Raw genomic sequence first — 72,089 nt, 5'->3', positions numbered from 1 at the left:
TTTGCCAAAAAAAACTTAAACAAGATATATGTTATTTACAAAAATTAAAATTTAGTTATATATTTACACGATTGTATAAAAACATATAGTAATATTTTAGTATGGTTTGATCATATTCCTTCACAGCTTATGTGAGTCAACGAAGACACCTTTATGAGCTTATTTGTCTCTTTATGCTGGGAAAAAAACGAAAATAGATTTATAAAAGTACGATTAATAAATTAAAAACATATGAAAATTGCTTCTTATATATCTCAATTCCCCTAACATTTCCATTTCTGGTAAATAATTGTATTCGTGGAGACGAAAAAAAATTGATTTGGTTGATATATACGTGATATCACTCAAATTACCCTAAGGAGTGATTTATTCTCTCTCAAATAAGAGGTCGAGCTGTAGTACTTAGGGATCGAATTCACAGGGAGCTAGGGAACCAATTAGATCTAAACAATTTATGAATAAGCTAGACTAATAGTTTTAAAGCAGTAAATAAATATAGCAAAGCAGTAAACAAGTTGACCAAGACAATTGTTCAGCTTGGCAGAGATTTGTTTGATGGAAAGATGGTTGCTAGATCTAGGATTTCTATTCAGGTAATCAGGATTATAATGATATAGAGGCTAATTGTTGCTTGGAAGATATTATAGAACTCAAACAATAACAATAATCTACCAGCTCTCACATGTGTAGATTATCTATTACTAGATCTAAGATCTAAGATCTCAGCTCTCACATGTTGATCTGTAGAAAGTGTCGATCGATTATTCTATAGGAATATCGATCGATACACCTTTCACAATATCGATCGATTAATCTATTGGATCATCGATCGATATCGCTTCTAGCAAACTTTACGATCGGGTTGAATATGTGTTCACTAGGGTTCCTAAATCAACTCTCGTATGTTTCTAGCAATCCTAGCTCAATAGAATTCAGTTCAGAGAAAAGACCAAGCGATGGCATTGTGCCTAATGATTCTAAGATCAGAGTTCTAGTTCATGACTCTAGAACACAAGCAGTAAGAACATTCCTATGATGAATATCACAACTTAGCAGTTCTATATTTTGGGTTAATCTCTCATAACCTATCTGAACCATAAACCTAACATGTGGATATATTCAGACATGAAGTTTGTCACATAAATCATAGATGAATAGATATAAACTTGCAATAGATATAAAACCCAAAGACAATGGAGTTCCAGGGAGTTCCAGGAGGACTCTGAAGGAGTTCCTCCTTTTTCTCCTAACTAAGAACAAGAATCAAAGAAAGCTTTTATAGCGTAGCCGTCAACAATGGCTTATAAATAACATAAATAGGGTTTATGGTCGACCAAGGGTATTCTGGTAATTTGTGGTTGCTTCTGGGCTTCAGTCGGTCATTAAATATGCTCGGCCTGCATTCTGGCATCCATATCGATTGATGTCAAGAGTTCTGCATCGATCGACATACGTTTCTCTTCTCGACAGCTTCCTCTCGCGAGGCAAACTGACCACTCCTAGGTAAAACAAGCATAACTTCTGCTACAGGATGCTGATTGACCTCAGACCGGCGGCATTGGAAATCTAACTCAAAACGATATCTTTTGTCAAAAGATGGGCTCAATCTAACGGTGGAAAGGTCTCCATTAATAGTTAGACATCTGACGCGTCTGTGCAGTTCTGCACCTCAAAAGGCTTCAAAATCACCATATTTCTCCAGAACGTACCTGGACCTGTAAACACTCTAAATAGACTCTATATAGTAATAATTAGTTATTAAAACACTTATAGTCCATGGCTAAAAGTGGGTAAAATCCATGGTCTATCAACTCCCTTAGACTTACCCTTTTGCTTGTCCTCAAGCAAAACAGACGGGCAGCCTCTCTGAAAGAGGTTTGAAAACAGCAGGGACTCATAGGATTTAAAAACTTAGAATCATCACCTTTACAATATTGCAATCCACATCTAAGAAGTCCTAATCACAAAAGCACAGTATACCATATCCTAGCTTAGCAACCAAATTCACCTAGCCAACAACTTAGCAAATTCTGTCTGACATTCCCCTCTACCAACCTCATTTCTTAGCATAAATAAAAGTGCAGGCTTTACCTTGGGAGTATCGATCACATGATGCAAGGATTTTCAAACAAATATCTGGATCTGCAGGTAAAAGTTAGTTCATACCTTTTCTCTCTACTAATTTCTCTCTTTAATCAACGTCTGCTTATATTGCAAGATCATTGACCAAGATTGGACAGGCTTCCATGAATCAAGCCTTAATGGTGGTTGCCACCAAGTCATGTTCACTTCTTTTTGACATATTTCCAAGATTTCATATGAATCGAACCTTGATAATTGCCGCCACCAAGTCTCGTTTGAAGTCTTTTTGTTGGAATCCTTATGAAGCAATCATTAATGGTTGTACCCACCAAGTTCTGTTCGGATTCCACCTAACTAACACATATATATATATAATTTATATTTTTCTTTCTTTTTACTTTTTTCTTTCTTTTTCGTTTTTTTTTTTTTGAAAATAAATACCTCTACCTACAAATCTAGGGTCGAAATAGAGAAAGAAAAGATGATAAATCTACACAGGGCTTTACCTTCCAGACTTGTTTAAAGAATCCGATCCCATGTATACCAAGCCCCAAGACAAGCAGTTGTGTCAAGTTTATTGTTGGAGGTCAGCTTTTGTTCCTTCAAAACAACCTTAGCAAGAGTGGATAGTTGACAGGTTGATCCACTTTAGTATCTTTAGTGCTATCTGCAATCAGTAAGTCTAGAATGGTCCTAAAGAGTGGTTATATATCTAGCAAAATCTATAAGTTCATAATCCTCTTATTGACTCAATAATAACTTAATTTGAAAACATTTTAATAAGACTAATAAGTAAATAAATATCAGTAAACCTCCCCCCAGACTTAAACTACACTGTCCCCAGTGTAAATTTAGTCGGAGCTATGAGCTATGGTTAGAAATAAATCATAAGGACTCAATGTAACAAGTAAGAACGATATACCAGACCGGAATGAATGTCGACCGATGTAAGGATGTTGATATCGGTCGACGCAGGTAAAGCAATGTCGATCGATGTCGACAGGTTTGCGTCGGTCGATACATATGGCAATCGTTTACTCGGTTCTTCTTTTTTTTCCGATAAACAGTATCCTGCTACAGTGATTTATACCCTAAGGAGTGATTTATATTCTCTCAAATAAGAGGTCGAGTTGTAGTACTTAGGGATCGAATTCACAGGGAGCTAGGGAACCAATTAGATCTAAACAGTTTATGATTAAGCTAGGCTAATAGTTTTAAAGAAGTAAATAAATATAGCAAAGCAGTAAACAAGTTGAACAAGACAATTGTTCAGCTTGGAAGGGATTTGTTTGATGGAAGGATGGTTGCTAGATCTAGGGTTTCTATTCAGGTAATCAGGATTATAATGATATAGAGGCTAATTGTTGCTTGCAAGATAAACAATAACAATAATCTACCAGCTCTCGCATGTGTAGATTATCTATTACTAGATCTAAGATCTCAGCTCTCACATGTTGATCTGTAGAAAGTGTCGATCGATTATTCTATAGGAATATCGATCGATACACCTTTCACAATATCGATCGATTAATCTATTGGATCATTGATCGATATCACTTCTAGCAAGCTTTACGATCGGGTTGAATATGTGTTCACTAGGGTTCCTAAATCAACTCTCGTATGTTTCTAGCAATCCTAGCTCAATAGAATTCAGTTCAGAGAAAAGACCAAGCAATGGCATTGTGCCTAATGATTCTAAGATCAGAGTTCTAGTTCATGACTCTAGAACACAAGCAGTAAGCACAATCCTATGATGAATATCACAGATTAGCATTTCTATATTTTGGGCTAATCTCTCATAACTTATCTGAACCTTAAACCTAACAGGTGGATATATTCAGACATGAAGTTTGTCACAGAAATCAGAGATGAATAGATATAAAATTGCAATAGATATAAAAACAAAGACAATGGAGTTCCAGGAGGACTCTGAAGAAGTTCCTCCTTTCTCTCCTAACTAAGAACAATAATCAAAGAAAGCTTTTATAGCGTAGCCGTCAACAATATATCTTGAAGATAAATACGAGGATCGGAAAAAATGGAATATATCTTTTTTTATGCTATGACGGCTTAAGGGCAGAAGAGAAAAAGCGTAAACCAACCTAGGAGCCAATATATAAGGAGTCCTAGGAGAGAAGCATGGGGGGAGATTTTTTCAGAGCAAACTTAGCACTTAGAGCAATTAGGCAACGTTCCGTTTTTGTTATTTCAAGCTGCGACTCAACAAGGTTTGGCAGTCTTAGGTTGTTAGAACTAGGAATCTTGCCGATAGCTCTCATAGCCGAGGCTTCTACCTTGTTGTAACGCTCATACGCGAATTCGGAATAAAATCCTTTTGCTCTCTTTTACGATTTCTTATTTCTTTTCGTCTTTACTTGCGTGTGGTTTAAAAGATATCTGGGACCTCTGGGAAATTAGGGTTTTCGTAACTTTCCTAATTTAAATGGAAATCGACAGTGCGAATTTCGGTTCACACAGTTTGGTGCTAGAAGGAGGAGGTCTGTGGATCAATCTAACCCGCAAAAGCCACTCAACAATCAGGAACGATATGCAAGACTCGAAGTGCGCGAACGTCATCTCGTTCAAGGGGGGGATCAACGGTCTCCTTGTTATCGAACTGACGATCCGAGATGTCGACGTGGCTAGGGTGCTAATCGACACCAGAAGTTCGGCCGATATCATCTTCAAAGATACTCTCGAGAAAATGGGGATCGATCAATCCGAAATCGTGAAATACCCTAGCCCACTACTGGGACTTTCGGGAAAAATAACCATGGCCTACGGGTCGATTAATCTCGCAGTCAAAGCCAGAACCGTGACAAGAGTCACAGAGTTTCTAGTCGTTGACCATCCCGCATCTTACAACGTTATCATGGGAACGCCATGGTTGAACACCATGCGTGCCATCCCATCAACGTACAATCTTTGCCTCAAGTTTCCAACCCCTAACGGAGTCGAGGTAATATGGGGAAACCCAAGAGTGTCACAGGTGTGTTACGCCGCAGAACAAAAACGAAAAAGACCAGACCTCGAGACCACTCCTAGAAAGGCGGAGAAAAAGATCTCCAACAAGGATTCGCGAAGTCAAGATTCGGCGGAACTCTTCTGGCAGTCTCGTAACATCACGGCCCTAGGGGAAAAAAGCGAACCGACTTGCGAACCTGTGGTCACAGTCTGTCTCGACGAAGCATCTCCGGAACGATGCGTCAAGATCGGAGCCAATCTCCGCGAGCCTTTGAGGACAGAGCTCATAACCTCTCTAAAAAAGAACCTCAATACTTTCGCATGGGCCGCGGAAGATATGCCAGGGATCGACATTAACATAACGTGTCACGAATTAAATATAGATCCGACCTTCAAACCCGTCAAACAAAAAAAGCGGAAGCTAGGACCTGAAAGGGCTTCCACGGTAAACGACGAGGTAAAAAAATTGCTTAAAGTCGGGTCAATAACGGAAGTGAGGTATCCAGACTGGCTCGCTAACCCTGTAGTAGTTAAAAAGAAAAACGGGAAATTGCGAGTTTGCGTGGATTTTACCGACCTAAACAAGGCCTGTCCAAAAGATAGTTTCCCTCTGACACATATCGATCGATTAGTAGAAGCAACGGCGGGTAACGAAATTCTGTCTTTCATGGACACCTTCTCAGGTTACAATCAAATTATGATGAACCTTGACGATCGCGAGAAGACTGCGTTCATTACCGATCGCGGAACCTATTGTTACAGAGTAATGCCCTTCGGCCTCAAAAACGCTGGCGCAACTTACCAACGACTTGTGAACTGTATGTTCTTAAAACAACTCGGTAAAACGATGGAGGTTTATATCGACGACATGCTCGTAAAATCCCTCCAAGAAAAAGATCACGTTTCACATCTCGAGGAATGTTTCGCGCAGCTAAATTCTCATAACATGAAGCTAAACCCGCCAAAATGCAGGTTTGCTGTGGCATCAGGGGATTCCTCGGCTACCTAGTCACATTCCGCGGCATCGAAGCTAATCCAAAACAGATCAACGCACTGATCGAGATGGCTTCACTGAAGAATAAGCGGGAAGTCCAAAGGCTGACCGGTAGGGTCGCAGCACTTAACCGATTCATTTCACGATCAACGGACAAGTGCCTTCCCTTCTACGATGTCTTACGGGGAAATAAAAAATTCGAATGGTCGGAAAAATGCGAAAACGCTTTCCAACAGCTGAAGCGGTATTTAGCTTCCCCTCCAGTCCTCGTAAAACCCGTGGAGGGAGAACCTTTGTTCTTGTACATCGCTGTATCGGCAACAGCTGTGAGCGGCGTACTGATCAGGGAAGAACGCGGCAAACAGAAACCTATTTTCTATATAAGCAAAACCTTGCTGGATGCCGAATCTAGGTACCCGCTAATGGAAAAATTAGCATGCACGGTCGTAAAATCGGCCCAAAAACTAAGAACATATTTCCAATCCCACACGATCGGCGTCCTCACGACTTTTCCCCTACAGACGATTCTGCATAGCCCGAGTCAATCGGGCCAGTTGGCCAAATGGGCGGTCGAATTGAGCAAGTACGATATCGAGTACCGACCGAGAACAATCGCGAAATCTCAAGTGCTTGCAGACTTCTTGGTCGAACTACCGACAAAGACCATAACCAACGAGGAACCAAATTCCACTTGGCTCCTCCACGTCGACGGATCCTCGTCCAAGCAGGGATCAGGCATCGGAATTCGCCTCACATCTCCGACAAGCGAGATCTTAGAGCAATCATTCAGGCTGGAATTCCACGCCTCAAACAACGAGGCCGAATACGAAGCACTCATCGCAGGGCTGCGTTTGGCTCACGGCTTGAAGATACGAAACATCCATGCTTACTATGACTCCCAGTTAGTGGCAAGTCAGTTCAGCGGAGAGTATGAAGCCAGAGATGAACGGATGGACGCGTACCTCAAACTGGTCCAAAAACAAGCTCAAGAGTTTGACTGTTTTGCTCTTACGCAAATTCCCCGTTCCGAAAACGTCCAGGAAGATGCTCTCGCGGCCTTAGCATCAAGTTCTGACCCAGGACTTAAAAGGGTAATTCCGGTCGAGTTCATCGAACAACCGAGCATCGGACCACCAATCGTCGTCAACCTCATAGAAGGTCAAGATGACGAAGAAGAAGAAGTTACAATACAACCGCAATCAGAGCAATCCGATTACGGCTACGATACCCCATGACTGCAGACAATTCGAGACTACATTATCAACGGACACCTACCCACCGAGAAATGGGCAGCCCACAAAGTCCGAACACAGGCTGCGCGCTACGTAACAGTGGATGGCGAAATTTACAAATGGAGATTCTCCGGACCACTCATGACGTGCCTGGAAGAGGAAAAAGCAAGAAAAGTGATGGAAGAAGTACATTCTGGGTCCTGCGGCAACCACTCCGGTGGAAGATCGCTGGCAGTGAAAATCAAACGCCATGGATACTACTGGCCAACGATGATCGGAGATTGCGAGAAGTTCGCACAAAAATGCGAAAAATGGCAGAGGCATGCTCCAACCATCCGACAACCAGCAGAAGTTCTATCCTCCATCACATCGCCCAATCCCTTTATGCGCTGGGCCATGGACATCGTCAGTCCCCTTCATAATTCAAAGCAAAAGCGTTTCCTTTTAGTCCTCACCGATTGTTTTTCAAAATGGGTATAGGCAGATTCGTACGTGAGTATATAAGATGTCCAAGTCAAAAATTTCGTATGGAGAAACATCATCTGTAGGCATGGAGTTCCTTACGAAATCGTAACCGATAACGGATCTCAGTTTATCTCGACCCGGTTCGAGGCGTTCTGCGAAAAATGGAAGATACGACTTAACAAGTCGACGCCCAGGTACCCGCAGTGTAACGAACAAGCTGAAACGATTAATAAAACCATTCTCGACGGACTGAAGAAACGCTTAGAAGCCAAAAAAGGCAGGTGGGCCGACGAACTCGAGGGAGTCCTCTGGTCCCACTGTACCACCCCGAGGCGAGCAACAGAGAAACCCCTTTTGCTCTGGTGTACGGAACGGAATGCCCGATTCCCGCAGACATAGAGTTCCCCGGTGTTCGAAGAAGATTACATCCCGAACAAGAGGAGCTCAACAACGCAATGCTCCTTGATGATCTCGATCTCATTAACAAGCGCCGAGATTGAGCGCTCGTCCGAATCCAAAATTACTAACACGAAGCCGTAAAGTACTACAATTCCAACATACGGAATCGCAGATTTAATCAAAGAGATCTGGTCCTTCGCAAAGTCTTCCAAAAGACCGTTGAACGAAACGCGGGAAAACTTGGAGCAAACTAGGAAGGGCCCTATAAAATCAAAAAAGTCGTCCGATCGGGCTCCTACGAAATAGCCAACATGCAAGGCGTAAAAATTCCAAGGACCTGGAATGCGATGCATCTCAAAAAATACTATCACTAAACAAACCAACTCACAATGACCGAACTACGAGACGTCTTGATCTCCATAAGGAGTACGTAGGCAGTTTGTTGAAAGGCGAATTCAGCTGTCCCCCCTCATTTAAAAGGGGGGGGGAGGGTGGATACGTATACCCGTATACTCTCAAATTCGAAAACATCCTGCCACGCCTTTGATGTTTCCGACATATCTTAACCAAGCAAATTATTTTTTATCCGCAAAACATTTTTGATATTCGGAAATAAATCAGCTATTAGGGAGAAGCAGCCTTTGGTATCGCGAGACGTTGCAGGAGATGCCTCGAGAGTTACTTCTTCCGAACGACGAAAACGGACACTCCGTCAAAAAAAATGATGAACATTTTAACACATATTTTGCGCAAAAACTCCAAACGACGGCATCTGCCGCCAAGTCCGGTGCTGATCAAATCGAACTCTCGAACGTCCTAAACAGACATAGCCATCTCACGAAGATGACTCTCGTACATCCGACACAAGGATAATAGCGCTATAAAAGAAACCCAAAATTTTGGTCCAACACTTCCGATTGGCTTAAAAATTGTCTCCGGAGAGATGCTCGATTCATATCCAACAAGTCATATAAGCCGAGAACCTATCGCGGACTTAAAATCGGTACGAATCAGGTTAAAATCGCGACAGATAAATCGATAGCCGACTAGTCACCGCATAAAATCTTAAAACCGAAAGTAAACCTAGGTCTTGCCCTAAACCCAACGCGTTGGTCTCTAACATCTCAAGGCATGATATTCAAAAGATACGAGATCCCAAACCATGCCTCTATGTTTATATTCGACATCTTCAGATATCCCACGAAGTCGATATCTCGCGAAAAAACTCACGAAACGGATCTCGAACAAAACATTTCACATCGAAGAAGGATATGAGAAGACAACTCATCACCCTTCTTCCACGCCATACGTAAGCTTATGAAAGATGCAACTCGATCATCTTGTCATAAAGAGAAAGCCGCAGAAAGGCAGGGATTCAAAGCCACATACGGCCAGTTCCGAAACACGAAATGAGGCCATTTAAGGCCGAAACATAAAACATAAAAAAAAGTCTCTCGCAAGAGATCTAACCAAAGTCATCCTCAGAAGTCACGCTCCCTCTTCACCCGTTGCTTCGTCCAAGCCTGGAGCCGCATCACCTCCGCTTTCTCCATCCACGACTGCCAAATCTCCCTTGCAGCCGAACAGTCGATCCTCTTCGTCCTCTAAGGTCGGAGGACTCTCACTCTGGAACGACTGAACCACAGCCATCCCGCCCTCAATCGTCGCCAAGGCTAAAGCCCTATTCTTGATGCACTCGAGGGAGCCCCGAAATGTGGAGATCTTCGCCAAGTGAGCCTGAAACTCAGAACGAAGAGCGTCCTTCGCCTCTCAGATCCCGCGGCTCGCTAATCCTGCATCGCCCTCGATCTGACGCTGAAGCCGACGCACCTCCGAAGATTTGGCCTTCCTGGTTTTCTTCTCCTTAAGCAATGAACTTGCCGTCTTCCCGAGGTCCCTCTCGAGGTCCCCTATCGCGACCTCGAGTTTTGACACTTTAACGGAGTGAGAATCCTTGACAGCCGTCAGCATGGCGTCGATTTCAGACCATCTACCCTGCAGCTCCAACAACTCCCCGGCAAGACGACTGGTCTCAGAACCGCACTCGCTGATCATCCCGTCGATCAACGACATGAACTGCGAAACGAGAAGAAAGTTAGGGATTTTTTGTCTTTTAGAGAAATATATAACAATCAAGAGATTAGGTGAGCGACAAACCTTTCCGCGAAGCCCCGACGCTATGCCCGAGTCTCCTTGCTGCGAAGATTCCCCGTCACCGCCCTTGGTAAACTTCCTCTTTTGGCCCTTAGGCTGAGCAACCGGAACAACACTAGGAGCGCGCAGCGCTAGAACGATCTCTTTCCTGGCCGGAGGAGGAGGCATAGAGTCAGAAGCCCTCTCCTTATCCTTGACGAGGATCGGAATCGTGGACGATCCGGCAGGTAAAGTCGAAGCATCCGGAACGCCCGAGCCTGCGAGAGTTCCCGCATCTCGTGGAGTTACGACCTCGGTCCCATTACCCGGAGCAATGGCCAGTGCAGAAGAGGATGGGAACTTGGAGCCGGCTCAAACCTGCTCCTTCTCGTCTTGGCGATGAACTAGTCTCTCTCGAAAGGAGAGATGGTCGGCAACGCAAGCCGGCGCTTCGACCGGATAAGTCGGAATCGGAGCCGGAGAGGTGGTCTCGCCCATCTCAACATCGGAACTTCTCTTGTTACCATGGGAAGAAGACATGTTGAAGGCAAAATATTTGGAGCTAGAGAGGTTTTGGAGGTTTGAAGAAGGGAAGGTGTGAAGCAAATGAATGACAAGAGCTCACTACTTACAAAAGTATGGGCTCGGAATTTTATATTTTTAATATATGCTTTCTCAAGAATTTTCTTCCGCGGAGTTTGAAGTAAACTTCGTTCAATACGCCTAACTTTGCCTAAATCGTCAAACCGTGCGCTAGAGTCTCGACTCAAATGAGCTGGGGGGCTAACTGTTGGGGTCAAAAATGGTTACGACGAAGTTAACATTCAAAACGTCCGAAGAAGAAAACGAGAACTTTCTTCGACAAATACTTTTTCAAAATAGATTCTTTCTTACGAAAAGTTTTGCGGAGAAAACACGAGACATCGGACAAGAGCTCGAAAAAGGTCGCTACGCAGCGACCGAATGCGTGTTCCACTCGGTTGCTATGCAGCGACCGAACGCGTCGCCCGTTCCGTTCGGTCGCTACGTAGCGACTGAGCTCTAGCCAAAGCTCAGTCGCTACGTAGCGACGAACGTCCGTTCCGCTCGGTCGCTAAACTTCTGTTCCGCTTGGTCGCTATGTAGCGACCGAGCTCGAGCCGAAGCTCGGTCGCTGCAACGCGACCGAGCGTTCGCTCTGCAAGGTCGCTACGTAGCGACCGAGCTCGAGCCGAAGCTTGGTCGCTACGTAGCGACCGAGCGTTCGTTCCGCTCAGTCACTACGTAGCGACCGAGCGTTCGATCCGCTCGGTCGCTACGTACCGTCCGTTCCGCTCGGTCGCTACGTAGCGTCCGTTCCGCTCGGTCGCTACGTAGCGACCGAGCTCTTCCAAAACATCGATGCGACAATTAGTCCATGCATTCTCGTCTACCCTTCGATGCTATCTCCCGAAGACCATACCGAACCCATTTCTTGTTTCCCGCCATTCTAAGTCATCGATCAAACTTTACGGTAAAAACCGCGGAAAGTTTGTTCTTTATCGAAAGAAGCCGTAATAAACGCTTCAAGTCAAGAGACGGCCCAAAGGGACCTAAGACATGACTCGAGGCCCAACTTATGATTTCTTAACCAACAGCTCGTAAGCCGCATGACGGTTTACACTTGGTTCGCAAGGAAAGATTAATGTCAAGTTTTCGCGGATAAATACGAAATTTTGAAGATAATTACGAGGATCGGAAAAAATAGAATATCTCCATTTTTATGCTATGATGGCTTAAGGGCAGAAGAGGAAAAGCGCAAACCGACCTAGGAGCCAGTATATAAGGAGTCCTAGGCGAGAAGCATGGGGGGAGGTTTTTTCAGAGCAAACTTAGCACTTAGAGCAATTAGACAACTTTCCGTTTTTGTTATTTCGAGCTGCGACTCAACTAGGTTTGGCAGTCTTTGGTTGTTAGAACTAGGTATCTCGCCGAGAGCTCTCATAGCCGAGGCTTCTACCTTGTTGTAACGCTCATACGCGAATTCGGAATAAAACTCCTTTTGCTCTCTTTTACGATTTCTTATTTCTTATCGTCTTTACTTGCGTGTTCTGATTGCTTGGCGTGTGGTTTAACAAATATCCAGGACATCTAGTAAATTGGGGTTTTCCTAACTTTACTAATTTAAATAGAAATAGACAGCGTGAATTTTGGTTCCCACAATCGACATTCGTTCCTCTTCTCGACAGCTTCCTCTCGCGAGGCAGACTAGCCACTCCTCAGTAAAATGGGCATAACTTCTGCTACAGGATGCTGATTGACCTCAGACCGGCGGCATTGGAAAGCTAACTCAAAGCTATATCTTGTATCAACAGATGGCCTCAATATAACTGTGTGAAGAACTCCATCCATAGCTAGACATCTGACGCGTCTGTGCAGTTCTGCACCTCAAAAGACTCCAAAATCACCATATTTCTCCAGAACGTACCTGAACCTGTAAACACTCTAAACAAACTATATAGTAATAATTAGTTATTAAAACACTTATAGACTATGGATAAAAGTGGGTAAAATCCATGGTCTATCAATATGTTAATAAAATGTGTTTAAACTAGAGCACTAGAATGATAGGTGATATATCAAAAAGAGATTACTAATATCGTGTGAATAAAGAGGAAACAAAATGAAAAACCATGAGGTGATTGTAGAATAAGTAAACAAATCTCTAAAATAAACTAACACATTGGCTATCCAGCGAATGAGGTACACATGCAGAGAACGGGTGTGAAACCACATGTGGCGACAGTTAAGGGGTTACAAAATAGTATCAAAGGTAAACTCAAATATGCATGGAGTCCAGTGGGCTCATACAATCCGGGGTAACAGCTTTGATGTGCACCGAAGACGTTGTACTTTGTGAAGTGAAAGTGATTTTTCGGCGAAAGGTGATTTCGACGTCTCCTTCAGTTGCTCGCGTCAGCGACATCTCCATCGGTGGCTCGCGTCGGTGACGTCTCTCTCGGTAGTTCTCCTCGAGGCGACGGAGCTCTCTCTCGGTTGCCCTTCTGAAATCGAAAGATAAGCGATTGTTGTGTTCTTTATTATGCATGTCTTAGATTATGCATCTTTTTGGTCTGATCGGTTGTTTTTCTTTGTAGTTTGTTGGTTCTCCTCGAATCTGTCTCTCGGTGGGTTTTCTCCTCGAAGCTTTCCCTCGGTGCCTCACCTCAAATCGAAAGGTAAAACGGTTCTTCCGTTGTTTGTTAGCTAGCAGAAACTGAATCATTACTTTGGGTAGACGCTTAGGTATCACTCACCCAGAGTCACCCAATCTAGTGAGGTTGAAGTGACAAGTTTAGCTTCCATCCTGAGTCGATGAGATTTTACGGATGGATCATCGAAAGCGCATGAAACTTATTCAGGACAAGACTGGTATAGTATACAAGAAGGTTTTGATGGTTTGATGGGGGCAAAAAATATGAGAGGCGGCCTATCACCATTACACTTGAAAATAAAAGCGCTTATCTGGTCCATGGAATGTATGCAGAATATACGCCAGTTTCACATCATATTTGCAACTGATTGTTCTCGATTGGTAAATATGGTTTCAACATCAGAAGAATGACTTGCTTTTGCAACTTACATGAAGGACATCAAGCTTCGAAGGGGAAGTTTCAACCACTCAGAGATCATTCATATATCTCGAACACAAAATTTAAAAGCGGATGGTCTTGCACATAGTGTAGGAATCAATCGTCTTTTGTCGTTCATTTGGATGCAGAGTTACCAGTTTGGTTGTAGGGTCTTAGATCAGTCTGTTTAAGTTGATGACAAAAAAAACTTAAATGTATATTTAAAAAGACCTTCATGAAAGTATATTCATCAATACCTTATTGTATATGAATTATATGTATTTTTAGCAAGATATTTTTCAAAATGTATTACGTCTTCATTAAGTTTGGAAACATTCACGAATAAGTATAACATCTTCCTAAATATGTATTTAGTCTTCATAAATTTAAATTATAATTTAGGAAAATTTTCTTAAATATGTATAACATCTTTTAAAGTTTTAAGAAAACATTGCTAAATGTGTATAATGTATTTATAAAATTTAGAAAACTTTTTTATATTTGTGTATTTAAAAATTTATTCATAAATTTGTATTTATGGAAAAAAAATTATGCATGTATATTTATAAGGATATTTTTAATTTGAATTACATATTTATTTAGGGAGACATTTCGGACTATGTATAACATCTCCTTTAAATTTAGGAATACATTTATGATGATATATATAACATCTTCCCCACATTTTATGAAATCCTTCCGAAAGGTTACGAAAATATTTCTAAATATGTATGATATTTTTCGTGAATTTAATTTATATGTATATTTAGAAAAAAAAATTACTAAATATGCATTACATATTTTTAAAATTTAAGGAGATATTTCTAAATATGTATATCTTTATAAAATTTAGGAAAACTTTAATAAATTCTGTATAAGTGAATATCAAAGTTTTTAAAATATACTTTATAGTAAAATTTCTAATATTTTGAAGATGTCATATACATTTAAGAAGACTTTACTACATATAAGTTACATTCAAAAAGTTTAATTTAAGAAAACTTTCTTGACTTCCAAAAAACATTGAAAAAATAAATTAAATTATTATTCTTAATTTTAAAATTTAATAAAATTTAATATATATATATATATATATATTTATTTATTTTTATATATTTTATAATTAATAAACTATAACTGTTTTTACCCATCAATGGATTTTATTTTTGAAACTTTTTTCTTTAAATGCTAGTTCTGGAACATAACTATATTTTATTGCCATTTAATTGAACAGCCCATATACATTTATTCATATGTACCACAATACTAAAAAAATCTGGATGAACCTGGTTAACATGTGACATGTATCTTTTTCGTTTATATAATTGAGTGGTCCAATCCTGTTTTAAAGATATTGGGTAAAAGGTCAACTCACACCTTTAAAATAAGAGAAATTGGCACTATTGCACCTAAAGCTACATTTAAATTGCAATATACCCTTAGCTTTAGAATCCACATTTTTTTGACTATTTTATCTTTACTAGTTACCTTTCTAAGACACAGACCAACAATGTCGCATGACAGAGGACTATCTTTTACACATTGATCCGTGTTTGCGTCCGACAGACTCTCCTACACATTATCCTCTCCTTTCATTTCTCTATCATTTCTCTCCTCTCCATTTTTTATCAACTCTTCTCTTTTTTTATCTTGTTTTTTTTATTCTTTCCACTTTACTTTATGTAATTATGAATTTCCATCAAATTAAATTCTCTTTTAAAATACTATTTGCTATCGATTACACCAAGATATTTTTCGCTGTCTCATGATGAAAAATCTCTTGTAGCATGTAACTCATATTTTTGCTACTAATTGTGTTATTAACTGTTAATAATATTTATTGGTTAGTAACAACATGCTCATTAAGTGTATGACAGAAAATTTTCAACTAAATATTACTTTATATCCTTGTTTTCATTAAGTCCGAATGGCATTCTTGTTGCACTACTAATTCAAAAATTATAACTATTATATCAATTTTTTCCGCTATTAAGTGTTGGATTGGTCGCTACTTTTAGTTACTTATGTATTTGTTAACCACTACCGTATTTTTTAGCAACTAATATATTAAAAGTTTCCAGAAGTGTAGCTAATTATTTTAAGTTCACACTTAGCCGCTAAGACATTCATTACCTAATGTGTTTAAGTTCAATTTGTCATTAAATACATAATTACCTGCTAAGACGTATATTAACTAATTGTTTGTTAACCACTTACTAACTTTTTCTACTAACAATTGGATGTATATTTTATTTAGACAATTTGTTTCTTTTTTTTTAACGACCAGACAATTTTCTTATTATTCGTTTTTCATGTAGAAATTAAGTCACCGTTAACAGTATCAATGGTCGTTACTGATCACTATATCCCACTAACATGAAACTTAACGACTAAACAACTATGTACCCTATTTGTTATTAACGACTAACCAACTATGTAGCAATGATTATATTTTAAATATTATATAGCATATTGTTTTGAACATAAACACCTATACACATATATATTTTCATATTTATATATAATTGTATAAAGCCTAGTACTCAGTACAATCTATACTTGTCCTTCTATATATATAGCAACCAACCAATTTGATATTATTAATAATTAGTAATGTACATATAAATTATAGTTAATAATTAGAGAAATTGGTGTATATGTCCCCATATTGGTCAGTAACACAGTAATTTCAATGGTAACATTTTTATTTGTCACTATCAATGAACGTAGCATGCTAACATATAATTTAACATACGTAATGTTAAAATATTTTTAATAAATATATTTGTTTACTAAAATGTTAATGTTTTAATATTAGATACGTTCTTTATTGTTACCAATTTATTTCACATTGGATAGTTAAACTTAATGTTTGAACCGATAATAATATATATTTGTAGTTCTTAAACAATTGTCATTAGTGGTAATTAATAAATTTTAACATTCTCATTGTTTGTCTAATAATATATACATAATTTTCAATCGAGTACAAAATCGAGAGGATATCCAAAGGATTTTTTGTTGTACTGCCTCCTACGAAAGGGTCCACATCTGCAAAAAAACACATTCTCTGAAATTCTCCATCTGACACAATCGTCACTTGTGAGCCAAAATGGTGGACAAGTTGGGCTTTATAATTTATTAGGGAAATCTACAAATTTGAATCTTAAATGGGTATATTTACCTAAATCACTCTAAAAATAAAGTAATTTACCGCGTGTTTGTTTGTTTCTTTTCCAAATATAAAATAATGAAATTTAATTCAAATATAAAATATATGTTTATTCACAAGATATGAGTACTTTAATCTTTCATTATATAATTTTTTTCGAAATGATCTTTCATTATATAATTAAGTTGAAGATATCAACTTTCTATTAGTTCTTCGAGAGTAGTATACCATGTAAGAACATTATTTTTTTTATAAAATTTACTTATAAATGTGGGTCTTATAACTTTTATTAATTCAAAATTTCTTCACTCTTTAACTAGTAAGACTGAAAAAGAAGAAAAAAATATAAAATTTGATGAACTTGTAAAAGTTATTCATAAAGAATATTTATATATTTAAAATACATTGACCTAGGTAAAAAATATGTTTCGGTCAGTAAACGTATATAATATATATAAAATATTACATTGTAGATCACATTTACAGTTTTGATAACATCCTAGGACACTTTCTTCTACCCATACATTTTTTCTAACTATTTGATCAAATTGTCGTTAGCTTTTCTAACTAAAACTGAACCATTCTCCTTCCACGAACTTTCTTCTTTCCTTTTATAATTGGTGGTCTCATTCTCTTCGTTAATTTTCTCTTCATCTTTTTTATTTTTTTGAACACCCTCTTCATCTTTATCAAGTTTTTTTAATTAAAACATAGAGAAATTGTCAAAAATATCATTTTCAAAGTACCACTTTTCATGGTTACACTAACCACTTTTGCTCTCATCTTTAATGAAGGGTAAAAGATAATTATAACCTTTTGATTACCTTTGACAAAAAAAACATATGGTTAACTAATCTAAACTTAAAACATCAACTGTAAACCCTAAATCATCAACTTTAAACCCTAAACCATGAAACATCAACTCTAAACCCTAAATCCCGAAACATAAACTCTAAACCCTAAAACTTCAAATCTAAACCCTAAAACATCAACTCTAAATCCTAAACTTAAACCCTAAACCCTAAATCTAAACTTAAAACATCAACTTTAAACCCTAAATCATCAACTCTAAACCCTAAACCATGAAACATCAACTCTAAATCCTAAACTCCGAAACATCCACTCTAAACCCTTCAAATCAAAACCCTAAAACATCACCTCTAAACCCCAAATGTAAACCCTAAACGTAAACCCTAAACCTTAAATTATTTTGAAATTCGAACCCTAAACCCTAAAACCCTAAACCTTCAAATCTAAACCCTAAAACATCAACTCTAAACCCTAAACATAAACCCTAAACCCTAAATCTTCAAATCCAAACCCTAAAACATCAACTCTAGGGTTTTAGGGTTTAGGGTTTAGGATTTAGGGTTTAAAGTTAAGGTTTAGGGTTTAGGGTTTAGAGTTGATGTTTTAGGGTTTAGGGTTAATTTTTTAGGGTTTAGGGTTTAGAGTTTACTTTTTAGGGTTTAGGGTTTAGTGTTGATAGTTTAGGGTTTAGTGTTGATGGTTTAGAGTTTAGAGTTGAAGTTTAGGGTTTAGGGTTTAGAGTTGATGTTTTAGGGTTTAGAGTTGAAGGTTTAGGGTTTAGGGTTTAGAGTTGATGTTTCAGGATTTAGGGTTTAGTGTTGATGTTTCGGGGTTTAGGGTTTATTTCAAAAAAAAAAATAGGGTTTATGATTGATGGTTTAGGGTTTAGAGTTCGTATTTAAAAAAAAAAAGGGTTTAGGATTGATGGTTTAAGGTTTAGAGTTGAGTTTTAGGGTTTGGATTTCGAAATAGTATAATTTAGAAAAAAATTAAAAAAAAATTATTCGAATCAAGGGAACTAGAATCTTTAGAATCTCAACTAGAATCAAGTTGTTATTGCATTTAGTTAAGAAAAAGTATCCTAGGAGCAATAAGTGCTCTACATATACTATATAATTTACATACTGGCATTTATTAGATACTGGCATTAATTACTGGGTCTTCGTAATTGAATAATAATTAGATCTAATCTAGCTATAGTCTAATGATTCAAAATTAAACTAGTGTATTGTGTTATGTATAACAGATTAGATCTTAACCATAGTCTAATAAATTCAATATTAAAACACCGGGTATAGATGATTGATTAAGTTTATTTCAATAATTCATTAATTACTGGGTCATGATGAAACGCAATTGAGATAATAAAAAATAAACTTGTTGAAGTTGACCATCAAAAACAGTATATGATTAATTGAATTGATCCAGAGTTAGTGCATCTTTCAACCAAAAAACTTTGCAATGGCTGATTTTCCCTCCTCTTCCCAAGAAGTCTCTAAACAATAGCAAGTGTTCATCAGTTTTAGCGGGAAAGATCTGCGCCATAACTTCATTAGCCATCTGGAGGGAGCTTTCAAGCTGGCTGATATCAACTACTACATAGACTACAAAGAGACCCCGAGCGAAAGCCAAAATGTTTTTTTCAAGAGAATCCAGCAATCACAAATCGCATTACCAATCTTTTCAAGCCAGTACGTGATACGAGCCGTTTGTGCTCGCGTAACGGGTGCCGTGATTACAGGTAAGAGTAGAAATAACTTGATTGCAAAGCTTCCTTTAACCCTAGTCTCTCTTGAGAATAAGGTTAATGCTGGAAGATGATTCTTTATTGATAATTAGATATGTTTATATAGGGCTATTACAAATCATAACCCTAAGTAAGAAAGGAAAACTACTTAATATCTAGAATAGGAAAAATACCAAAATCTCTATTAATGCTTTAAGGAAAATACTAGTTTCTAGTCTTCTTTCTCTGGTACGTGATACCATAACGTGTATCATTACTCCCCTCCTCGACAAGGAGCTTGTCCTCAAGCTCTATCTCTGGAAATGCTTCACATAAGTTCTCTGCATCTTCCCATGTCGCAGTCTCTGATGCTTCATTCCACTTGACAAGAACTTGTCGAATACCTCCATGAATGCGAGCTCGAAGACACTTGATTGGTGTAGCCGTTAACACTCGTCCCTGAAAAACCGGTGGTAGCAGAGGCTCTGTATTGGGTCGGTCTCCTTTGTGCGCTTTAAGCAGTGAGATGTGGAAAACATCATGAATTTGAGACCCAGCCGGAAGATGGAGACGATAGGAAACTGTTCCCACACGAGCTAGTACTTCAAATGGTTCATAATACTTGGGAGATAGCTTTGTGAACGCTCTCTTTGCGACGGTGAGCTGTCGGTAAGGATGTAACTTCAACCAAACCCAGTCTCCAATATTGAATTCAGCTGCGCGATGATGTTTATCATATACAGCTTTCATTCTGTTCTGAGCTTCCATCAAACGTTCCCGTGCCACTGCTAAGAACTCATCTCTTCTTTCCAACTCAACATCAACAGCTTCAACTTTGGAACTCCCTGTAGTATAGTCCAAAAGTCGAGGTGGTTCTCTCCCATAAACCATCCTAAATGGTGTATCTTTGAGACTAGTGTGGTAGGATGTGTTGTAGCAATACTCAATCCAAGGAAGCCAAGTAAGCCATTGCCGTGGCTCATCACCTGTAACACACCGAAGATACATCTCTAACGTCCTATTAACCACCTCCGTTTGTCCATCAGATTCCGGTCGATAGGCAGTCGTGAAACACAGGTTAGTACCCATAAGTCTGAACAATTCACGCCAAAAAATGCTACGAAAGACCTTGTCTCTGTCTGATACAATTGTTTCTGGAATCCCATGCAATCTTACAATGTCTCGGAAGAACGCTTGAGCTACAGAAACAGCAGTATAAGGATGACTTAAGGCAATGAAATGTGCGTACTTAGAGAAGCGATCGACCACCATCAGAATAACTGTCTTTCCTGAAACTTTTGGCAATGCTTCAACAAAATCAATAGAGATGTCAGCCCATATTTTAGTTGGAATCGTCAGTGGTTGCATCAATCCTGCGGGTTGAAGTGTTTCCCATTTATTTTTCTGACAAACCTGACAAGTACTCACAAACTCTTGAATACTCTTCTTCCAACCTTTCCAATAAAAATCCCTGCGGATACGTTCCATAGTCTTTTGGACACCTTCATGGCCAAAGTTATGAAAACCAGTCATTACTTCTCGCACCAATTTTGAATTGGAATCTAAATAAACAACTCCTTTGCGAAAGATAAGACCATCCTTTGCTTCCCATAGTTCTGATTCTTCTCCACGAATAATTCTATCTCTGAGTTCTCCAAGTCTTTTGTTGGTCTTAATCTCTTGGCGGATTCAGGACAGAATACCGCTTGTAGAGCTTTGTAGGGCGTGAAGTTCACTAACCTCTTCTGGTCCATTGTCATCACGCCTAGATGGAGCATCAGCGACCTTATTGGTCATTCCAGAACGAAACTCGACTGAAAAGTCAAAGCCAAGTAGTTTACTAATCCAATGAACTTGGGGAGATGTCGAGAGCCGTTGTTCTAGTAGATACTTAAGACTGTAGTGATCTGTTCGTATGAGAAACTGGCGCCCCCATAGATATGGTCTCCAATGAAGCACTGCCTTTGACAACCCAATTAACTCCCTCTCATACGCTGCGAGCTTGACATGACGAACTGCTAACATTCTGCTAAAAAAAGCGATAGGGTGTCCATCTTGTTGTAGAACTGCTCCAATACCACTCCCAGAAGCATCACATTCCACAACAAATTCTTTAGTGAAATCGGGTAGTGCCAATACTGGAGATTCAGAAAGAGACTTTTTCAAGGCGAGAAAAGCCTCTGTTGCAGTCTCGTTCCAACCGAACCCCGTCTTCTTTAAGAGTTGAGTCAATGGTGCAGCAATGACGCCATAATCTTGAATGAATTTACGGTAATATCCAGACAGGCCCAAAAATCCCCTTAATGCACGAACCGTAGCCGGTTGAGGCCACTCCGTGATAGCCTAAATTTTTTTCTGATCAACTTGGACACCTTCATGAGAAATAACATGTCCAAGATAGCCCACTTCCTTCTTCCCAAAGGAACACTTAACTCTTTTTATCAGTAACTGGTGTTCTTGTTATACTTGCAACACATACTCAACATGTCGCACATGCTCTGCCCATGTCTTGCTATAGATCAAAATATCGTCAAAAAAGACCAAGACGAACTTTCGAAGGACTTTTGTAAACACCGCATTCATCGAGCACTGAAAGGTGGATGGGGCATTCACAAGACCAAACGGTATTACCAAGAATTCATAATGGCCATGATGTGTGCAGAATGCCGTTTTCTCAATGTCTTCGTCAAACATGCGGACTTGATTGTAGCCTGATGTTAAATCAAGTTTTGTAAAGAACCGAGCTCCATGTAGCTCATCAAGCAACTCATCCACAACTGGAATTGGAAACTTGTCTTTCACAGTGATTTTATTAAGATCTCGATAATCAATGCAGAAGTGCCAAGTATTGTCTGCTTTCCTCACTAGTAGCACCGGTGAAGAGAATGGAGAACTACTTGGTCGAATCACCCCGTTGCGAAGCATCTCAGTGCATTGTTTTTCTATTTCATCTTTAAGGAGGTGCGGATAACGGTATGGACGTACTGCCACCGGATTTGACCCTTGAAGCAAACGAAGCCTATAATCGCAATTCTGCTTCGGTGGCAGACCAACTAGTATCCCAAACACCAAACTGTATTTCGGTAGAACCATATCTAGCAAGTCCGACGCGGGCACCGGGTTGAGAGCACAAATGCTCTTCTTTGGCACCTGTGGTATGCGTCATATACTAGTTCCTGGTGTCGTAAACACTTCTTCTTCATCGGAGAACCAGTGTTCTAATCCCTCCGAGTCACAACCTAAAGCGTGAAGAGATATATTTGTCTTGCCACGTTCTTCCGCTTCTCCGTGCCATATAACTAGGGTGGAGCCATGATTGAACTCGACAGTTTTATTTGGTCCATCCCATATCACTCTTCCTAATGCATTCAACCATCTGATTCCAAGAACCACATCGAAACCTTTCAGAGGAATTGCAAAGCAGTCAGTTTTGAATTGGTGCCCTTGTACCGTCATTGACATGTTTTGACAAAACCCTTCTATTGGACATCACCCTCCGTTGGGAAGAGCTACGAACCGGCCAGGTTTCTGGTGCATCGGGATGCCCAACTTCTCTACCAAACTGCTCTTGATAAAGTGGTGAGTGCTCCCTGTATCAAGTAATACCCAACCTCTTCCTGTCATGATATTAGCTTGTACTTGAAAGGTTCGCTCGTTTTGTTCCCCATTCATGGCGTTTATGGAGATTTCTAACTCGTCTTCCTCAATCCACTCATCGTCTTGATTATCTCCCTCCATGACTGGCATAATATGAAAGAGAACTGGAGTACAAACTGCCAGGCGTGTATAAGTCATCGCAATTGAAACAAAGCCCTTTCGCTCTTCGATCCGCCATCTCTGCTGGCGTTAGTTTTTTCCAAAATTTCTTCTGGCCCGTTTGCTTTTGAGGTCCTGATTTTTTTCGTTTTTACTTCTGATCCTCGATTCTCTTGTCGAGCTGATACACCAAGGGTCTTAGTGATAGGCGCTAGATGGCCACCAAACGTCCTGGTGCGTTTATCATTGTCAATCTTGTACTCGTTATCTCTAGCATACTCTATGGTTTCAAAAATTGTTTCAGGATGCAGATATTCAATTTCTTTCCCTAAGCTATCTGTCAACCCGGCACAGAATTGCCATAGTTGTTGATCACCCGAGAGTCTAGTTTGTCGGCTTAGACATTCTTCAAACTTACTGCAGTACTCATCCACTGTTCCCGTGTGTCTAAGATTTGACAATTATCCCACTGGGTTCACTGCATCTGCCTTTCCAAATCGACTTTTGCAGATCCTTTTAAACTCCCCCCATCCAAGCCTATGTGTTACCAATCTTCGCAAGTTGATGATCCAGTGGTATGCTTGGCCCGTTAAAACAAAAGTTGCTTGTCTAACTTTCGTATCATCACTGAAAATTCTTTGGTCCGCAAAGAAGTCATCACACTTTTGTAGCCACTCCATAGCATCGGTTGTCCCATCAAATGGTGGAAACTCTATTTTGGCCGCTTTCACACATCTTCGTTCGAAGATGTTGCTTCTGTCCTCACGAGTTTCGTAATATCCTCCTTCCATCAACCCTTCCGAGTTTCGATAATCTCCGCAATTTGGATGCGAGTCGCGTGGTGCCGCTCCAATTGGTCTTACATTCCAGTCTCCTCCTCCATCTGTCCTCCTATGCCCTCGTTCTCTTCCTACAGCTCGGTTTGGCCACGGTCCCCCAGAGAACCCATAATTGAACTCGTGTGCCAAGCCGCAACTCCTCACCGGAATGTCTTTCTCAGCTTTGGATGGTGTAGAACTCGTACCAGCTCTGGTATGGAACGATATCGCCCCCTTGCTCCCTTTACGTCCACTTAATATTTCAACTTCAGAAAGTTCTTCGGGTGAGAATTTGATCGTCTTTCCGCGATCCTCGTTAGTAGTTTCGTGACGCACCATTCTCTCTTGTAGAGTTTTCATGTTCGCATTTTGGGTTTTCATGTTATCATCTATCTTTGCATTCATCGTTTGCATCATCTCCATCATTTTTGTGATCTGTTTCGAAAGCGCCTCAGTGTCCCCCATCGAATCGTTCGGCTCTGATACCAAATTGATACGAGCCGTTTGTGCTCGCGTAACGGGTGCCGTGATTACAGGTAAGGGTAGAAATAATTTGATTGCAAAGCTTCCTTTAACCCTAGTCTCTCTTGAGAATAAGGTTAATGCTGGAAGATGATTCTTTATTGATAATTAGATATGTTTATATAGGGCTATTACAAATCATAACCCTAAGTAAGAAAGAAAAACTACTTAATATCTAGAATAGGAAAAATACCAAAATCTCTATTAATGCTTTAAGGAAAATACTAGTTTCTAGTCTTCTTTCTCTGGTACTTGATACCATAATGTGTATCAGTACGCTGAGTCAAAGTGGTGTCTGAGCGAGCTTGCTGAGGTAATGAAACAAGCGGAACAAGGAAACCTTAGAGTCATCCCAATCTTCTTTAACGTGACCCCAAAGGATGTAGGAAGTCCATACGGAAGTTTTGGCTGTAAGGTATATGTAGAAAGTCAACATAATCCATCTTCTCTGCCCATTTGGACCAAGGCTTTAAAGTCTGCGGCAGGCAATATTGGCTTGCTTTTGAAGAACTATAGGTATTAAAAAAAACAAGAATTACTGTTTTTTTTTCATCATCTAATCTTGTTTTTTTATCCTAGAATCTAATTTTAGTTTATCTCACCTGTATTGTAGGAACGAGATGTTGCTCATTCAAGAGATCCTTGCCTCGGTCAAAAAAGTCCTAGCTAGAACCAAACACACACAATGTGCTCTCTAGGGAGATATCACCGGTAATTTCTGGTCGCATTAGTTCCTCGAGAAAGTTTTTCTTTGTCGAAGTAATGAATCACCGCATAAAGCAACTGCAAGAAATGATAGATTTTAATTGCGACCAAACTCAAATTGTTGGAATTGTCGGGATGCCTGGGATTGGTAAAACCACTCTAGCTGAAGAATATTTTGAAAGGTCAAATGATAGGTATTCGTTTAACAAGATTATCTCGGACATTCGTGAGAGAGGGCATCATCATCTGGAGTGCAAGCTTCTGGAAGGTCAAAAGTTAAATGACGAGGCTATCATTTTCTCAAAGAAAAGTTTTCTTGTTTTGGATGATGTGAGCCAGAAGAAGCACATAGAGTTTTTACTCCAAAACAGAAGACGGATTAAGAAGGGAAGCAAGATTGTCATTACAACGCGTGACAAGTCATCGATAGCAGAATTCTCTCCCGAAATTTATGTTGTCCCTCCCTTGAACGATACAGTTGCCTGGCAGCTCTTTAATGATCATGCCTTTAAAGGTGGAGCCTCTAGCACCAAGGGAAACTTCCCCAAGCTGACCCAAAAGTTTGTGGATTATGCTGGAGGCAATCCACGAGCCCTCGAGGAACTTGGAAAGGAGCTTAATGGGAAAGACGAGGCTGAATGGGTGACGAGACTAGAGAACCTGCCATACCAGTGCAATAGTATTATCAAAAAAGAGTTGAAAATCAGTTATGAAGAACTCACTGAGCAGCAGAAGGATGCGTTTCTCGACATAGCTTGTTTCTTCAGATCAGAGGAAGAAAATTATGTAAAGTGTTTATTGGATTCTGAATGTGGTGATGTTGTTAAAAAGCTTGCTGAAATTTTTTTCATTTGTATCTCTGGGGGAAAAATAGAGATGCACAATCTACTCTGTGCATTTGGCAAAGAGCTTAGGTCGGGGGAAAGAATGTGTGATCATAGGAAAACTACTACAATTCTAAGAGATGCCGTTCAGCAGGTAGATGAAATGATCTCAAGTCCTATAAATACTTCTCATGCACTCTGCTAACTTCTTTTGTGTTTTGACTTGTTACCAGGAAACAAAAGATGTGAGAGGTATTTTTCTAGACACATGCACAGAAACAAAAGGGATATCAGTAGACAGTAAAAGATTTACCGAAAAGTTCAACCCGATGAATCTGCGGTACCTCAAAATCTATGACTCTCTTTGTCCAGAGAACTGTAAAGTATACTTGCCCGACGGACTTGAGTTTCCCTTCGAAAATATTCGATATCTTCACTGGGAGAACATTGAACTGAAGGAGCTTCCATCAGATTTCAACCCAAAAAATCTTATTGATCTTAGGCTGCCTTATAATAGGAAGATTGAACGTGTTTGGGGAGCTGTTAAGGTGTGTGTCTTTATGTGCATTTTTCATTACTACAGTGGACTATGATCTTGCATGTTTCCAATGCAAGTTAATGTCCATATACGTGTGGTTTTTTACAAAAATTATTAACCTTTTAACCAAAACATGTAGCCCAGTACTTTTGTTAGAATAGATACACACATATATCTTTCGCTATGGTACTTAGTTATTACCAGTTTCTAAGACTTCGGTGTAGGCGGCAAATCGGTTCTAATCGCAACCATTTTTTACAAATTGTTCTTTAGAAAAAAAAATCGGTGTAGATGGCATCTAACTAAGCACCGGACTAGGCACTAAAACCCCTAACTACCGTGTTTTTGTTTTGAATATTGGTAATTACTTGTGAATTTCCCTTTTGGATCTTTTATGTAATCCCTACATATATACTAACATCCATGTATATTCATATACTCTAACATCAGTATCCTACTGTCATAGTTGAGTTCAAATCCATATATTACATATGATACTGACAAACATTTTCGCTTTTTGGGTAAAGTGTTAATTTTGTATCATTTCTGTTATCTTATAAACTATTACAGGAATTGCCCCTGTTGAAATGGGTGGATCTAAGCCATTCAACTAAGTTGACTGACCTGTCAGCATTGTCGAAGGCATATGATCTTCGAAGACTTAATCTTAAAGGCTGCACAAGTCTGGATAAGTTGCCAGAAGAGATGGGAAATATGAAGCAACTTGTTTTCCTGAACCTCAGAGGATGCACAACACTCTCAACTCTACCAGAAAGACTGAACTTGATCTCTCTCAAGACCATCATCCTCAGTGGTTGCTCAAGCTTTAACAAATTTGAGCTGATTTGATTTCAGATAATCTTGAGTTTCTTCATTTAGATGGAACTATTATCTCCACTCTCCCTCCAACCATCCAGAACTTCAAGAAACTTGTGTTGTTGAACTTGAAAAACTGCACAATGTTGGAGTCTCTCCCGGATTGTCTCAACAAGCTGAAGGCTCTTGAAGAACTTACGCTCTCTGGTTGTTCAAGGCTTAGGAATTTTCCTAAAATTAAGGAGACCATGGAAAATCTACAGATTTTACTACTTGATGGGACCTCAGTTGAAAAGCCACTTCAAGAGCCACTCCAGATGAATGGCCTGTCCATGTTGCGGCGTCTATGCTTAAGCAGGAATGATATGATCAAAAGCCCGCAACCTTGCATCAGCGAACTATATAACTTGCAATGGATGGACTTGAGGTATTGCACGCATCTCACATCACTTTTAACGCTGCCACCCAATCTTCAGTACTTAAATGCACATGGTTGCATCTCGCTAAAAACAGTAGCGAGTCCTTTAGCTCTACATTTGCCAACGGAGAAGGGTCCTTCCTCATTTATCTTCACCAACTGCGAGAAACTGGAGCACGTCGCCAAAAATGAAATAATATGCTATGCTCACAATAAGACCCGGATCTCATCAGATGCTTTGAATCGCCACAACAAGGTATTTCTCCTGCTTTGGCTCCACTCTTTTACTTTTCCATTTTTATTAATTTATAATGTTTATTAATTTATAGAGTTTGTATTGTAGTAATCTTTCAATAATGAGTTATATTTTTTACCATGCAGGGTCTTGCTTTTGAAACTTTGGCTGCCACTTGCTTTCCTGGAAGTGTAGTTCCTGCATGGTTCGACAACAAAGCTTCTGGAGCAGTGTTAGAGCGAGAGCTGCCTCCATATCTGCGTGACAATGGGTTTGTTGGCATAGCTCTATGTGCCGTTGTCTCATTTAAAAACTACAAAATCCAGAACAACAACTTCATGTTAAAATGCATATGCGAGTTGAACAATGCCGAGACGTCTTCTAGCTTCTTCAATTTCCATATCGGAGATTTATCCGAGACAGACAATCAACAACAATGCACGATCAAGTCTACCCACGTCTTTATTGGTTTCACCAGCTTGTTCAACGGTGAGATGAGGCGTGTTCCTACTAAAGCCTCCATCAAATTTGAAGTCACAGATGGTACTTCTGAGGATGAAAAATGTGAGGTGATGGTACTCCAAGCAACTCTCACACTTTCTTGGTCTCCTCAAAAGAGACTCCTTCATCTAGTTCCAATCTAGTCTCAACAAATTCTGTTCCAACTAGTTGTAGAATTCGCAAGAGCTCGTCTAGCTCTAATTTACTCACCAATTGATTTAGTTCTCTAGAATCTTCCAATGATGAAGATGAATCTTTATCAGATGAGGAGTTTTTCTTCGGGATAGGCCGGTTAAGCCATCTACAAAGGTTAAAGAGATGCAGTCGCATCCTGTAGCTCGTGGACGGGGTAATCGTGGTCGAGGTACGTGGATAATTTCGTCTTTGACGTTGTGAACTCTGCAAGTACTTGAGTTTGGGAACTCTCGATCCTTACCCTATCCTTTCTTCTCTATTAGGAACTTGTATTGCTTCTAAACATCAACTTAGCTCTCGCTTATCTCTACTTTTAAAAACTTCTCTACTTTTAAAAACTGTATGACTTTGTCATAGCTGTAATGGTTACTTGCATTTAAATAGAAAGTCTTTTTCAAAAAAAAAAAAAAAAAAATTCATTTTATTTCTGTTAGGTAAAGAATCCGTGCGAGAATTCATTTTATTAAAACTAATGAACTGTATTTTATATATTTTCTTTTTAAAAAAAAAGCTTTTTTCAATTGCTTTAGAGGAAATACATATATTACCAAATATCTTGCACGCAGTTATATTTCTTTGTTGATAATACATGTATTTTGTATTAGTAGTTTTGTATTTAAGTGAAAATGTGGGTTTAACCGAGAAAATAAAAGCAGTCTGAAATTCAAAAGATACAAGTATTAATATATTTAGTTTTGTAAATATATAATATTATTAAAGTAATTGAATTACTCAGCATATAACTACCAGATTATTTTTATATAACTTTAAAGATTGTTTAAAATATAGATAAATAGATATAAAATAAATTAAAAAATATTTTTAAAAATCGATGTTATTTTTAGAATGAAATGACAGATTCTTGGATATTTTGACAGTCGCTTCAAACTAATGAACTTTTAAAAATGAATCTCTCCCTTTCCTATCTATTTCATGATTATTGTGACTTTTTATTTCCTGTTTTGTTTTTTAGTTGTGATTTATCGTTGCCTATCATTTTTTATATAGAAGGCTAAGGGTTGCCATGGTCGACAACCAAACATTGCAATGGTTAATTAATGGTTGCAATGGTAACACCAAATTTGTAATGGCTTATCACCGAGTACTACAATCACCAAATTGCTATAATCACCAGAGGTTACAATTATCACGGTTCATTACCAAAGATTGTAATGTCCATCACCAAAAATTACATTCACCAACATATGTAACGTTTCATTTAGTCAGTTGCAGCACATCTAGACAATTATAATAGTTCACTTAAACAGTTTCAAAGAATCATTTCAATCTCCAATACCATTCCCATTTATGTGTAATTAGAGATTCAAGTAATAGATAGCACATATATCAAACTCATGCATAAATTAAAATGTGCGTATATATAAATATTTGTATGTGTTTTTTTGACATCATTTGTCCATGGTTTAAAATTTTTTAATATTAATCTATTAATAAATAAAATTGTCTAAATAGACCCAAACATTTTATTTGAAACCCAAATAAATGAAACCAAATTAGGTAAAACAAATCCACACCAAAATATGATATTATAAAACATACAATATATTCATGTGTCAGTGGAACATACATAAGCAGAAATGCAGTTTTGAAAAAAGAAAAAATGCAGTTTTGAAAAATGAAAAAACATATATTTCATTTAGTAGAAGAAAACTAAGACAAATAATTTCATTACTTCACTGAAAAATTTTTTCTATCCAAATTCGAATGACCCTTCTTAATATCTTTTGTTGATAACGTCTCATTTGAATATTTTTTAAGAATTTATAAGCCGGTAACTACGCACAATTTTTTTCTTAACCATTTTAATAATTTTGTAGAAAAGTTACAATGATGAACTTATTGATATGGACTATATATAGATTTTCAAAGATCTACATGAAAAGTTATAACTTTTAGATTTGAGATAGTTATTTTAAAAAAGTACAAAAAGACACTTGATTGCATATGAAAATACTCATAATTATAGAAGATACACTTGTGATATTTTGACAACTTTAATATTTTTTTCTTTTGTAATAAGAAGACACAAATCTTAAAACTAATAATTGTAGCAAGACACTTATTGATTGGGGTATTTTTAACTACTTTTAAAAACTTTCCGGTAGTTGCATGTTGGAAAAACAAAAATAATCTCAGTTTTAATTAAAAAGACACAACTCTTATAATGAGAGTAAGCACGCCTTAACCTAATAATTGTAGAAAGACACTTATTAAGATATTATAACTGCTTTTAAAAAAAAATCACTTATTAAGATATTATAACTCTTTTAAAAAAAATTCCAATATTTGCATGTTGAAAACATGTAGAAAAACATTTATCGGGGTAATTACCTACTTTTCAAACTTTTATAATAGTTGCATGTTAGAAAACGTAAAATAATAACGATTTTTTTTTTAATGAAAAGAAATAACTCTTATAATGAAAATACATAACTGTTAAAATTATTAATTGTAGAATTACACTTATTAAGATATTTCAACTACTAAAAAAAAAAATAGTTACATGTTCCAAAAACAAAACTAATTTTAGTTTTTTTTATGGAAAGTTACAACTCTTAATATTAAATGGGATTCCTATTACTAACTACTAGGTAAGGAACCCACGCGATATCGCGTGGGAACTCATTTTTATAAATAAATATATCATATTATAATTTATATATTATATAAATAAATAATTTTAATTTCAAAAATTATCATGTCAAAACGTAGAACATATGTGTTTATATTTACTTGTAGATAATATTAAAATGTATATTCTATAATTTAAAATTACAACTAAAATACAAATACATCAATACTAATAAAATTATATATTTTTTATTATTTTAGGTAAGTTACTCTAAAATTTTAAGTTATATCAATTTATAATAAATAAATAAAATCTCTTACTAAACATAAAAATCTTTTTAAATAAAAAATGTATAGTTTACGTTAGACTGTTGGGTCGTCAACGAAAAAGTACGAACGATTCATAACCTAAGAGGTACGAACACGTTATAAACTAAGGGATGCAAACATGATGTGATTCAAGAGGTATGAACTTGTTCCAAGGGGTGGACGAATGTTCCTTGACCGAAGGTATGAATGTGTCATGACTGAAAAAGAGTAAATGACGTGAACGAAAGGGTGTAAATTGAAATTGAGATTCATAAGACAAAAAAGTTTCCGGATGGATAAAACATGCAAAATCTAAGAAATATTAAGAAAATGATATATTCTAGTTTGGATAGCATTTTTATGTTGTCGAGAAAAGGTCATACTCTAATATCACCAGCACCATGGTTGACCATAAGACAAAAAAGTTTCCGGATGGGTAAAAACATGCAAAATCTAAGAAATATTAAGAAAATGATATATTCTAATTTGAATAACTTTTTATGTTGTCGAGAAAAGGTCATGCTCATATATCACTAGCACCATAGTTGATCTTTAACATTCTCTCAGTGATGTCTCGTTCGCACTTTTTCAGTCACGATCCATTCTTACCTCTTCGGCCATGATTCATTGGCACTCTTTTGGATACGACTCGTTTGCACTCTTCGGTTACGAGTCACGACACATTTGCACTTTTTTGTCACAGCTCATTTGCAATATTTCGGTCACGACCATTTGCACCCTTTGGTCACGATCCAATCGCAACCTTTCGGTCACGATCCAATCGCAACCTTTCGGTCACGATCCAATCGCAACCTTTTGGTCACGATCATTTGCACCCTTTCGGCCAGAACCAATTTGCACCCTTTTGGTCATGGTCAAAATCTGTTTCCACCCTTTCAGTCAATATTAATTTCACATCTTTCGGTCAAGATCCATTCACACTTTTTCGTTTATGATCATTAATTGGCAGCCTTTCGGTCACGACCGTTTTGTATATTTTCGGTCAAAATACATTCACATCCTTTCAGTCACAAAACGTTCATACTCCTTGGATCATGATATGTTTGTACCTCTTGGATCACAACACGTTCATACCTCTTAGATTACGATGCGTTCATATCTCTTAAATTACAACACATTTGTACCTTTTCGTTGATGACACCACGTAAATATTTATCATTTTTTAATCATTGTTAATATGAAAATTGTGTTTCTTAAGTTTTTTTATGAAAATTTATTTTTATTAGTATTGATATGAAAATTTATGTCATTTTTTTACTTTATTTATATATATGAATAGTCACATCTTTCAATTTAAAGGTGGTTATTTTGAAATGATACTTATATGAATAGTTACAGCTTTTCAATTTAAATAGTCACATCTTTTCAAATTTAAATGTAATTATTTTCAAATGAAATAAATATGAATAGTCACAAATTTTTATTTAAATAATTACATATTTTAAATTCTAACTAATGCACAACTCTCGAAACAAATAACGAAAATACACAACTTTAACAAGAAATAAAATTCCTATAAACACAACTTTTCAACATTGTTTGGGTTTTTCATGTAAAACATTTAAGAGATGCAACTTTTATGTATGAAACTTAAGAGATTCAAATTTTCATATAAACCAATACACTGATTTTTTGAAATGAAACAATTGCAAATATTTATGAAATATTAATAAATAGATATGAGCAAAATAAAAACAAAAAGACATAATTTTTCATCTCAATACTAATAAATACAACTTTTCATATAAAAAATTTAGAAATGCAACTTTCATATAGATGTATAGTCACATTTTTTCCAGTTTAAAGGTGGTTATTTTAAAATGATACTTGTATGAATAGTCACAACTTTTCAATTTAAAGGTAGTTATTTTGAAATGATACATATATGAATAGTCACAATTTTTCATTTAAATAATTACATCTTTTTAATTTAAATACTAACTAATACACAACTCTTGAAACAAATAATGAAAGGACATATCTTAATATATAATGAAAAGACACAACTTTTAACAAGAAATAAAATTCTTATAAAACATACAACTTTTCAACATTGTTTGGGTTTGCTATTATTAATTTTTTTTTCTTCACCATTTTACTTGATTAGTGAAAATTATGCCTTTAGAAGGCATATACATTGGACTATTTATAGATTTTCAAAAATTTGTTTGAAGAGTCACATCTTTTGAATTAAAAGGTTGTGTCTTTTTGTAATAATACTTATATAAAGAGTCACAACTTTTCAATATAAATGGTCACATTCTTTCAATATAAATAGATATTTTTAAATAAAAAGGCACAACTTTTAGTTGTTGAAAAGACACAACCTTTCAACATAAGTGGAATTCACAACTTTTTGAATTAATTGGGATTGCTATTATTAGTAGATATAATGTATTGGTTAAAATCAAAAATAAAGTAATATATATATACTAATAAAGTAGAGTTTCATTTTAAGACACTTGTCATTTTCCCATTTGCTGGAAGATGTTTTTGATTTGGGCTTTGGGCTTGAAGGGTTAAGCTTCTTATTTATTTAGGCCCAGAATTCTATCATAAGCTTGGCATGGATTGGCTTTTAGGATTATTTTGGCAAGTTGATGCTGAAACTTGTCGAGTGCGGTGGCATTAAATCAACATTTATACGATCACATTGGGTTTTCAGCCCATTGACTGATGTTTCATCGTCTCCGTCAACGTCACATTCCAGCTGTGTAACCAGGGGCGAAGCCAGGTTACCCACTATGGGAGCCTGTGCACCCTTAATATTTATTTATAATGTAGTATTCATATAGGATAACATAAAAATTCAGTTAGAGCAGGTGGAAAAGTGGTGTTGTGCACCCATACCAGACCCGATTTCGAAACCACCTTTTGATTTTTTCCATTTTGTAATCAATAGTGCATCCACTTAATTAATAACCTGGATTCGCCCGTGTGTAACGTCTTTGGCCTTAAATCGGTCGATATAATAATTCAATAGTGCATCCACTTAATTAATAACCTGGATTCGCTCGTGTGTAACGTCTTTGGCCTTAAATCGGTCGATATAATAATGGAAAAAAAAGGTGTTTTCACCTCTTTGCCGGGAACCCAATCAATGTAAATAGTCCCTCCCAGCGCAAATCGAACTCGGGTGGCGGAAGTTACAACCGCAACCCCTTTACCACCTGACTTGTTCTGGTGATATAATAATGGATGCAGTTAACGCCACTCCTTCCACTCTGTCGCAATCAATACCGATCAGACTCATCCATGGTAACCGATGAAGTCTACACCTATAAATAATCATGTCATCTCTGCTTCAACTCATCGCTCCCTCCACCTTAAATAACGCTGTTGAAATCCGGTCATTGTGAAGAAAGGAGGTGATGTACACACTGCCCCTGGATTAAAAGGTAATTGTTTTCTATTTTAGCTAACCCTGGAATTACAAGCCTAACACTCCTCTTAGTTTTTTCTTTGTCGTAAATAGATTCTGAGTTGAAATAGTAAAGAGATATGATCACTCCATTATTTTGTTATTCTACTGTATCTGGTTGATTATTCAAATTGTTGATATTAGAATTTGAGTGCATTTTCAGAAATTAGCATGGCAATTGACTATGAATACCGGGTCATCTTATGTGAATATCAGTTCATCTTACTCACTCTCATGTGAATGCTAATTCTTTTTCTTGCAAATGCTCTTAAAAAGTGATTATCCTTTTTGGTTTAGGTCTCAGAACCAGAAGCAGGAGGGTGTCACAATTTGTTTCACAAAGAGAGTAGAGAGAGTACTAATCAGATTACGAAGCTGCAATGTCTATCAAAAGTATCATCCTCAATGATGAGATTCTGTAGTCTTACATGGCAACTCTTCCAAAGGTTAATTTTCTTTTTTGGATGAAACCAAAGGTTTATTCTTACACTCAAGAACGGCTGAGAGAGCAGAGACTCTGCTCTTTTGTTTGAAAAAGAGTCTCTTTTGTTTGAAAAACTGCTACCTAGAATTATCTCAAACATAATTTTATATATGAAAGATTCAGTGAAATAAGCTAAACAAACTGAAAAAATATAAATCATTGAGTTTGATTGTAATAAGTAAACATTAAGCAGAGTTACTTTATTGATATTTTTTATTCGCAGGATGTTGGAAAGATGTGTTGGAGAGCTATTCAAGAGTACCCAAAGGTTTAGCTTTTAACATAGTTAATAAGTTGTTATAGGTTCACTGACTTAAAGTTTTATGTTTATTATTTTCCTTCTCTTCCCATATATCTCCTTAAAGTTAATTTCAGAAGCAAATCAATAAAAAATTTGAGATAATGAATTCACTTTCTTTTGCTCAAATTCTCGATACAGTAAGCAAAGTCTCTCCATCAAATTTTATGCAAAAAGAGAGAAGAATATTCATCAAGTGGTTAGTAGTTAAAATACCAAAGATATGAAGAATCGGTAGGTTCATTAAGACTTCCTGCTTCAATCTTCTTATGAGCTCTTAATAGTCGATACATAGGCAGGGCCGATCGAATCTTTTATGTTATGTCCTCTTGAGTATAACATGCCCGGTCCGTTGGGTAAGCAATAGAAGCGGTGTAGGGCACAAAATGCTTATCCAATTTTTTTCAAATCTAAATTTGTCCATTTTATATTAAATTATTTTTTACCCAGCTGATTAATGTATATATTTTAGTTTTGATTAGGGAATTCAATAATCATGCATTGGCGCTGCTTATACATGCCCTTTCTTACCCTCTTTCTAAAGTTAATCAAGCACCATACTTCCAGAAGCAGAAAACACAGTTTGATCCGCAACTCAAACAATCAAATGCCAGGCTCATGCCAGGCTCAACATTTTTCAAGGACAAATATTGTAAAAAAAAACTTGTGGTTGAGCTGCAGGGAAAGAAAGCCTAACTTGAGTTGCAACTCAAGTGATCAAAATCTATGATACAAGACTTACAAAATTAATACAAGGTGATATGTATAAAATAATCAAAACTGGTGGATAGTGCATGTGCACAGGCATAGGCGTTTTGGAGAAATCACAAAAAGAAGTAAATGAAACAAAAATTTGACGTGGAGCTGCAAGGACATATGTTTGCTTCCCTCCCAACTCAACTCAAGACGTCACACTTAAAATTATTATATTTTTAAATTGAATATGAAAAATTAAATATTATAAAATGTTTAAATTTGAAATTTCTCAAAATAAATAGAATAATAATCATTTTTACTTTATATTAATTTATTGTAATTATGTCAAAGTGAACCGTACTCTATTTTTTTCATAAATATACATTATAATAATGAGAAATTGCACAACCAACAAAAAAAACAAAAATATAGAAAATAACCAAACTCCCATTTTCTATTTTCCTTTCTCTTCCTATCTCTCTCTACCTTCTCACTAAAAAAACTAATTTTTTTTTTTTTTGTTTTAGTTATTTCACCAATTCTACCTATAATAATTCATACATACTTTTTTTTGTTTATATTAGTAGTCATTCCTCGGACATAAAATGAAAATAAGAAAATGTGTAAATAATTATGTTCTTTTTGAACTTTTAATAGTTGAATATTTTTGTAATCTCCAACAAAATTAATAGAGAGGAGTAAACACTATTATTATTTTTAACTAACATCAAACTGAACAGTTTATATATTTATTAAAAATTATATATAATATAATTTCACTAAAACAATTTTTAAATAATGCTTAGCGAAACTGTTAATATAACTACATATAAAATAAAATATAAATTATAAATTATGTATCCTTTAACCACCCGTCCTACGGGCGGGCTAAACCGGGCGGACTAAACCCTAATAATTATATATTTTGATAAATTATGGATTTAGCTTGTTTGAAATCATTAATTGCATTTATTGGGTCATCAAATATAGTTTTTGAAGTGGATGTGCTATTCAAATATAAATAATCTGCTATGTTACTGTTACTCAACGTCGGTGAGCACTTGGTGACATTTCAAGTTAAGTTGGAAGCAATTTCAAGTTAAGTTGGAAGCAAAATCTAACAAGTGAGAAATGGAAAGAGGAAATGAAGACTACACCATATGAATCAGCAGTGGGCAGTCTCATGTATGTTATGGTGTGCACAAGACCTGACATTGCCTATTCGGTAGGAGTTGTGAGTCTCTTTCTAGATAATCTTGGAAAGAAACATTGAAAAGCAGTTAAATGGATCTTATGCTATTTACGAGGCATAACGAAGAAGTGTCTATTTTTTGGCAATGAAAAACTTGAGTTGAACGACTACACCGATGCAGATCGGACTGGTGATAAAGATTCAAGAAAATCAACTTCATGATTTGTGACTACCTTTGCAGGGGGAGCTGTTTCTTGACAATCAACGCTACAAAAGTGTGTTGCTTTATCCACCACGGAAGCAGAATACATCACATCAACTGAAGTGTGCAAGGAGATGTTATGGATGAAGAACTTCTTGCTTGAGTTTGGAGTAAAACAAGAAAAATACAACATGCTATGAGAATCCAACGTTTCATTCTCTCTCAATCAACATCAATCATTGGATATAAAAAGTTCTTGAAGAGAAGCCCCTACATCTTAACAAGGTACACACATATCAAAAAAAAAAAAAAACCGACCAGTTTTCGTCTGTGTGTAACTGGTCAGACTTTATGTTCAAGGTATTACCGATAAATAAGTTTGAAGATTGTTGTCGAGGTACCGGCATGGAAACGTTTTCACGCTCGGAAGTGGGAGATTTGTTGGGTTTGCCTCATTAGTCCATGATTAACCAGTAATCAATCTCTAACCCAAGAAGCCCAAGAAGAAGAAATATCTAGAAGATTAAGAAGTGTATAGAAGATAAAATGTGTAGAAGATGGAATGTTATAGAATTAACTTGAACTTTCCATTCTCTAGTTTAAATACGAGTTCTTAGCTCACTCATAATAAACAGAGAACAACACATTTAAAAAGAGTTTCAAGAAAGTTATAAAAAGTCCTCAAATACAAAACTTTAGTAAAAAATATTTTTTCTAAAATACAAAGGGTATCTCATACATAATCCGTCTACTTTCCATCTTAAGGGCAGCCCCATTGGCGTACTAAGATAAGGTTCCACATATTAAAAAAAATGAAAAATATTAGAAATTATAGTTGTTAAGCTAGATGTGCTTTCAACCTAAAACCAATTGGTGATAAGTGGATTGGCTCATCTATTTTATATATTACTAAAGATCCTTTCCAACTACCGATGTGAAATATTTTGTGTCTAATATGTCCCCTCGAGATGATGGCTTTTTGAGCGTCAATCTCGGAATGCACGGGCAAGGATCGATGGACCAACTTTGGACCAGATCGATATGGATCGGGTTGGACTGCGTGGATCGGGCTCTGATACCATATTAAGCTAGATGAGCTTCCAACCTAAAACCAATTGGTCATAAGTGGATTGGCTCATCTATTTTATTTATTACTAAAGATCATTTCCAACTACTACCGATGTGAGACACTTTGAGTCTAATAATAGTATCATAGAAGCTATTAGTTCTCTACAAACCTAAACAAAAAAAAAGGTAGATACTTTTTACACATGTTGATTTGTTAGTGGCTTACATTAGTTTTTGGAATTTTTTTGTTTGAAAAAGTTAATTTTTGGAATTTAACATTTTCCTTATAAGTAAACTAGGGGGTGTCCGCGCTTCGCGCGAAATATTGTTTTATTGTTGATAAGTATGAGTTTTCTAGATGATGTATTTATATAGTCGTCTTTGTTTGTTAAAAGCATTATTTGATATTTTTACTGTATTATGTAGTAGTAGGTGATATGTTAATATATTTTGTGTTTGCTTTTTCAATAATGTATTGTTGTGTATATAGTAGTATTTGTTAGCGGTGACGTGAGCCTCTTATATAAAGCATATTTAATTTCAATAACTTTGCATTTATATATTTGTTGATTATAAGATTAACGATTTCAGAGTCAAAATTATATTTTTTTTTTTCCAAAATTTTGAACATTATTCTTTTGAGATGTTTTTTGCCATATGTCCATATTTTGACCTTACCTATCACCATCTTTGTATTTCGTTTACCTCACCGGTGCTTCTCCCAGGAATGATTGTTATGTTTTGGAGTAGAGTTCTTATTGTCTGTCATGTCCTGTGAAATTATCTCGTATTTGTTGTAGAACGGGTCTATGAGTTCTAAGTTGTGCGGTTGTTTTTCATTGAGTTGTAGGTTGTTCTGGTCAATATTGATTGCTCATCTTCTTCCTTAAATTTTGGCTGATGTTGTTGACTGCATCTTGCTTGTCTTGGTTTTAAAATTTTGTTTTTTTCGTGATCTAACTTCTTTGCTCTCTTTCATAGCTTGAGTACGACTCTACGATTTGCTAATTTCATTTTGTTTTCCCTTCCCTCACTGTTCTCTCATCTCGTTGCAGTTTTCATTGCTGCTCGCGTCTCTAGTAGCTCTCATTTCTGCCATGTTTGCCACTCTATGTTTAGATAGTTTTTTTTTTTTAAAGTGGAATCATATTTTATTTTATCTTCTAGCTAAAGTTAGAATACTCATTCTGGTTATCTACTTAGTCTAGAAATCGGATACTAAGTTTTATACATAGATATATCTTGGGTATACAACGTAAACTAACATTTCTTGTATATTCTAACAAGTCTAGAATTTGTTACGTTATAATCAAGAAAGATGTCTTCAGTCTACATATAGCTACAGCTTGATAACAACATACACTACAAGAATTTACTTAAATAGCTACTGATTATTATGTAGCTATCACATACAATCTATAGCTAAAATCAGTTTAGCTACAGATGGCAACAAATTAAATCCTAGCTAAAATCAGTTTAGCTACAGATGGCAACAAATTAAATCCCTGGCCTCAGCTCCCACGCTAAACAAAATCTCTAGCCATTTTGTAGCCATTTAGCAATGAATTAGCAAGAGCTTTTTCTGTAGCCACCAGCAACAACATTGCTACAACTTATTTTATTGATAACTAGTGACAAGTATAGCTACAAATATTTTGTAGCCACATTATAATTTTAAAACTTTAATTGAAATTTAAATATAATTATTTATTTAAAATTATAGTTAATTCTCAAAATGAAAAAGTGTCAATTTTAATTTTCGAACATAATCCAACAAAAAGTAACTTGTTTGATACCAAAATGTTAACATTGTAAAACCAAATACAAAAAGATCTAAAACTAATGAAATTTTTGTTGAAAACCCAGCTTCTCCAACGCTTTAAATTGGTCATCTTGTCCGTCATATGGTGTTCCGTTAGAAATCATAGAGCTGTAGTTTAGAAGAACAAAAATTCACTAAGGGATAAAATCTTTAGGAGAATTAAAAGGAAACTTAACAAGGTCAATGAGAGCAATAACATATGCTTTGCTTCCCCCTGTGGGAAGGACGAAGCTGAAGTATCTTTCTTTGCTCGCTTTGAATTTGTCTCCCTTCACTCGGCCGCGTACTTCTCGATGAGAACCCTAAATCGATTCGTCATAAAACACTTCCACTACACAAATCTAAACAATATAATTTCACAGTAAATAAGGAAGAGGCTGAATGAAGAAATTAACCCAACTCAATTACGATTTGTAAACACCCACTACCCAGATCCGAATTACAAAATTAAAGAAGAATCTGTCTTGAAGCTATTAGAAAACGAAAAGATAAATATTGAAAAAGGCTGTGTATATCATCACCGTGAAGGGGAAAAGAGATTTGGAGAGAGACTGGGAAAGATGGAGAACAAGACTTAAAGTTATAATCAGAAAATTTTGGCTGGGAAAATATTTTTTTGGGGGGGGGTGGGGGCGGCTGGTGCTGATTTCTAATTTTTTTTTGGTAAGTGACGAAATGAGATAAATTATATACTCATATTCTAATAAATACTTTCTAAATTATATCGATGCCTGCTAAAATCAAATATGCAACTAATGTTATTATATTTTAATAACTATAATAAACATCTAAATTCCCAATATACAACTATGGATATTATGTTCATGGTTTAGGGTATACATATTTAGGGTTTATTGTTTAGGGTATAGATTTCTAGGGTTTTCTTTTCAAAAAAATCAAATATGCAACTAATGTTATTATATTTTAATAACTATAATAAACATCTAAATTCCCAATATACAACTATGGATATTATGTTCATGGTTTAGGGTATACATATTTAGGGTTTATTGTTTAGGGTATAGATTTCTAGGGTTTTCTTTTCAAAAAAAATGAAGATTTACAGGGTTTAGAGTTTACTAAGCAGATTTTATGGTTTATGGTGTAAGATGTAAGGTTTAAGTTTAAGATTAGGTTCAATGTTTACATTTTTTTCAATTCGATACATAAAAATATTACATAAATGTGATTTTTACACCCTCAATTAAACACTTTTACAAAAAATTGTTTGTCTCAGTCTTTATAATCTATATGATCACTTATCACTTAATACATAAATCTCAGATCAAAATTGTCTTAATGTGTAGTGGAATACATTTCTTTAATCGAATTTTAAAATACTGGTGATACTATCTATCATATCATATGATGCCAAAGTATTCATAATCATTTGTTTGTTAAAATTGCTTTTGCGATAACTTATTCTTTAGCTAATCAGTAGCAAGTTAGTTATGGAATAACTACAAATCACAGTTGTAGCTACTTAGCTAGAGATCGCAACAGATTTAGCTACAAATTTATAAATTTCTACTTTTGTTGCTATATGTTGCTATTTACGTAGCTAATGAATATGGCTACGGAATTGTCGTCGCTCGTCCTTAGCTATATTAAACAATTCTTGTAGTGATATAACCACAACTCAACGATATACCTTGGCTAGATTACGTGCCATAACATGTTCTGGCTTTTATGTTATATGACGCCTATAGGAATAATATGTTTCCCACCTACTCTACTGTGTTCTGCGTATGTAGTATACATATTCTAGGCAAATCCGTAAAATATGGAAACTTCCATATTCAGTTAAAGATGTTTCCTAAATCTAAACTAAATCTACCATAAATCTCTCAAAGAATATTTTCTCCCACGTTTTTTTCCTCTTCCCACTCCGATGATCTTTTTCTCTTCGTTCTTTGTGTTTCTCTCTTTTTCATTTAATATATTTCCTGAATCTATTTTAAATCTACTATAAATCTCACATAAGTATATATATTAAATATGTGAAAAAAAAAGTTAGTAGCTTATAGCTCAGTTGTTTGTGCTATATTTCTTGGTCGAACAACCCGAGTTCAAACTAGAGGGCTGGTCTTTTATCTTTTTCCGTTTTTAGTGATTTAGGAAAAGATAATTATACCCTCTTCTTCTTTAATCATCTCTGTAACTCTACTTCTCGCATCCATGGCTTTTAAGCTTTATTTTTTTTGCGTTTTTCACTAGTTTTCTTGTTTTTTATACCTTACATACCTTAGATCTACAAGGAAATATTATATTGATCTTAAAACCTAACAAAAACAAAATAATCATGTAAACCGAATAACACAAACGTCACCGTCACTTACCGTTTCACGAGTACTCGGCCGGCGGATCGTCCACCAGGGAGAGTTTTAGAACATGACTTTTGCCTCTTTCGTGGATCCTTTTCTTTTTAACTTTCTGTTTTTATTTTTTTTTCGTTTAAAAAAACTTAAATTAATTACGAATATTAATATTAATTTGGTTAATTGAAGGGTATAATTGTATTAAAGGAAATATAAATCCTATTTACCTAAATAATCTTCTATAAGTTCTATTGAGACAAATCTAAGTTGAAAGTGTCTCATTTTTCCAATTTTCTCTAAAAATTATAAACTACTAGAATTGACGAACGAACGCTTCAAGTTTGATCTTTACGGCTATGTCTTAGTCTAAAAGAATCTTCAACTGAGCTATAAATACTGACTAGTCTGAAGTCCTACATGGTAGATCGAACTCGTACTGATTCATCGGCCAAACTGCAACAGTTTCATAGCTCTTTAGAACCAAATTTCCAGAGTTCAAGCCCAGACACGGAGCCATCCCCATTCTGATGGTGATGGGTGTGTACTGTTGAAATGGAGTGGCCCGAGGAATACTGGGGGAGTCGCAACGAAATCCGACAAAGGAAGCTAATTGCACGATGCATGAGTATGCTATATCGGCCACAAAACTAAAAATTGGAAGGCTAGTCACATGAATGAAATGAACAATGAATCAAACAATTGAAAAGCAGCGAGAGGTGGAGAAAAACAAACCGTGACACAATTTGAGATATGCAAGCGTTAGGACTAAATCAAAGACTTTGCAGCAATCAATTCAGTTCTCGGCGATGTGTAGTCACAAAAATATGCAAGCATCTGAAATTCTTCAAGTTGCCACCAAAAACTCAAGTGGTGTTCTACTAAGGTTACGAAAGTAATTTTACAAGTTAGGCTTGTATTAATATATGGTAGGCAACAAATATAAGCATTGCGGGAGAGGGGGGGGGGTGCGAAAAATATGAAAAGATAACAAAACGAATTTATAGAAAAGGTAGATCTTATTTTGAATCCGCGTAAGAGCGTTGCGATCATTACAAGAGATTATAAAAGTTTAGGCCGCAAGAGCTGTCAGCGAATTACCTAGTTCTAGCAACCTAATTAAAACCTTAAACTTAGTTGAGTCGTAACTCGATAACAGAAGACAAAAAAGATACGAAAAAGGTTTTGATTGATTTCGGACTGAACCTTATGAAAGGCTGGCTACGTACCCCTTTCGAGGATCAAGCCGAACGTAGTTCGATTGAAAGAGTAGAACAAGAGATCGAACCACCTTTGCGAGTTCGTCTAGTAATCGAGCGCCAGTCATAGAAACATAATATGTTGAGAATAATGCCTAAAGTTTCTAAGTGCAGAGAGTTCTAAGAGTAAAAAGAATTGTCGTCTAGCATCTTCAACCTCGACGTTCTTATATACTCCTCCTAGAGTCAGTTTGCTTTTTCCCTTTCTGCCTTCAATCGATTTTATCGCTTCGCGGAAATATTCCATTTTCCTTTGATCTTCGTGTTTATCTTTGGAAACTTCACATTTATCCTCTGAACTTGACATTTATCTTCTCCTGCAGAATAGACGATTGCGCTTATTTCGTATAAAATCGTGAGTGAGATTTTAGCCGCGTTCTGGACCCTTTCGGGCCATTTTCCGATTTAAGCGTTTTTACGATATATCAAAAGGGCGCTTCCGAAACGACGTCGATTCCGAAGAAAGTTCGAATTTTTCATATAGCAGAGGCAGTTCAAGGTGTTTAGTTAACCGTCGTCGTTTTATATGATCAATTCGAATTTCATACGAGATAACGAGTTCTTGCGGTTTTTAAATCGTAAAGTTCCAATGGTGACTACGATCGAGATGAAACAAAGGCAAGTTCGATCCGATCTCGAAGGAGGGGGCTATGAGGATGGGATGAAGATGGATTAATTGATCCAACTCGCCGAACGGGCGAGTTGGACTGCTCGTTCGGTCAAACTCGCCCGTTCCACGATTTGGACTGCTTGTTCGGTCAAACTCGCCACCAGGACGAGTTGGACGTGCGTCCAGCTCTCCCCGATGGCAAGCCAGGTTGATCGAGCCTTGTGCGCGTTTCATTGTTTCGACGCTTAGGATCCGTTTGTCCGAGGATTCGAGTAACCTTTCTCGAGGGCTTATCGTATGAATATTTTTCAGAATTCCCCCAAACTTATTCTTTTACTTGTCCTCAAGTGAACTTTCTAGAACTCATAGGGAGAGAGGTTTGAAGGTGGGAACTCATAGCCAAAAGAAACACACAAAGCACTCAAATCAACATCTAAATTCAGCATTAGTATACCCTCTCTTATTATACTCTAGCTTCTCTAGGCCTATTCAACTCTTTTCATCCCTACACTCATCATCATGCATTCACACATGCAAATCATCCAACTCTCAAGTTCATTAAGCATAGCATCAAGTAAATTCTTGCAAATGGTCAATTGGTCCAAATCATTTGGTTGAGTAAGGGAAGGCTTTTATTCAAGTGGGTCAAGAAGTTCAAAATCCATGATCTTTTAAAGTGGTTTATTCTCAAAACAAGTAGCCTTGACATTGCACATAATATATCTAAGAAATGGACCAACTCATGCATACAATGCTCAATCTCCATTGTTCTACCCTTTTCTCAAACATACAAGTTACACAATCACTTCCCAATGTCAAACCCAACTCTCATCTCTCACCAAAAGATCCCAAGAATACTTTACACATAAAACTCTTTTTCTTTGAAATCTATAAAGGATTTTCTCAACTTCTAAACAAATTTTAGCTCTAAACAACTTTGCTAGCCCCCTTTTCTTCCCTTTTCTCTTTTTTTTTTTCATTTTTTATTTTTTTTTGGGGGCCAAGACTTTTCATAAACTTGAGCTAATTCCAATAAGATTATCCATTTAAACACAAAGAGTCTATTATTTTCCTTCGAACTTTTCATGCTTCCAAACCATAGTCACAACACTCACCCCCACCTATAGCTAGACAATAGAGTGCCTAATCTGGCAAGAATGAAGACCAAGCATTGTCGTTCCCGATACTCTCAACATTATGCACATGTAAGGCTTTCCGAAAAAGGCCTCACTTATCAAATAATGAAAGATTAAAAGGAAGAAGGGATTTTGGGAATGGTGTACCACAAGAGTTTCTCAAAAAAGATTGGCATAAAGGATGTGACAACTCAAGTGTGTATATCCATGATTCAGTACACAAGGGACCATGAGCAAGATGCATTAAGTTCGTTCAGTTCAAATAAGGTTGTAGTTGGCTTCAAAGACTGAGTTTCAGCAATCAACAAGTTTCAGGAAGAGTCTTCAAGGCTCGAAGCATACAAGTGTTTTTGAGAGGTGCATAAGCTACTCAGGTGCAAAGTAATGTTCTTTACAAGGCATTTCAAATCATTGCTCCCAATGCAAGTAAATGCAACCTATATGCTCTAGACTCTCCTAGAAATGCAAATGATGCAAACTAAATTTTTTTTTTTTATGCAAAGATATATGTATAATGCAGACTCAAAATCATCAAAGCAAGCGTGATCAAATACTTGGTACCTCCCCCAAACTTAAATGACACAGTCTCTGTGTTGTCAAGGAGAGAGAGATACCCAAAAAGAGAAAACTAATATGCAAAAACAAAATGGTATATACAAGGGAAAGTAGTGGGTTACCTTCTATGGGGAATGAGTACAGGGAGATGCTCCCTCCTCGTCGTCCTCAGGTGGTAACTCTTCAAGGTGCTCATCAGCAAGAGTGCCCATCTCATCAATGTAGAAGACTTGCCCGAACACAGTTGATTTCTTCATTTTCTCCTTGATGTCAAAGTGGAGAACATGCCCTTTACCCAAATGGAGATCAATCGTGCCCTCTTTCACCTTAACAATTGCTCCTGCTGTAGCTAAGAATGGCCTTCCGAGAATCAATGGGTCTTGAGTCTCCTCACCCATCTCAAGCACCACAAAATCTGTAGGTATCTCATACCTTCCAATCTTCACAGGTAGGTCCTCTAAGATGCCCACAGGGTACTTCACTGAACGATCAGCTAACACCAGAGAGAGTCTACACTTCTTGTACTGAGTGAATCCAAGCTTCTTTGCAACAAACAAAGGCATCACGCTGACAATAGCTCCCAAATCGCAGAGACATTTCTCAAATACCATAGGTCCAAGAGCACAAGGTAGTGTGAAGCATCCTGGATCCTCTAACTTCTCTGGAACATCAAGCCTCTGGATGATGGCACTGCACTCATGGGTAAGAATCATCATGCTTTCCATTTCCTTCTTCTTTGCAGCTACAACATCTTTCAGGAACTTGTTGTATTGAGGAATCAACATGAAAGCATCGATGATGGGCATTGCAACCTGAGCTTCACTCATTTGCTTCTCAAACAAAGCCTTGTACTTCTCTAGCAGCTGCCTCTTGAATCTACCAGGGAATGGTAGTTTGGGTTCATAGGGAGGAGGAACAAAAGAATTCTCACTTGCTGGAGCAAGAACTTCACCATCTTTCACTGTTTTCTTCTCTTCCCCCACCTTTCCTTTACCTTTGGCTTCCACAATCTTCTCCAAGATTTCATCATTGATTTTCTCATCAACAATCACCACTTCATCATCTAAGTTGATGGCCACCTCCTCACCTAGTTTCTCAGCATCCCTGGTGAGGGTTGTAGGAGGTAACTGCTTACCACTCCTAAGGGTGATAGCTTTGGCCTCTTTGGGGTTTTGGTCAGATTTTCCAGGTAGAGATCCTTGCTGGCGAGTCTGGTGAGTGTTCATGGAGGCAAACTGATTCTCTAAATTCTTGACTGTAGAAGCAAGATGTGAGAACTTGTTGTTGAGCTCATTGTAGCTCCCATCAATCTTGGAATGAAGGTTCTTCAACTCATAACCAACATGCTTCTCACTTCTAGTCTGAGACTCCAAGATTTGTTTCAGCAGGGTGTCAGTGCTGCTCTCTTGAGGAGCAGAGGAACCATATGAGGGGTTTTGCTGAGGTTGATAGCTGCCTTGCTGGTTGTGTCGAGGCGGATAACCACTCTGTTGGTTGTTGTGATAGGATTTTTGTTGGTAGTTGTTGTACTGAAAGTTGGGCTCTTTTTTGTACCAGCTACCATTGTTGTTGATGAAACACAGCTCTTCCTGACCTTCCAAACCCTCAACCTCATGGACAACAGGTGGTGTCTCTTGGCTTGGGTTACCAACAAAGTGCAGCTGCTCTTGTGTGGCTTTATCAGCAAGGAAGATGTCTATCTTATCTTGTAGAGCTTTCAACTCCTTCCTCGTCTGCTTATCATCTGTTCAACTGCCTCTGTCGTGGTCTCCACTGTAGACTGCATCACTCTTTACCATGTTGTCAACCAGCTCCTCTGCATCTGCCTCAGTTCTCCCCAAGAAGAACCCATTGCTAGCTGTATCCAGTCTGGCCCTATACTTAGGAAGAGCACCACGGTAGAATGTGCTCAGCAAGCTCTCCTTAGAAAAACATGGTGTGGGCATTGAGCTTGGTAGCCCTTGAATCTCTCCCAGGCTTCACTGAAGCCTTCCAAGTTCTTCTGTTGAAAGCTGGAAATCTCATTTCTCAGCTTAGCTGTTCTTGACGTAGAGAAGAACTTCTCCAAGAATGCTCTCTTGCAATCATCCCAAGTGGTGATAGAGTCGCTGGGTAGAGACTTCTCCCACTGACGTGCCTTATCCCCCAAAGAGAAAGGGAATAACTTGAGCTTTAAGGCATCTTCGGACACACCATTGGTTTTTGACAACCCACAGTAGCTGTCGAACTTGTCCAAGGGATCAAATGAGGATCAAATGAGTCCTCTAGAGCCAAGCCATGATACTTGTTGTTCTCGATCACGTTGAGGAGTCCTGACTTGACCTCAAAGTTGTTGGCTGCCACAACCGGTGCTCAGATTCCCAGTCTATGCCCATGAATGTTGGGCCGGTTATAAGTACCAATGGGTCGAGCTGTCCGCGGTTGGTGTTCTGCCCCTTGCGGTTGATCTTCCATATCAATATCGAATCTCTGCAAGTGGGCTTGTTGTTCTTCTTCTCTTCTAGCTCTAGCACACTCCCTCTCGAAAGCTCTGATGTCTGCTACTATTGGAACTAGGTTTGATGGACCCCTGCTCCTCAAGTTCATACACCTGAAAGTGAAAGGTAGGTGAATAAGAAGAATCAGTAACAAAACAAAATTAAAGTGACTTAGTCTCAAGCAAGTGACTAAATCTCAATGTTTAAATCTACTCAGAATTTGGCAACGGCGCCAATTTGGTGTTAAGAGTTTTCAAGGCTCCTAAGACAAATGTTGTAGTATAGTGAATGTCGAACCAGTTTTGAGGGATTTCAAGCACTGAGAATGCAAGTACTCACTTAATCTAGTTCAACCAATGATTTAAGAGGTTTCTAAACTAATGATTAACGATAAATGAAATGACTTTCTTTACTAAGGGAAAAGAGAACTCATGGGTATAGGGATTAGACCTTGGGTGATCAAGTTTCAAACTAAGGATGACAAACGATCAATCAAACTATCAACCTTAAGCTTAGACACAATCTTAAACAAACTCTATGTCTAGATGAATGTTCATTTACTAACATACCTCAAACATCAAATGTCTTTGGTTGAATAATATGAAAGCAATCATTACTAACAAGTCTATTGGCTATCTTAACACCTTTAACAACAAATGTCTTTGGTAAAGTATGTTAAAAGCTTAGGAGAGTTGTCTCAGACATTTCATCAAACACCTTGTGGGTGAAAAATGCCTAAAGATCAACTTTTGAGTGGCCAACTCAGAAGATGCATTATTAATACTCTACTAGCAAGGAACAAGAATGATCTACACTAAAACATCCTAGAACTAACCTAATCACCCTTAATCTCCCTAACCCATGAATTCAAAAAGGTGATTACTCACTAATCTCCATGATTCCTCTTAAACCCATGGTGGATTTCAGATTAATCATGTAGAGAAATAGATAAGAAATTAACAAGAACACAAGACGAGAGCAATCAAATCTGAATCAAAAGAAGTTTTCACTAGTTCTTCTCTGGAAAAAGAGATTCTTTCTTCTGGTGGCTTACCAAGTACTTAACTTAGGTTTAGGCAATCTAAAAACAATAAAACAAATGACCAAAAGGCCCCTGAAATAACATAAAAATCGTCAAATCAAACACGCGGAGCGACCTAGCATATTTGCTCCCAGGAGGTCACTCTGGTGCGCTGCTCGTCTGTCGATCGCTTTAAACACTTCTTTTGAGCTCCAAATGCACCCAAATGCCTCCAAGAACTCCATGTGGTACTCCAATACCTGATAAAGACTCATGTATGCAAAATGCAACCTAAACATGGCTAAATCCTAGTCTATATGATCAAAATGCACATGAGTGAATGGATAAAACAATGTAAATATGCAAGATATCACTCGTCCACGGGACGTTGATTGCATTTGTAACTCCTTAGCTTTAGCTGTAGGTTTAACAGGTCTTTCTCGAAGCATTCTTTTCCTGGAGGGGGTCATAAGATCTATTGAATCTGTACAATCGTCCATATCCAATTGACCATCCTCTTCTCCTTCCAAATATGCTAAAGAGGCAAACTGATTTGAAACCAAATGAACCGGGTCGCTGCTGCTACAATCCTTTAGAGCCATACTTGATGTCTCCTGGGGTGTAGAATCCATGTTTTGCAATGATGGGGCAGAATCCAAGGGAGGAGAATCTGTTTCCTCATTGATAAAAACAATCGTTGGAGACATGTACATATTCTCCAATACTGAAATAGTAGTTAAGGATAATAGTTCTTCCACAACAATAGGGGTGGCTGACTCAACCACACGTGAAACATTTAATTCCTCAATGCTAGAGGATTCAAAGACAGCAGGGGGTAGAGAAGTCAAGGTATGTACCAGTGGAACAGATGTCTGCTGGTTAATATTGCATTCAGTATTTTGAGTAGTGGTTGATTTAGTAGGATTTTCTGTAGTTGACTTTTGCTGAGGAGATGAATGAGCATGTGTATCCGAAGGTAGTGTTGCACCCAGTTTAGCAGCTGTGTCTTCTACAGCTGAAACCTCAAAACCCTTCTGAATAATGTTTAGCGCAGAGCCATCAGTAGATGATGCAAACACATGAGCCACCGATGAAACCTTTTTCCCACTAACTGCAGTACTCTTATGACCAGAAATAGACAAACACCGCTTTGATATGTGACCAAGTTGACCGCACCTCTCACAAGTTGTAGGGAGCCAAGAATATTCCACATCTACCAAAGAAAAATTCCCTTGCTTATCCCAAGCATCAATTTTCTGTGGGAATGATTTATCCAGCTCAACTACCACCATAACCTTAGCTTCACCTAACATTGTTGGGTCCAACCATGGTTTATGAGATAGTATTGGCTCTCCCAATCCGGAAACAACCCATTCGATACCAAAGATGGAGTATAGATTGCTAGGGATTTTTTTAAGCGTAACCCAAACTGGAATGGAGGTAATTTCAGGCAGGGTTAAAGAGTTTGAAAGAGTCCACGGCGCAACAAACAAGATGCAATCATCCTCATGCCATAAACCACGACTGAGAATTCATTTTCTAGTGGCCTCATCTGGTATGTGGAAGATATAAGAGAATTCACCAAGCTTTTTGAGGAAAATTTCACATTTCCTACCCCACAATCTGTTTAGGACAGCGTATACAAGACCACCAGATGGGATCAAGCAACGGGTAAACTGCCCTATCACATATTCCTTTTGATTTTGCAAACCATGAAGAAGCACATGATCAGGGATAGTTACCTTGAGAGTGCCATCCTCCATATATTCTGGCACCGTGACACGATGTAGATTCCTTGATTGTGGATTCATCCGAGCAGCCCAGGGAAATCGAGTTTTATCTGTGGGAATCTTAACTCTTTGAGTTTGAGCAACTTCATCTCGTTTAGAAACCTGCAGATGAGTCTTAGTTCTTGTAGACTGAGCAACTTCAACTCTAGTTTTACCATTTGAGCGAGATGAGAGAGCTGGCCATTCAGAATTATCTTTTCCAGAGAATTCAAGCGCCAAAGGAAGACCCTGAGAAGTATCTTCAGCAATGAACAAAGGCTTGTTCCAACCTCCTTGCAGTTTAGACGGATGCAAAGGTGAACCCCCGAGCATAGGAGAAGGAGATTCAGAGTGCGTTACGCCAGCCTCAATAGAGATGTCGTTATCAGCGCAAACTGTCGGGAGTTGGGATTCAGACGAGACCAGAGAAGAGACTATAAGCTTCTCGGAGTTCACATGATCTTCTTTGTCTTCCTCTTGAGGCTGAGACTTAACAAGTGAATCTTCACTGGAGCGGCCATCAAAAGAGCTTGCAGTCTCACGAGAATCCATGGAGAAGAGATCGCCAGAGAAAAGAGAGGAGAGGATTGAGAGTACTTCCCGCCGGCAAGAAACCAAGATGAATCACCGGAAAGGAAGAACGGAGACGGCGGAGCCGTCAATGACAGGAGCTCGAGATCGAGGGTTTTTGTTTCGCTAGTTTTTCACCAAAAATTTTAAATTTTTGTACACTGAAACCTAATAATAAGGTTTCACTGTACAAAACCTTATATATTGTTAAGATTTGAGAGAATATTTGTGAGAATGTGTTGTATATTTCTTATTGCTTACACCACTATATATAGTGGTTCATACAAGGTGGAGTCAAATGGAGAATTGATTACAACGATACTCTACATAATGACATGGTCAAACTCATAAAGACTAAGGTTGAATGGGTCTTCCATGTGGCTGGATGTAAACCCCCAATGGACTCTAGTCTTGAACTTGTATGGTCTAGGTTATGGACTATCCACTTCATGATTCATAACACTCCCCCTTGGATGCCATAACCATATAGGGTTTGTAACATGCAAATGTTGCCTCATTAAAACCTCTCCCGGAAAACCCAAAACCCAATGTGGTAAAAAGGGAAACCAGAGAAAGGAAAAAGAGTACAACACACATTACTCCCCCTGATTTGGACATCACTGAAGGTCCTTGAGTCTACGCGTGCCAATCTTGTTGCGTGAACTTCCTAAATGTGCAAGAGGGAAATGATTTGGTGAAGAGGTCGACTGAGTTTTCACTAGACCGGATCTGAAGGACGTTGACCTCTCCAGCTTTCTGCAACTCATGGGTAAAGAAGAACTTGGGTAGAATATGTTTGGTTCGGTCACCTTTGATATACCCGTCTTTGAGTTGAGCAATGCAAGCTGCATTATCTTCATATATGATGGTCGGACCCGTTGGGTCGCATATGGACGCATAATGTGGTCTTATACCTTTTGTTCAAAGATGAACTTCGATCTTATAGCTTATCTTTATGATAGCTCATTCATTCATACCACAACTTGGTTGGTTCATGCTGAGAATTCGACCAACCATAAGTATTACCAAAATTTGGCTAATTTGTGGTGATGGTCTATAACCTTTTCTAAGGTTTAATGAATAACCATTTAACCTATCTTAGGCTGGGTAGTATAAAACACAAGGAATTTAAAATTCCTCTATGGACTGATTTGACTTGTTCTTATAGAACTCTTCACTTGCTTACATGTAGTAATTTAATTCAGTCCATGAACATCTTTAGGAAAATGCTGTTCAAGAGAACTTCTTTTCTCATCTTTTGATTCTGAGCTCAATACCGTTTGGTAAACCTTTTGGTACCAATAATATTATCATCATCATCCAGTGAGTCATATATAGCATACTACATCTTTTGAATTTCTTCCAGACATCATATGTAGTGAAATATGTAGTGGTATCCACCACATTGGATTATATAGACCTTTCCCGGTCTGTCTCACGATTTATTCTTCTTTCAGGATTTATATATTCACTGGGCATCATATGGCGTTTACATATTTATGGCCAATACAATACACCTTTTATATATCACTTTAAACCTCACGTTTCTTTCATTATTCATTATGAGTACTCTTGTGTGGGTTTATGATCCTCGATACATATCTTTGTATTCATGTGCTACATACTTGCGCATTTTCTATGAATGTATGTGTCGACACACTTATATATATATATAGTTTCTTTTAGTTCCAGACATGATAAAAATCAATTTGAGATTTCATTATCTAGGACCTTAATAACCTTATAACTTGGCGTCCCAAGCTATATGGTATGGTACCTAGTTGTTCAGCTGGCCAGCCTTATATCTCAATGTCTGGAATGGTTTCCTTTAATAAAACTCGGATTTTATCTTATGCACCTTTCTTTCTTTCCGAGGTTCCTTAGAATTTATGGAACTTTATTTGGAACATTTATTTGGTTTATCTTATATAGATTTTGTAGCAACTTGGTTGTGTCTTTAAGACATCAAAACCGTGTGGTGCTAAGCTGGGATGACATAGTCATTCTTTCTCTCGGTTCAATGTGTCTGGCATTTTATTTTGCTATCATTGTAGCATATGGACGTCTATAAATTATTTTCTAGTCCGAGGATCTTTGCCAAGACATTGATGGTTGATACCAGATGGTAGGTACCATTCTATATCATTCTTTATACCAGCTCATTACTTTTCTCCTTTCATTGTTGGATATTCGGATTCATAAACCTTATGTAATCCTTGTTCCTTGGCTGATAATAGGTTTTTCTGCCTATTGCAACTGTTGTAGTGTAGGGGGGTGAATGTCGAACCAGTCCTAGTGATGTGAATCAGTGAGAATACAAGTCATTTCTTAAGCTAAGCAGATTCAATAGCTGTGAGTGTGTGACAAGTAACAATAGCAAACAGAGCAATACAACAAGGTTTTAATCAATTTAGACAAGTGAATCCATGGGTATTGGGAATTGACTTCAAGTAACTAAGATCCAATCTAGGTGACAGGCTTTCAATCAAAGTAATCTCTTAAGTCTAAACACAATTTTAGACAAGTCCTATGTCTAGGTAAATGTCCATTTGCTTAGAAATCATTAAACATCAAATGTCTTTGGCTTAATTCAATCAAGCAATCTTTAAGTTCAAGTTTAATAACTATCTAGCAATTTTAACATCAAGTGTCCTTGGCTAATCTCACTAGAGCTTAGTTGAGTTGATTCAAACACTTCATCTAATCATGTCTGATGAGAAGTGTTTAGAAATCAGGTTTAGAGTGATCAAGACTAAACAAGCATTAAAAATACTCAACAAGCAAGTTCATACAAGGATCTAATACAATAACACCATAGATCTTCACTAAGTTACTCTAATCTCCCTAACCCATGAATTCTTAAGGAAACTACTCACTAATCTTCATGAAAACACTTAATCTCATAATAGATTGAAGCATATTCAAGTAGATACAACAGAGAATAAAGATAAACAAGGATTAAATAAGCAAAACGAAATTAAAACTCAAGAACAGATGATGAACAATTGAAGAACAGCTCAAGAACACTAAGAACAATGATATTTCAAAGAGAGAGAGTTTTGACAAGTTAAATTATTACAAAGTTGGATAATGATGTTTCTTGCCCACTCTTATGATAAAAAGAAAGCAGATATTATACATAAAAGTAAGAAAAATCGTGCAAAGGTAAGGTGGGTGGAAGAAAGTGGGAAGTTGGTTAATCCCATCAACTTTCCAGTGGTCCCCGGCAAGGGTTGATACACCTGTAGTAAATCGATTATAACTTATCCAATACAGCTCCAAATGACTTGAAACCACTTCCATTGGAAAGCTAACTCAATTTCCAGTGTCTCCACCAATTTTGAGCTTCAGAAAAGATCTTTAAGGCTTTCATCCGTGTTCATCTTTCACTCTCCGGATTCGGGAGCGACCTCGCTGTGTCGCTGCGAGAGGTCGCTCCGGATTCGTTGTCTCCGGGTGATCAATACGCGAGCGACTCTTCCCTGTCGCTCTAGTGAGGTCGCTCCAGACTGGTGATCAGAGCGACTTGGTGGTGTCGCTCCGGACTGGTCGCTCCCATCCCTTGCTCGCCCAATGACCACTCTAAACACTCCTTTTTGAGCTCCAAATGCCTCCAAGTACTCCATGTGGTACTCCAATACCTGATAAGGACTCATGTATGCAAAATGCAACCTAAACATGGCTAAATCCTAATCTATATGATCAAAATGCACATGGATGAATGGATAAAACAATAGAAATATGCAAGATATCAACTCCCCCAAACTTGTTCTTTACTTGTCCACAAGTGAACTTTCTAGAACTCATAGGGAGAGAGGTTGAAGGTGGGAGCTCATAACCAAAAGAAACACCACTAGCAAACACAATTAGCACACTCTCTTATTACACTCTAGCTTCTCTAGGCCTATCTCAACTCCTTTTGTCCCTACACTCATCATCAAGCATCCACACATTCAGATCTGCCAACTCTCACATTCATTAAGCATAAGATATCAAGTGAATTCTTGCAAATGGTCAGTTGGTCCAAGTCATTTGGTTGGGTAAGGGAAGGCTTTTATTCAAGTGATTCAAGAGGTTCAAAACATATGATCTTTAAGGTGGTTTACTCTCAAAACAAGTAGCCTTGACATTGCACATAATATATCTAAGAAAGGGACCAACTCATGCATACAATGCTCAATCTCCATTGTTCTACCCTTTTCCCAAACATATAAGTTACACATTCACTCTCAAATGTCAAACCCAACTCACACCTCTCACCAAAAGATTCTAAAAACATCAGCTCTTTTTCCTTGAAATCTATAAGGGATTTTTCACAATCTGAAAATGTCTCTCAGCTCCTAACAACTTTGCTAGCCCCCTTTTTCTCTTTTTTTTTTTTTTTTTTTTTTTTTTTTTTTTTTGGTTGGGGGCCAAGACTTTTCAAAACTAGAGCTGGAGGTTCTCTACTTATCCCAATAAATCAATTCACTTGAGCACAAGAATCTATCTTTTTTATTTCTCCCAAATCATGATTACAACGCTCACCCTCCCACCTATAGCTAGACAATAGAGTGTCCAATCCAGCAAAAATGAAGATCAAGCATTGTCGTTCCCGATACTCTCAACATTATGCACATGTAAAACTTTCCGAAGAAGGCCTCACTCATCAAACAATGAAAGCTTAAAAGGAAGGAAAGGTTTTGGGAGTGGTCTACCACTAGAGTTTGTCAAAAAGAATGGCATAAAAGATGTGACAACTCAAGTGTGTATAGCCATGACTCAGTACACAAGAGACCCTAAGCAAGAAGCATTAAGTTCATTCAGTTCAAATAAGGTTGTAGCTGGCTTCAAAGACTGAGTTTCTACAATCAATAAGTTTCGAGAAGAGTTTTCAAGGCTCGAAACATACAAGTCTTTTCGAGAGGTGCATGGATACTCAGGTGCAACGTAGTGTTCTTTACAAGGTATTTAAAATCATTGCTCCCAATGCAAGTGAATGCAACCTATATGCTCTAGACTCTCCTAATGGTGCAAATGATGCAATCTAAATGAAAAATCTTTTTTTTTTTTTTTTTTTTTTTTTTTTTTTTTTATGCAAATAGGTGTTCAATGCATGACTCAAATGTAACACAATGAAAGCAAACATGATCAAATGCTTGGTACCTCCCCCAAACTTTAGATACACAGTCTCTGTGTTCAAGGAAAGAGAGAGATACCGAGAAGAAAACTAATTTGCAAAAATGAAATGGTATGTACAAGGGAGAGAAAGAAGTACCTCCTATGGATAGTATGTGGGGGCAGATGCCCCAGCATCGTCGTCGTCAGGAGGGAAGGTGGTGTAGTAACCACCGGATGCTGAACCGGAGCCTCCATACCATGGTTGGCTCTCAACCTCGTGAATCTCGTCCTCACTGTCTGAAGAAGCGAGGGATGGGGATTTGTTGCCTGAAGTGGAAGGTTGAGTGGGTGGGTTCCTCCACTTACGCTGAAGCTGCGCAGCAGTGAGGGGGAAACCAAGAGCATCAGGCGGTGGTGGAGGCTGGGGGTTTGAGGTGTTCGCAAAAGCGAAATCGGCTGAGCTACATCCAGCTATTCCTCCCCTAGTTAAGACATCAGCTACTTTCTTCATGAACTTGGCTGAAGTCTTTGCCTGCTTCTTCACAGTCTTGCTTAGCGCCTTGCATTTATCCTTCAGCTTTTCTATCGTTCTGTCCTGAGCTTTGTTCCACCTCTGGAGACGACCAATGTGGTCGTGAGCATCACGGAGAGCTCCAGGTGGAAGGACTCCGTCATGGGGCTTGAAGTAGTAGCGCGGAGGTCCATAGATATGCTCAGATGTGTCTGCAACAGGCGAGTCAGGTTGCGTAGGGACACTCCTTTTCCTTGATGGAGCTGCTTGAATTGGATCGAGAGGCCCGTGTTCTCCGAGAAAGTACTCCTGGGGAATGTTGAAGCTGACAGCTCCAGGTATCTCTAAACTCGTCACGTTCCGGTTTGGAAGAACCACCTCGACTGGCTTGCCCTGCAAGTAGTAGTGGTAGACGTAGTCCTTCCCATACATCCCACTGAAATATGTGGCAATCCTCAAGTAGGTGCCATCAATGAACCTAGGCCCCGCTGCGTCCTTTCCCAAGGGAACATTCAGAAATTGGAGCAGTGGTGTGATCATTCCGCCTATCCCCATCTTTGGGCGCGAATCAGTGGTGTACCACGCCCAATCTCTATAGTGCTCGAGACGGCCCACAAAGAAACTGACCATCCCAAAAGTAGCATAGATGTCAGTGCTGGGAAGGGGTAACACTCCAGGTTGAGCGTAGGGACGGATAGCCGGACAGAGCAGTCTCATGTCTTCCTCAGTAACCGTACCAGCTTGCTTCCGTGGGTAAAAAGCATGGACTAGCAATCTGTGGAGGTAGCGTACAGACGGGTGTCGGATGTGTGAGTTCTTGTCTGCCCCGGTAGAGTGTTTGTTTCCAGTAATCAACTTCCAGAGCTCTGTGGGGAGGTTCTCACACTTGGGAAGTGAGTGGTCTTCTAGGTCTTGGAACCCCATGACCCTCCCAATGTCCTTGAAGTTCATGTTGAATTCTCTTCCATTGACCTTGAACCTGATTTTTCCCCATCCTTGTCTCACGTGCGCCGTGTCATGGTAAGTGACCACAAGAGAGGATAGGAACTGACAAGTGACATCCTTGTAGAAAGGATAAGCCATGGTGAGGAGTTTTGGCATCTTCAAATGTCCCAGCATCGTCTCAATATCAGACTCTAGACCCAACTCCTTCAGCAAACCGAGGTCGGCAAACCTGGTTGGAGCCCAAGTGACTCCATTCTTCAAATGGTCATATAGCTCCTCCACAGATGGAGTTTTCGTTCTGTCTCGATCAACAGCAACCCCTTTGCCCTTTGACATTTTGGCTTTCTTCGTAGGTGCCGGCTCATCTTCACTCTCAGTTTCACCTTCCTCATGGGTGGGAACTGGTACGCTTTTTCCTGCCCTCTTCTCGTGTTCTTTCGATTTCTTTGCAGCCAACGTCTGCTGTCTCACAGTCCTCTGCGTCCCTGAGCCAGTTGGCTCGCTGGTTAAAGCTTTTCCTCTTAGTGCAAACTCTTGACTTTCGGCTTCTTGCCTCTCAGCTTCCAACCTTCCCTTTGTCTTCTTAACCATTTTAACCTGAAAAATTACAAACTTGGAAAGGGATAAGTAGATGGAAGTAAAGAAAAGCAAGAATTTTCAGCATCAAATTTTTGCAAAAGTGAACTTAACAGGTGAATTTTTCAGTTTAAACTCAAGTTCAACACAATGCAACAATGTAACATCTTAACGCATCTAGTCCACCCACAAACATACCCAATTAAGATCAAATTCGAAAAACCCCCAAATCCATGAATCCTAATTTTGCCTAAGTGCGATTTAAACTCAATTTCACCATTAATTCAACAACCCAACTTGATAGATAAACTTTCCCTAGTCTATTTCACCACAATCTAGCAAGAAAAGAACCAAATTTCGACTTTCAAATTCTAGGGTTCATGGACCTACGAATTTGAATTTAAAAACTCAATACCTTGCTCTGGATGAAAGGAAATGGTGAATGGGTAGTGAAGAATAGACTACAGGGGCGAAAGCTTGGATTTAGAAACAAGAACTAGTTGATTTGGGTGAGAATTGAGAAGGTTTTGGGAATTTTGGTGTGGGTGAGTTTGAGAGAGTTTGTGAGTTTTTGAGAGGAAGGGAGAGTGATAGAGATGGAGTCGCGGGGGTTGGGGTAGGTTTAGGGTCGTCCGGTTCAGTCTAGGGTGGTTAGGGTCGGTTTACTTGAGTTAAACCGGGGTTTAGAGTTAGGAAACTTACCTGGACCGGTGCGGGAGCGACGTGAGGGTGTCGCTGGGAGAGGTCGCTCCCGAGTAGTTTCCCTGCGTCGTGCTTCTACTAAACCGCGAGCGACCTTGGAGTATCGCTCTAGAAACCTCGCTCTGAGTTGGAGCGACGTCAAGGTGTCGCTCTAGTGTGTCGCTCCGGTTTATCAATACGCGAGCGACTACGAGGTGTCTCTCCCATAACGTCGCTCCCAGATGGAGCGACCTTTCCACCTCGCTCCGAGACCTCGCTCTGGCGCGGTTTTTCTTGATCCGGCAACGAAATCGCGAGCGACCTTGTAGTGTCGCTCTCGAAACCTCGCTCCCAGGTGGAGCGACCTTGAGGTGTCGCTGTGAGACCTCGCTCTCATGCACAACTCCTGCTCAAAACTGAACCGATCAAGCACCTGCACACATCTTCTCTCCCTTTTTTTTTTTTTTTTTTTTTTTTTTTTTTTTTTTTTTTTTTTTTTTTTATGCAATAAGATGAAAAATGAAAATACCAATGCAATATTTACAAGGATACCCATGGGACTTCCTCCCAAGTGAGCTTGTTTTAAGTCCCGAGCTTGACTTTGCTTCCTTTTAGATTAGGCCGGGGTAGGATCAGACAGTGGAATTGAAGCTCCCAGGTCTTCCGATTTGGTTCCCAAGTAAAGCTTCGCCCTTTGTCCATTGATGGTGAACTCTCTTCCATCAGAAGTCCACAAAACTATTGCTCCATAAGGTTTAACCTCTTTAATCTTGAAAGGACCAGACCACCTTGACTTGAGCTTGCCTGGAAACAGTTTCAGTCTGGAGTTGTATAGAAGAACTTGATCTCCTTCTTTAAAGTCTCTTTTCAGGATATGTTTGTCATGGAGAGCCTTTGTTTTCTCTTTGTAGATCTTTGAACTTTCAAAAGCTTCAAGTCTTATCTCATCAAGTTCATTCAGCTGGATCAATCTCTTCTCCTTGGCGCTCTTGATGTCAAAGTTCAGCAACTTGACTGCCCATAGTGCCTTGTACTCAAGCTCAACTGGTAGATGGCAAGATTTTCCATAGAGAAGGTTGAAAGGTGTAGTCCCCAAAGGTGTCTTGTAAGCTGTCCTATAAGCCCACAATGCATCATCAAGCTTGATGGACCAATCTTTCCGTGTAACCCCCACAATCTTCTCCAGAATGGACTTGATCTCCCTGTTGGAAATCTCAACTTGACCACTTGTTTGGGGGTGGTAAGGAGTTGCAACCTTGTGCTTCACACCATTCTTCTTAAGGAGGTTTGCAAACAGTCTGTTGATGAAGTGAGACCCTCCATCACTGATCACAACTCTTGGAATCCCAAACCTTGGAAAGATTATGCTCTTGAACATTTTTAGAACCACCTTTGCATCATTGGTTGGACTTGCAATTGCTTCCACCCACTTAGAGACATAATCTACAGCCACCAGTATGTACTTGTTGCTATAAGAGGAAGGAAAAGGCCCCATGAAGTCAATACCCCAGACATCAAACACTTCAACTTCTAGGATGGGGTTTTGAGGCATTTCATTCCTCTTGGTGATGTTTCCTCTTCTTTGACAAGAGTCACACCTTGAGACAAAGTCTTGGGTGTCTTTAAACATGTGAGGCCACCAAAATCCAGCTTGTAGGACTTTTGCAACCGTCTTAAAGGTAGCAAAGTGGCCTCCATAGGATGATCCATGACAATGTGTAAGGATCCCATCAATTTCTTCTTCAGCCACTGCCCTTCTATAGAGTTGATCTCTACAAAGTATGTAGAGGTAAGGCTCATCCCAATAATATCTCTTCACATCCTTATAGAACTTCTTCTTGGCATAACCTTCAAGGTTCAATGGTTCTTTTCCAGTAGCTAAGTAGTTGACTATATCAGCATACCAAGGACCCTTCTCATCAGCTGCCTTCACCTCTTCAAGTTTCTTTCCCGTCTCACAAACAGCTACCACTGCATGAATAGCCATCATTTGCTCTTCTGGAAGTCTGTCATCAATAGGGATTCCACACTCCACCTTCAACCTGGACAGGTGATCAGCTACTCCATTCTCAACTCCAGGCCTGTCCTTGATCTCAAGATCAAACTCTTGTAGCAGCAGAATCCATCTCAACAGTCTTGGTTTTGCATCTTTCTTGGCTAAGAGGTGTCTCAATGCAGCATGATCAGTGTAGACAGTCACCTTTGACCCAACCAAGTAGCTTCTGAACTTCTCAAATGCAAAGACAATGGCCAATAGCTCCTTCTCAGTTGTAGAGTATTTAGCTTGAGCTTCATCAAGTGTTCTACTTGCATAGTAGATCACATGTGACTTCTTGTCTCTCTTCTGGCCTAGGACTGCTCCTACAGCAAAGTCACTTGCATCACACATGATCTCAAAGGGGAGATCCCAATCTGGCGGCTGAACTATGGGTGTACTGATGAGTGCATTCTTCAGGTTTTTGAAAGCTTCCATACACTCCTCATCGAAGTGAAATGCAGCTTCTTTGCATAACAGCCTGGTCAATGGTCTAGCTATCTTAGAGAAATCCATGATGAATCTTCTATAGAAACCGGCATGACCCAGAAAGCTTCTTATATCCTTCACTGTTCTTGGTGGAGCTAGACCAACCATGACATCTATCTTGGCTTTGTCCACTTCAATTCCTTTCTCAGAAACTTTGTGTCCAAGAACAATCCCTTCATTGACCATGAAGTGACACTTCTCCCAATTGAGCACCAGGTTAGTGTCCTCACATCTCTGTAATACCCTGCAAAGATTTGACAAACAAGTAGCAAACGAAGAACCATATACAGAAAAATCATCCATAAACACCTCCATTACATCCTCAATAAAATCAGAGAAAATTGACATCATTGCTCTTTGGAATGTTGCTGGTGCATTGCACAGTCCAAATGGCATCCTTCGATATGCAAAGGTACCATAAGGACAAGTGAATGTCGTTTTCTCTTGGTCATTTGGGTGTATAGGGATTTGGAAAAATCCAGAGTATCCATCAAGGAAACAATAATAAGGATGGTTAGCTAGCCTCTCTAACATCTGATCAATGAATGGTAAAGGGAAATGATCCTTTCTAGAGGCTGCATTCAGTTTTCGATAGTCAATGCACATCCTATGTCCAGTTATTGTTCTTGTTGGTATTAACTCATCATTTTCGTTCTTAACAACTGTTATGCCACCTTTTTTAGGAACTACATGCACAGGTGAAACCCAATTGCTATCAGAGATAGGATAGATCACACCAGCATCTAACAATTTGATTATCTCTTTTTTAACAACATCTTTCAAATTAGGATTTAATCTTCTTTGGTGTTCAATTGAAGTTTTAGATTCATCCTCTAGATGTATCCTATGCATGCACAAAGATGGTGAGATTCCTTTAATGTCATCAAGTGAGTATCCTAGTGCTTTTCTATACTTTTTAAGTTCATTTAAAAGCATAGACAATTCATTCTCAGTCAGCTCACTACTCACAATGACAGGATATGTCTCATTAGGTCCAAGGAAAGCGTACCTTACACCATGGGGAAGAGGTTTAAGCTCCACTTTTGGTGCCTTGAGCTCACTCCAATCAGCTTGATGGAGGTTCTCTTGAATGTCTGCTGAGGCAGCATGTTGAGTCATTTGTGGCAACTCCATGAACTCATCTTCTCCATCCTCCTCAAGGTGAACATCTAGCCTTCTTACTAGCTCATCACTCTCTTTGTTTTCAATCATTTGGGTCTCTCTTTCAATGGTCAGGGCCTGTTGGAGAGAGTCCTCAATCGCTAACTCTTCAAGGAAATCATCAGCCAAGGCATCCATCTCATCAATGTAGAATATTTCTCCTTGAGTTGTGGGCTTCTTCATCATCTCCTTGATATCAAAATGGAGAATGTGATCTTTTCCAAGGTGGAGATCAATTGTGCCATCTCTCACATTCACCATTGCTCCAGCAGTCGCCAAGAAAGGTCTCCCAAAGATCAAAGGATCTCTAGGCTCTTCATCCATCTCAAGCACTACAAAGTCAGTAGGCACTTCACAATTTCCTATCTTTACAGGAAGATCTTCTAGGATGCCAATGGGGAGCTTGACAGATCGATCAGCTAGCACCAAAGAGATCTTGCACTTTTTATATTGTGTAAACCCAAGCTTCTTGGCAATGGATAGTGGCATGAGGCTGACACTTGCTCCCAAGTCACATAGACATTTCTCAAATGTCAAAGGTCCAATGGCGCATGGCAGGGTGAAACTACCAGGGTCTTCTAGCTTCCTTGGGACAGTCATTCTCTGAATAATGGCACTGCACTCGTGAGTAAGAATCACCATCCCTTCCATCTCTTTCTTCTTTTGTTCTACAGCATCTTTCAAGAACTTGCTGTATTGTGGAACCAGCATAAATGCATCAATTATGGGCATGGTGAGCTGAACTTCACTCATTTGCTTGTCAAACAAGGCTTTGTATTTCTCTAGGAGTTGCTTTTTGAATCTTCCAGGAAAGGGAAGTTTTGGCTCATAGGGAGGAGGAGTGAACAATTTCTCCTTTGTTGATGTAACCTCCTCATTTTTGTTCTCAAATTTCTCCTCTCCAATCTTTCTCTTGCCCTTAGCTTCAACTATCTTCTCCAATATTTCCTCATTAGTTTTCTCATCCACAATCACCACATCATCATCTACATTGATGACCACCTCCCCACCTTGTTTCTCATTATCCTTAATGAGAACTTTAGGAGGCAACTCTCTTCCACTCCTTAGGGTGATTGCCTTCATTGTCTCCTTTGGGTTTTGTTCAGGCTTTCCAGGTAGTGTACCTTGTTGGCGACTTGAGCTGGCTGTCATAGAGACAAACTGGTTCTCCAAGTTTTTGAACTTGTTGTTTAGATCATGGTAATTCCCATCAATCTTGTTGTGTAGATTTTTCAGCTCATACCCTAATTGTTTCTCACTTCTTGCTTGTCCCTCCAATAATTGTTTTAGCATCGCTTCAGTACTACTCTCTTGTGGAGGTTGTGTTGATGATCCAGCTTGTTCTTGTGCAGGTAGATTTGGTTTTGGTGAGAATCCAGGAGGGAAGTTCTGTTTTGGTTGGTAACCACCTTGGTTGTTGTTGTAGAATGGCTTAGGCTGATTGTTGTAGAATGGTTTTGGCTGGTAGTTGTTGAATGGCTTCTGTTGGTTGTTGTAGAAGGGTTTCTGTTGGTAGTTGTTCTGGTTTTGATAGTCATGTTCCTTCTTGTACCATGTACCCTGAGCATTGACATAGTACATATCTTCTTGGCATTCTACTCCATCAGCTTCAGAAACCATATGTAACTCCTCCTTCTTGTTCTTTTCTGATAGTAGCATGTCAATCTTTTCTTGTATTGCTTTCAGTTCTCTTTTTGTGGTCATATCTTCTCCTCCCCCACTTCTGTCTCTTCTGTCATATTCATCATTGTAGACAGAATCACTCTGTGCCATGTTCTCCAAGAGTTCTAATGCATCTTCGACAGTCCTCCCCAAGTAGTTTCCATTGCTTGCAGTGTCAAGCTGGCTTTTGAATTTAGGCAAGACTCCTCTGTAGAATGTGCTTAGCAAGCTCTCATTGTTGAAGCCATGGTGGGGACATTGAGACAAGTAGGTTCTGAATCTCTCCCATGCCTCTGAAAATCCTTCAAGTCCTTTTTGTTGAAAACCAGAGATCTGATTTCTAAGGTTTGCAGTCCTTGTAGCAGAGAAGAACTTGTTGAGGAAGGCCTTCTTGCATTCATCCCAAGTTGTGATAGTATCACTTGAGATGTTTTTCTCCCAAGTGTGAGCCTTGTCTCCCAAAGAGAAGGGAAACAATCTGAGCTTGAAAGCATCCTCTGAAACTCCATTTGTTTTTGACAAGCCACAGTATTTATCAAATCTGTCAAGGTGATCTAGTGGGTCTTCCAAGGCAAGTCCATGGTACTTGTTGTTTTCAATCATGTTGATGAGGCTGGACTTGATCTCGAAATTGTTGTTGGCAACTGGCGGTCCCCTAATGCCCAACCTATTCCCATTTATGTTAGGTTGATCATATGTACCGATGGCCCTAGCTTGGCGTTGTGGTTGTCTAGGTCGAAGGTTGGCAGCTCCTTGACCATTGCCCTCTTGAGCAGCTCCAGGAGGAACTTCTTGGACATTTTGTCTATGATCATCAACTTCATAGACACCTTCCGGTTGATTCGGGTTTCTCTCCATCTCAAGCCCCAATCTATGTAAGTGGGCTTGCTTTTCTCTTTCTCTTCTCTGTCTTCCCAACTCTCTTTCTAAGGCTTTGATGTTGTCCACTCTTGGTGCAAGATTTGTTGATCCTTTGCTTCTCAAGTTCATGCACCTGTCATCCAAATATATATGAAGATAGATAATTAGTAACTTAAAAACAAAGTAAAACTCAGTCTCAAGCAAAGACTCAAACGCAATGTCACAATCAGACTAGGATTGGCAACGGCGCCAAATTGATAATAGGTTTTTCTGCCTATTGCAAATGTTGTAGTGTAGGGGGGTGAATGTCGAACCAGTCCTAGTGATGTGAATCAGTGAGAATACAAGTCATTTCTTAAGCTAAGCAGATTCAATAGTTGTGAGTGTGTGACAAGTAACAATAGCAAACAGAGCAATACAACAAGGTTTTAATCAATTTAGACAAGTGAATCCATGGGTATTGGGAATTGACTTCAAGTAACTAAGATCCAATCTAGGTGACAAGCTTTCAATCAAAGTAATCTCTTAAGTCTAAACACAATTTTAGACAAGTCCTATGTCTAGGTAAATGTCCATTTGCTTAGAAATCATTAAACATCAAATGTCTTTGGCTTAATTCAATCAAGCAATCTTTAAGTTCAAGTTTAATAACTATCTAGCAATTTTAACATCAAGTGTCCTTGGCTAATCTCACTAGAGCTTAGTTGAGTTGATTCAAACACTTCATCTAATCATGTCTGATGAGAAGTGTTTAGAAATCAGGTTTAGAGTGATCAAGACTAAACAAGCATTAAAAATACTCAACAAGCAAGTTCATACAAGGATCTAATACAATAACACCATAGATCTTCACTAAGTTACTCTAATCTCCCTAACCCATGAATTCTTAAGGAAACTACTCACTAATCTTCATGAAAACACTTAATCTCATAATAGATTGAAGCATATTCAAGTAGATACAACAGAGAATAAAGATAAACAAGGATTAAATAAGCAAAACGAAATTAAAACTCAAGAACAGATGATGAACAATTGAAGAACAGCTCAAGAACACTAAGAACAATGATATTTCAAAGAGAGAGAGTTTTGACAAGTTAAATTATTACAAAGTTGGATAATAATGTTTCTTGCCCACTCTTATGATAAAAAGAAAGCAGATATTATACATAAAAGTAAGAAAAGTCGTGCAAAGGTAAGGTGGGTGGAAGAAAGTGGGAAGTTGGTTAATCCCATCAACTTTCCAGTGGTCCCCGGCAAGGGTTGATACACCTGTAGTAAATCGATTATAACTTATCCAATACAGCTCCAAATGACTTGAAACCACTTCCATTGGAAAGCTAACTCAATTTCCAGTGTCTCCACCAATTTTGAGCTTCAGAAAAGATCTTTAAGGCTTTCATCCGTGTTCATCTTTCACTCTCCGGATTCGGGAGCGACCTCGCTGTGTCGCTGCGAGAGGTCACTCCGGATTCGTTGTCTCCGGGTGATCAATACGCGAGCGACTCTTCCCTGTCGCTCTAGTGAGGTCGCTCCAGACTGGTGATCAGAGCGACTTGGTGGTGTCTCTCCGGACTGGTCGCTCCCATCCCTTGCTCGCCCAATGACCACTCTAAACACTCCTTTTTGAGCTCCAAATGCCTCCAAGTACTCCATGTGGTACTCCAATACCTGATAAGGACTCATGTATGCAAAATGCAACCTAAACATGGCTAAATCCTAATCTATATGATCAAAATGCACATGGATGAATGGATAAAACAATAGAAATATGCAAGATATCATTGGCCTATAATTAGATCACCCATTCTGGCTCAAGGTTTCTTTTAAGCTTATGGAGAAAGTATATTCATAATATATATCCAACATATATTCCCAATCCTTTTTATGAGATTCTAAGATCACATGATCTTAGATGACACATATATTTGTGGTGGATACTTTCATAATATCTTAAGATGATATATGTCTGGACTCATGACCCGTATCAGTCTGAGGTGGGAATATCTATGATCACTTATATGGCCTGATATAATTACTATGGCCTGATGCAGGTTCATTCTTTTATAACTCATGGTGTCCCCAAGCATATGGACTTTTAGAATTTGAACCTTATAGGTAATGGTCTTTATATCAAATTCAACCAATATGTAATATGGTTGTGGACCATGTTTCACGGATTTTAGTATGGTCATGTATCATGGGATTTGTCCTCACTCCCCCCTCATGAACATACTCTAATTCGTGGTGCTTGGGACAATAAATTCCCTTGTGCATAGATATATTGCACACACGTGAGATCTTATGGGATAACATTTGTGCCCTTTTAAATATTTGCATCATAATCCGAATAGTTAAGTATGGTAATGTCATCTAAGTGATAAATTTCGTTGGTTAGTCATACATGATTGCCCTGGCTATTTGCCTAATATCATATTGATCACTAGATCAATAGAGAATGTAGTCTCGACCACTTAGGCGATTTTAATTTAGGTACTCTTATTCCTTTTTGTCCATTGTTGGAAACCATTTTTTCTTCTTAATTCAATGGACCTTATAGGGTGAATATAATGCCATTTAGGAAAAGCCTTGGTCGAGCTTCTTTTCCTTTCTTTCAAGGAATGTCCAGTTGAGTTCAATAGTATTTTATAACTGAGCCTGGATGGCAGAACATGTCGTGCCATTTGTCAAGGTCTTCTTTGAACTCTTTGGAAAAGTGAGTTAGGGTATTAATCATCAATCATATTTATCTTGGCACAATAAAGACATATAGATATAGTTTCTTATCAAACAACAGTTTGAATAAGATGATGATCATGAACTCAAAGCAATTCATTTTATTAATGAAGTTGTGTATAAAGCAAAGTATCAAAGCAATTCATGAAACATAAACTCAGGAAACATGAAAATGAGAATGTCAAAAGACAATTATATAATATGGCCTTCACAATGCATGTGTTGCCATATGGCGCTCAACTTCAGCTTCATCAGCTATAGGAGGCCTCATCTCATTATTCTTTAGCTCAATGTATCTTTTCTGAAGCTTGTCAAATCTGTTGATGGTATCTTTGATTTTCTGCTTTCTTTGTTCAGAAGCCAAAAGATATGACAAAAGGTCATTATAAGTGGTGAACTTCTTAGCCGTGTGTAACAACAGCACATCCTTTGGATGGAATGTGGAGTAGGTCTTGTATAGTAAAGAATAATGTGTTATCCTTTCACCACATAGTTCAAGACTATAAGCAATATCCATCAGAGCTGAATTATATTTGTCCACAGATTCAAAATCCTGGAATCTGAGGATCTCCCATTCATGGTTGGCCTTTTGCCACGATACCGGTTTGAACCTTTCCCTTAACTGTAACCAAAGGTCACAAGGATCCTCAACATGGAGATACAGGTCTCTTAGTTCCTCATTGAGATGATAACGAATAATCGTTATAACTCTATGCCTTTCACTGTCAATGATATCATTGTACTCATTGATGCATTGTCCGAGTCCTCTGGATCTCAAGGCAACAAGAGTATTATTTACCCATTCTAGGTAATTATCTCCAGAGAGATTTAGGGCAGAGTAATCTGAGGGTTCAAATCTTGACATCTGAATATTTAACGAGTAATTCAAGCACTCAGAATTCTATGTAAGCAATAGAATAAATAAATGTATATGATTTCAATAAGGATTTCCTTCAAATCATATAATCTATTTGCTTAAGCAATCTTAGTATGAGAATGATCAATTGATCATTGCATCTTAGTAATCCTTTTAATTATAATTCAAATTGGATTGATTATATATATAGGGTATTAAGGCCCTTTAGAATTTGAATAAGGATCAATCATCATTTTATTAAATGATCAAGCAAGATGGATGAAATCAAGCAAATGCATGGATCAAAAAATAGCTGAATGCATGTTCAGAACTAAGCATTGGACTTAAACAATCTATATGTGATTCCTAATGCATGAGGATATTTGGTTTTCAAAGATCATAAAGCAAAAACCGATTATTTCCCCCTTTTACAAGGTAAACCAAGACAAGAAAATTTTATAATTTTCAGGATATGTCTAGAACAAATTCAATTAGATTTTCAATCAATCGGTTTCAAAGCTGGTTTATGTTTTCAATTAAACAAACATGCTTAACTTTAAAAATAACCGATTTAATCTAATTAGATGCAAGCAATATGAACCAATTTAGATTTTATTTTAAATGCCCCATGATTAGAATGATCTATTATATGTATGCATGCTCAGTTTTAATAAAACTATATGACAAGCGGATGCATGGAAATGATCAGTTCATGATATGTGTATGATCTAACAATTTACTAATCCATGTTTGATCTAATAGATGCTATCAGGTATGTATATATGATCAGTATATAATTCAATCATCACAAAATCAGTTTTCAAGGTTGGTTTTTAGATCAAGATAAATTTATATCATTTGTTCAAACTATAATGAACCGATTTCAAGGCCGGTTTAGATTTAGATAAATTTTGACAAACAACTATGTGATCAAATGATTTCAACTTAGTATTTATTTTAGCCTATGTCATAACTATTTAAATCAAGACTATAGGTTATAATATTTTGATAAATACTACCTAGTCAAAGATATGCTTTTAAAACAATCATAAAAGTTTTAAATTTTGATCAGTTACAATATAAAACATCAAAGGTCAAAGATATGCATTGATTAGGATTTAAGTTTTGATATCTTTGGGTTTAACTGAAAGATTATGGCTGAAAAGATTGTGGCCGGAAAAGGTCATGGTCGGAAAAAAATCATGGCCGGATTTGGATTTAGGGGTTCAGCCGATTATTGCTTAGAGTTTAGGGGATTGATAAAAATCAAGCAAAAAGAATTTAGGGAATTGATATGTATAATGGCCATCAAGATACATATCCGGTTATAAAACAAACAATGGGATTTGAGATTTTGATGTGGATAAGGGCCGATTTGGATCGGTAAGCACATCGAATGGGATTAAGATTTTGATGGCTAGCTTATTCATCCGGCTATACAGCCGGTAATACGGCCAAACAAAAATTATGGGTTTCAGTCCTTTAGTCAATCCAGATTTAAGGCCGGATCAAAATAGGAGAAAGAGAAACCAATTTTAAGGCTTGCTAGCTAAAAGCGGTTTATGATTTTTTCTAATATCTTTTATAATTTCAAATAGTTCTTAGAAACAAAATTCATATAGATCTTAGATTATTAATAAGTTTTATAAGTTTTTAGAGATTCTTAGATCTTTAGAGATTCAAATAATTTTAGAATCAAGATTCATATAGATCTTAGATTCAAGATTAATATTTGTGATAATTTTAGATCTATAGATTTTTATAAGT

The 72,089-nt window shown here is 38.0% G+C and overlaps 1 protein-coding gene, 2 long non-coding RNA genes and 2 other non-coding genes across 5 annotated transcripts; 4 read left to right on the top strand and 1 right to left on the bottom strand.

Moving 5' to 3' along the window:
- Positions 1-25,425: 25,425 nt before the first annotated feature.
- LOC106417398 (disease resistance-like protein CSA1) lies at positions 25,426-28,843 on the top strand. Its single transcript, XM_048764162.1, has 5 exons — positions 25,426-26,346; positions 26,426-26,740; positions 27,301-27,544; positions 27,586-28,220; positions 28,346-28,843. The coding sequence occupies exons 1-5, from the start codon at positions 25,426-25,428 to the stop codon at positions 28,841-28,843; spliced, it is 2,613 nt and encodes an 870-aa protein (XP_048620119.1).
- Positions 28,844-34,647: 5,804 nt separating this feature from the next.
- On the top strand, positions 34,648-36,142 carry LOC106418191. Its single transcript, XR_001283632.3, has 3 exons — positions 34,648-35,215; positions 35,536-35,684; positions 35,946-36,142. It is a non-coding gene; the product is annotated as an uncharacterized LOC106418191 (long non-coding RNA).
- Positions 36,143-40,914: 4,772 nt separating this feature from the next.
- Positions 40,915-45,573, bottom strand: LOC106417710. The gene is made up of 2 exons (XR_001283394.3): positions 41,198-45,573; positions 40,915-41,108 (listed from the first exon to the last, which is right to left on the bottom strand). It is a non-coding gene; the product is annotated as an uncharacterized LOC106417710 (long non-coding RNA).
- A 3,230-nt stretch (positions 45,574-48,803) lies between these two features.
- On the top strand, positions 48,804-48,910 carry LOC125590825. Its single transcript, XR_007326827.1, has one exon. It is a non-coding gene; the product is annotated as a small nucleolar RNA R71 (small nucleolar RNA).
- A 17,203-nt stretch (positions 48,911-66,113) lies between these two features.
- On the top strand, positions 66,114-66,220 carry LOC125590844. Its single transcript, XR_007326846.1, has one exon. It is a non-coding gene; the product is annotated as a small nucleolar RNA R71 (small nucleolar RNA).
- Positions 66,221-72,089: the final 5,869 nt, after the last annotated feature.

The sequence above is a fragment of the Brassica napus genome, chromosome C7 (assembly GCF_020379485.1).
Source record: "Brassica napus cultivar Da-Ae chromosome C7, Da-Ae, whole genome shotgun sequence".
Classification (NCBI taxonomy): Eukaryota; Viridiplantae; Streptophyta; class Magnoliopsida; order Brassicales; family Brassicaceae; genus Brassica; species Brassica napus.
Note: the sequence above shows the minus strand (reverse complement) of the source record. Positions and strands in the feature narration are given on the sequence as shown.

What these genes read in the sequence shown, in the direction of transcription:
- LOC106417398 (XM_048764162.1), top strand. Translation starts at nt 25,426, where the DNA reads ATGAATCACCGCATAAAGCAACTGCAAGAAATGATAGATTTTAATTGC. An exon ending in GTGTTTGGGGAGCTGTTAAG is followed by an intron (nt 26,741 to 27,300) that starts GTGTGTGTCTTT and finishes AAACTATTACAG; the next exon opens with GAATTGCCCCTGTTGAAATG. An exon ending in CAAGACCATCATCCTCAGTG is followed by an intron (nt 27,545 to 27,585) that starts GTTGCTCAAGCT and finishes ATTTGATTTCAG; the next exon opens with ATAATCTTGAGTTTCTTCAT.